Source organism: Larimichthys crocea, chromosome VIII (assembly GCF_000972845.2).
Source record: "Larimichthys crocea isolate SSNF chromosome VIII, L_crocea_2.0, whole genome shotgun sequence".
In the NCBI taxonomy this organism is placed as follows: Eukaryota; Metazoa; Chordata; class Actinopteri; family Sciaenidae; genus Larimichthys; species Larimichthys crocea.
This window is the reverse complement of record NC_040018.1, coordinates 12,315,460-12,387,548: the sequence shown is the minus strand read 5'-3', so window position 1 is coordinate 12,387,548 and position 72,089 is coordinate 12,315,460. Positions and strand designations below refer to the sequence as shown.

The 72,089-nt window shown below is 38.6% G+C and overlaps 3 protein-coding genes across 5 annotated transcripts in view; 1 reads left to right on the top strand and 2 right to left on the bottom strand.

Annotated features, from left to right (window-relative positions):
- Nucleotides 1-13,735: 13,735 nt before the first annotated feature.
- Nucleotides 13,736-19,292, top strand: ric3a (RIC3 acetylcholine receptor chaperone a; the record flags this gene model as incomplete). Its single annotated transcript, XM_027281775.1, has 6 exons — nucleotides 13,736-15,492; nucleotides 17,441-17,658; nucleotides 17,790-17,865; nucleotides 18,241-18,337; nucleotides 18,785-18,948; nucleotides 19,084-19,292. Coding segments are annotated over exons 1-6 (882 nt in total), but the record flags the coding sequence as incomplete, so codon positions are not given.
- A 4,897-nt stretch (nucleotides 19,293-24,189) lies between these two features.
- Nucleotides 24,190-67,876, bottom strand: tub (TUB bipartite transcription factor). Of its 3 annotated transcripts, none has more exons than XM_019272563.2 (12): nucleotides 67,604-67,876; nucleotides 38,027-38,078; nucleotides 35,687-35,849; nucleotides 34,765-34,902; nucleotides 33,012-33,167; nucleotides 31,904-32,025; nucleotides 30,783-30,974; nucleotides 30,341-30,453; nucleotides 26,463-26,577; nucleotides 25,799-25,897; nucleotides 25,516-25,687; nucleotides 24,190-24,489 (listed from the first exon to the last, which is right to left on the bottom strand). In XM_019272563.2, exons 1-12 carry the CDS (start codon nucleotides 67,657-67,659, stop codon nucleotides 24,356-24,358), a joined length of 1,512 nt encoding a protein of 503 aa, XP_019128108.2. In that variant the 5' UTR covers nucleotides 67,660-67,876; the 3' UTR covers nucleotides 24,190-24,355. The 3 variants fall into 3 exon arrangements, with proteins under 3 accessions (XP_019128108.2, XP_019128110.2, XP_019128111.2); XM_019272565.2 differs by having other exon boundaries at nucleotides 33,012-33,164; nucleotides 67,604-67,874; XM_019272566.2 differs by lacking the exon at nucleotides 67,604-67,876 and adding an exon at nucleotides 44,131-44,612.
- A 2,450-nt stretch (nucleotides 67,877-70,326) lies between these two features.
- rras2 (RAS related 2) overlaps nucleotides 70,327-72,089 on the bottom strand; it is a 31,012-nt gene continuing 29,249 nt past the window's right edge. The window contains exon 6 of the mRNA XM_010731041.3: nucleotides 70,327-72,089. This exon is cut by the window's right edge and continues 271 nt beyond it. The gene's annotated coding sequence lies outside the window, so the exon portion shown is untranslated.

Below are 72,089 nucleotides of genomic sequence, written 5' to 3'. Positions count from 1 at the left end.
CTATATTATAATAATATATATATTATATATATCTATATATATAAACATTCAAAGCAGGACATAAGGTAACTAGTAGCCCAACATGGAGGGAATTTGATTGAAGGTGAAAATTAGGTATTTTAACACTCCATCTATCACTGCGAAAGTAATACATCTGAACTGTATTGGAGGGGTTCTGGGTTGGTGGGTGACTTTACACATGTATTTTGGGATTGTCCAAAACTCCTAGATTTTAAACTGAAGATTAAACCAGTTGTAGGTATTAACTTTACTTTAGATACAGCACTTTACATAGTGGGTATACCTCCTGATTAAATGACGGATAGATGATTTCTTTACTGAAAAGTATTAGACGCACAGACTCTTTGGATCCTGAATTTATTGTATCGTTAGTTCAATGGTGGTACAAGTGATGTATGATGTATGAAAATAGTTATTACCACGGAAAGAGAACTGTTTGAAAGCAATGTGCAGTATAGACATGAATATAAGTTAAAACAAGTGTAATTGTATAAGCGTAACCTTCTGTGTGTTCTTGGTATTATGTATATTAAATAGCCAGTTAAAATAGCATTTCCATGCAAGCCACAGATGTCACAATAGTCTTCACACATCATTTTATTTTCATCAAAAAGAAAAAAAAAATGCTCCCACCCATCAAAGAAACATTCTCCACACATGCACATACACACAACATGACAGATTTAGAAATATGACTTAAACCAGAACAGATGGCCCCTAAAAGTAAAACACAGTAATTCAATCTGGCTAATGGGAGGAAAGCCACAAAATGCTCCATTCTCATTTCTTTGACTGAGAAACTCGGCTGAATTGCTTCTCCAGCTTTGATGCTCAACCCCTCTATCATAGTGTGATTCTGTGTTCCCCATGCATATTATAAGACATTTAAAAGGAAAACAGTGTATATTTACAAGACATGCCTCACCATGTGCACAGACAGGAGCTATTAGTGCCTAGACAGAGGGGGAAATGTGTTGTAATTGATTGTTACAAAAGATTACCCTCTTCAAGAAGCATCAAGCTATTTCAGAACTGCATTTGACGCCTTAGAGCGCCGTGCAAAGAAGGCTCTTTCAGCACATTCACGCTGACATGCAGTTTGCAAAACAATTACCATGCACTGTTGTTTGATCTTTGTCTCCACTTTGCTTATTTATAAGTGCAAGTACAACTCACTTGCCATCTATGAGGACAATCATGGCTTCTATCAAGAGATCTCAGCTATAGGCATGCAGACTTTTCAAAACTGAAATAAGCAGTTGCTTTCACCACTAAAAATTCGTAAGTTGTGGCTGCATCTAGCAGCTATTTAAATCTCACTGAGTCGCTCCACAATGTTACTGAATGACTTTGCAAAACATATAGTAGGTTTGGTGTGGAAAAGGATGTAAGGGAAGCCAACTTAATCGACAATATAGCATCCAACTGCGGGATACAAACTCTTTTTCAGGGAGTCTGAGGTTAAAGCCTTATGAAGACAAAACATTGCTGTGTCTGGAATTGATTTAATTTCATTCACTTTCTGTATGTTTATATAAAAAAAAAACTCCAGTTACAGAAGGATTATATTCCCTCGTGAGGTTTTTACCTAATTACCCAGTGAATCTGACTGTAGAATTCTAGACTTTACAAATAGATCAACTCTACATTCCTAACAGACTGAAGAGGCAATTTTTAATCAGAAACAAACCAACGTCGATTAAGGATAAGTAATGTGCATAAAGTAGGGATGGGTATTGAATCTGGAAATCCCAACTAGGAGAAAATTGGTTTCTGTATAGCAGCAACATAGCTAGGAAACTTCTAGTCAGTCTTTAGAGGAAATATATTAACCTGCTGGGCCATGGGCACAAACTTTCCAACCTTATTGTTGACAGGTTTTATGAGCCTAATGCACTTTGTGATGTATAGCATAATAAGCCAGTCTATGACTGTAGGGCCTTACTCTTAATATTGGCTGCCGAGTGGATCAGGCAAAATTATTGTAATGAGACAACATTTCCATACAACAGCAAAATGAGTTCATTACTCTAAGTTATATTGGTGAAGTAACCAAAAGAAATTGATGGTTTTATTAAGCAGGAATTGAATTTCAGCCATGAACAGAATTACGCAAACATGCGAGCAGAAAAATGCAATAATAATTACATTAGTGTTATCAAAAAGGTTATCAGAACGGCCCCTACCGCTTCTTATTGTTCGCTTTCAAAGAGAGATACTGTTTTTCCGCTCTGGGAAAGCTTTAGTTTCCTGTTCTTAGAAGGTTGATTGAAATTTGTACAGATGCCTATCCAAACTGATTAGAACACACACACACACACACAGCTGTAGAAAAGCAGGTGGAAATCTAACACTTGCAACTGGTTAATTTCAGTCGTAACAAGAGAAGCATGGCCCAACAGTATGTGGGTTAGAGTAGCAGGAAACACAGTATCTCCTTCACCTTACAGCTTGCTCTTGCTCTTACCTGGGGGAGTTCCCAGGAAAGGCTTGAAGCTGTAGTCCCTCTGGCACATCCTGGGGTCTTTCCCAACTTGATCCTTGCCTGTGCACATCTAAACAAAGAAGCTCATAGCCAGGGACTCCTCTCGTAATTTTTTTTATTATTTTATCTCCAAATCATTCAAGATAGATATGTGTGAAAATGACGAGGCTTAGAAAATACAAAAGTGACCTTGCGTGGAATGACTACAGTTTTACATAATACAGCATGGGTACATCATTTTAATCACAATCACGCAATTAAGAGCACAATCTACTTAAGGTGCATCCTGAAGCTGAAGTCCATATCTCATGTATCCATTAAACAAAGTATCAGTAGTCATTCCTCCCAAGGTTACCATCTCTCTCAGTAGCTGGCTGTACTCTCCAGCTGTCCACTGAGGACTGCATCAGTGCATCCTCTACATCAGCTGATTATGCTATCTATCAAGCCCAGCTGTCACTGCCCATTTAAACCTTTGTCAAGTCCTCCATGCAATGCAGCTTGCAGTAAACCAAGTAATTGCACTTTTGTAATCCAACACCTGAACATCACTTGCCCTGTATATTTCTAAAACAGATAAGCAAGATGGTGAATTAAAGAGTAATATTTGGGACTAGTGTTGCATTGATGGAGGCACAGGGAGTAGTCTTGGTGACAAAAACACTGGTATCGAAAAAAGAACATTTTTCTGTTTTTGTTGTAGTTACAGCAAGCTAATAGAAGGAAAAACAGATGCCAGCTGCTTTTTTCTTGTTGCCAAGGCACAAACAGGATGCTGGCAGCTACAAAGATTCAATTATAAAAAGTACAGAAAATAATTAGAAAAAATAATAGCACTTGAAAAAAAAAATGCCCCTCCAGAAATTGCGCATAACAATAAATCCGTTAATTAGCTCATTAATATTCAATTGGGGTCAGTGGACTTAATGGAACCTTTTTCATGGGCCAAGGAAATGTTTAACACTCACTTTTCCTCTGCCTGTTCTCATTATCAACTATGCACAGGCAGGCCTTATCAGCCCTCCAGATGGTGAGGAACAATGCACCACCATTATCGTCTTACAGCAGCGTGTGTGCCTTGTAACCGGTGTGTGCCTGGGACAGTGAAGTATAGATACTGAGGCATTTAGTGTAATTGATATGTGGTATATATCGTATTGTTTAGGCCTGTTTGTTTGCTCTGCTGGTATTCAAGGCGAGAGGAGAGGCGAAGATTGATTTTCACTGCAGCCATTCCCGCTCTCACCACAGGTCACAGATAACTTGTCAACGCAGGTTTTTGGGCTGGTGTAAAATGCATCAAGGCTAAACTCTCTCGGGCATAGTGGAGGATAGGGAGTTTCATCTCTGCAAACACAAGCCATCTCATTGCCGTTACCTTGTGCATGAGATGGATGTTTTATTCAACAAGTACATGGGATGGAGAGATGTCCGAGCAAAAGGCTTTTTGCATTTCTGCTCTGTAAGATTGCTCAAGTCATTTATCTGCTTCACAAGTACACACAAATGTCATTTACTCTACAATCATGTTTTTTTGTTTGTTTTTTTTACTGTAAAATGTCTCAGTATTTTGTTCCCAATTCTGTGAAAAATTAATTATAGGGATCCATAAAAATGTTTGCTATTCATTTAAAAAATGAATATCAGCTGATAAACATTCAGAACTCTCAAATATTACTAATATTGATAAAATAAACTATGCACTACATTACAGTATAAGTAAATGCAAGTCCTAATACAGTGCCTTCATGATTGCTCCTATGTTACATTTGATGGATAATATGAAAGCATTTCCTCCTTTAAAGCAGCCTTCATCATTTATTTTATCAGTGCATCTTATAGCCAGTCAATCTGATGCTCCTCACTTCATTAAGACTCCTCGTCTGATGGCAGAGGATCTGTAAACCTGCGAGGTCCCTGCCTCGGCGCTCTCTCTTTATAAGCTTCTCAAAGATTCAGACGACTTCAAGCTATTTTCAACCAACGTACGGCAAAAGCCTATCATCAGAAAGCAGACCAAGACAGGACCACTCATGCATACACAACTGGTCAGGAAATGACTGTGTCAAAGTCTATGGTAAAACTGAGTTTAATTAATGTAGGTATGATGAAAGCTAAATTGTCACTATGGGGCATTTTAAACCAATGACATTTACATTGCCTTTGTTGGGATCGCTCCCAGAAATCAAGAACACCAAGTAATACGCTAGCAAGGATTTTACAGTTGTGTGATTTTCTGAGCAGAATAAATAATACAATCTGCTCAGAAATCTTCATTCACTGACAGTCAAAAGGGAAATTGATGCCACTTGTTACAAATATTCAGTACATTTATTTTTTTATCAGCATTTCCCATAACACTGCAGATTAATGTGCCGCAATTCGGAAGATGAACCGTGACATCGTCATTTTCCATTAACATGCTCCATTTCTTGTATCCAACATTACATCTACAATAGTCAAATGTCAACCTTTTGAGGGCCAACATTTTCAGTCTCATCGAGGGTTATCCCCCCCTTTAAAAACATAAGGCAAAACATGAAAGCAAAAAGTTTGTTTTGGTCTCCGTTTGAAGAAAAAGGTTGTGGATTTTTAGAGAGATAAAGGCTGTTGCACTTGTTCTTAACATGTCAGTTTATTGACAACATTCTCGCAGCGAAGGGAGATTATTAGAAATGATAGATTATTGCTTGGGAAAAACAGACAACATATCAATTCAGTGGTGTGGAAAAATACAGGGGTGGACTGAATGTCTTGAAGGAGATTTTCCCACATCTTCTTGTCAACTAAGTGCAACTAAAGACGGTACAGAATACAAGTGAATTCTCTTGTCTGAAACAATGTAGGTAGGAGGATTTAACAATGAAAGCATTTCTAAACAAACAGCTGGGAGAGCTAACGGAACACAATGGTTTGGATTGAATGTGCTGAATCTGCTACGGCAATCCTACAAATAGAGGTGATCCTAAATCATGTGCTTAAAGGTTGCAGCTTGAGAGCCCAGGTGTCATGGATAATTCCTACTCAGATATCTATAGCCCTCACTATCTCACCCCATTCTCTCTCTCCTAGCTTAACTTCACCTCTGTCACTCTGTCAAACAGCCAAGCTGCCATCCTATTGATCCCCCCTCCCCACAGCCCCAACGGCGACCCCCCTCCTCAGGCCGAGGCGTAAGGGCAGTCACTAAACCTGTGGGCAAAGGGAAAGAGGACACTCCCCACTGAGTGCAATTGGGATTTGAGAAAGTTAAACACTTCTCAAGCACAAATTTTCAGCCTGGGCAGCAGAGAGGGGATTCTGTCCTCAGGCCCCCCCCTCAAGCTCACCTGATCAGAAGGTCAGTCCCATCACCGTCGTCCTTCTTGCCCATCTTGCACTCTCGTTGCTTTCAGTAGCCCTAGAGGGGCTCAGCTTTCTCATTAACTTCAAACACTGCTGTCAACAGTTTCTGCTGCTGTCCTTGACTCTAAAATGATACCGGATTCATATTTTTGAGAATGACACACTGCAGGGGTGAAGGGCAACAGCACAAAGGGGATGAAGGGGAATAGCAGAGGAGGTCTTGAACTTCGATGGACAACACAAAACTAAATAAATACACAGAATCAAAACAATTCACAAAGACCATAAACCACTGAAATGGCAAAAGGACACATCTTATCCTCACAAAACAATCTTAATTCATTCTATTCTCACAGATCTTTGCTGCGAAACATACAATTATTAAGAACAGATGTGAAGTAGATTAAATAAAGCTGTCAAATCAGCACATAGTGCTGCTTGTTGTTTATTGTGCCTAATCAGCTGCGAGTCAATTCATGAGAGGGTTACAATAATGCGTGCACCTCCTGTGCACTTCACCCTCATCACTGTGTAATGTGTTTTCTCTTCCATTCCGTGACAATTTTCATGTGAAATGTTTGTTTTTATTTCCGTGCATGAACAAATGTTTCGGCGGCTCGCACCTGTACAGGTTCAGGATTGTACAATATAGTCCCAGCTTGTAAATATAACCTTTAACAGGATACAGATGACACAGGACATAACAAAGGCAGCATAGGACAAAATAAAATGTGCAGGAGCAGACACTGAGGATCATAGGAGGTACAGTAAGGGACATAGGAGGTCCACTTACATACTATACTGCAGGTGGTTGAGTAAGTAGATAAAATGCTCCATCTTGCATCAAATATTAAATGTATAAAATATAAAAAAATGTACAGATCATTGTTGAGAAAAAATATATGAAACCACGAGGGGGATTTGAATGGACTACATCTTATTTATCAATTTCAATTTATTAATCTAATACTGGATATTGTGATATTGTGGTATAATAATATGAAATGAAACCAGGTTAAGTTGTTCTGTCAGTGTACATAGTACAATAAATGCCATCTTTAGATAGATTTGTTGACAACTCTTAAGAATCCTCACAAATGAGTTGGATTTCTTTTGTCCATGTTGTTTTCTAAATACGAAAATAATCTCTAACGGACGTACTTGAATGCCTCTCCTGATAACCGAAGGTTCAGGTTATATAAATCTGAACAAGACGCAGAGGACAGATGGCAGGGGAGGACAGAGTAGCCATTCAATATTACAAGACCTCCATTAAGACCAAGGATCCAGGACAAAGTACAGGACAGGAAACAAATTGGTCTAACCATCTACTGGCCAAGCCAGTGAAAACGTCCATCCAAATGTACTTTCCTCCTGTTCTTGGACTCAGTGGTTGTTCGTAACACAGCTGTTATACAGATCAGACCAGACAGATCAACAGCAGGTTCCCTGAATGTCGACACTAACTGACTACAAGTGGTTTGTTGTTCCCCAAAAATACTACTGAACCTACAGTTAAAAGGTTTGCATTGGACTTTTATTTTGTAGCAGACTCCCATGTTACCCCTTTATCTATTCAGACCTGTGGGTCTACTGTAACACAACCTGCAAGAGTGACGGAGGGGTATTTAAGGCCGTATCACCACTACAAAAAGAACCGCGTGTTAACAAGAACAGGACAAGCACATTACGTTCAAACAATGCAGCACTGCCTCCAATCCTGTGCTCTCTTTCACTCACTACATCCCACCCCCTCGGGGTTAGCAGACCTTCCTTCATGTTCAAAGATTATCTGTTAATCCAAAATATGCAGGAGCATGAGACGGCAGGAAAGGGACCAATACTCAGGGGGGAGGGAGGGATGCATGGCTTTATTTGTTTGTTGGCTTTCATATTAATCCATTGGAACACAGTGCATTTTCCCCCTCTTTTTTGGGCATGTGTAAATGTTTTAGAGCCATTAAATGGAAGATGGAATTTTCAATGGATAGCATGTAAAAGTATTAATTGTAAAGACCATTATTTGGTGTCCATGAGGCTGAATCAGCTTAGCCACTCCATTCCCCCATTTGCATACAAAATGCTTTATTTTGGCAATCAATGAAAGTGCTCCACTGTATGTGTGGCTTATCACATGCTTGCAGGAAATGGATTCCTTAGCCATCTCGTTAAATTCTGTTGATGCAGAACAATTTGAAACATGGCACAGGCAGCAATGACATTTAAAGATGCCTCGGCTTAATTATATTTTGCAAACATTTGGGCTGTTTGTCCTCAGGGATGAAGTGCCTCCACTACAAAGTTAACTTGTTAATAATTCAAAATGAATCTCTCTTTTTGTTGAGCACCAATCATTATCTCCTATTAGTGCTGGTTAAGGGCATTCAAGGTGCCTCAAACACACTGGGGAGACATGCTGCTATTTAATACCTATAAAATGAAGCACACACATGCAGCACAATGAAGTTTCTGGAAATGTTTAAACCCTTTAGACAGAGCAGAGATGCTGAGGTGCATAAAAATAACTAGTTGGATGAATAATTTTAATAAATGCACACACACCCATACAAACAGGATTTGCCGCTTTTGTTGACTAAATATCTTTGGATTTTGGACGGATAGCTGAACAAAACAAGACATTTACAAATGGCACCGTGGGCTTAAGGAAATTGTACATTTTTCACTATTCTTTGACATTTTATAGACAAAACAATTCATTATTTAATCCAGAAAATAACCAGCAGAGCAATGAATAATTGAAAATAGTCAGTTAGTTACAGCTCTGAATGAAGAGACTGCTACAAATAAACTATATATGTTTTAAAAATGACAATGTGTAGATAGAGTACAATGATCTGCTGTAAATTTGGACAAATTTGGACAACATATTAATAAAAACGCAAACGACAACAGGTTTGATATGAGACAAGACTGGTAATATCAAATCGTACCACTAGGTGTCACACATGACTCAGTCACTCCCGATGGAACGCAACTGACTGTACTAGCAGGCTGGCTACCTCGCTAACATAGCAAACAGTATAAGTGACCTGATGGTTGTCGGGGACAGGGTTATAATGGGAGTTATACTGATGGGGAAATATTATAGGCTCATTGATATTAACTTTCAAAAGCTAGTTAGCGACTCTGCTCAGCTACTGCTCTGCTACTGTAACACAACATGAGCACTGCAGACAGAGCTGAGAATTTTGTAGTGACCACCCACTAAAGAGTTAACATTGTTGAGAGCTGTGTCTAGTCTCTTTTAAAATGACAAATTCCAGTTCAGTCCGTTTGCTAAAAATCAAGCCAGTTTTAGATTGCAAACTGGACAGAACACCAAACCTGACCCAACCCTAGGAACACTTACAAAAAAGTACACTGTATGTGCTTTATCAAAGAGAACTAGAAGATAAAAAAAATAAATAAATGTAATACTAAGATTTGCTGAGCAGCAATGTACTGTCGAAACAAAATGTCTTAGCTCTGCCTGCACACATACAAAAAAAACAACATCCTTTTGCATACATGCTGTAAACACGCATTCATAAGGAAGAGCTCACATTCAAGCTCCCCACAGTGTGCTTTGTGTGTGTGTTTTGTTCATGATAGTTCATAGAAGCAACACAAATTTAAATTGCATCCCCTGGAGATAGTGTCTGTCCTTTTGATACTAATAAATTAAAGTGTTCAGACTGGCAACCATACAACTAAAAGACAGTCAAGGTCTGGCCTATATTGGAAAGCATGTTTCGACTCCATTAATCTCCCTCATTCCCTTTTCATGACTGTCTTTCTTCTATGAATATACAGGATTCAAATTTGTGACAGCGTGTCCTTCATGACACCCAAAGCCAGGTGCATCCCCATCAATATCAGCAAAAAGAGGAAAAAAATTAAACCTACTCAAAATACATACTGTAGGAGTGCATTGATTTAATATACTGCCATAAGCCCTTGCTCCTACACTCGACATGCAATTTGGAAATAAATTGACTGATTTAGATAGAGGCACAGGGAGGTGTGGAAAAAAACCTGATGTAAACCTGGTCTGCTACTATTCAGTAAGGTGACATTGCGCAACAAATCACTTGCATGAATAGAGAAAGAAAACGATTTCTATTTCTAAAAAGTAATTTTGTTTGGGGAAGGTGCGTTGATTGCCATGTATGTGAATATATTCCTCTCTCGACTCTAGGAGCATGAACATTTTATAAAAGTCAATGTTATATTTTGCTGTTAGCATAATAATCAGAAAGGCCAGACTTTCATCCAAAGAATAACAGAATCTCATTTATTGCAAGTACATAATAGAAGGCCAACTGCAACAGCCTATCTCTCCTTTGCTTTGTGTACTGCTGTGCAGGAGCAGAAATAGTTGACTTTTGCAGCAGCAGAGTCCATTGTGTTTTAATTGAGCCCAATGAAGAATAATTAAGTAATTAAAGGCTTGATAAGAGAGAGGCGCAGTAAACAGATAAAAGACAAGTGCTGGTATTAACAATATGGTACACTGCAGAGTGAATTGGACATACCTCCAGAATGGCATCACTAAAAGAAGACAAAGCATCAAAGGCACCACCCAAAATGGGTCTGCATGTCATTTCTTAAAAGAGCTTGTGGCTGTGAATATGCACGTGGTCAGATTTAAAATGTAATACTTCCCAGCTGGATTTTTGGAATGGGAGTGCACTGTGATATTTTCACCACTCTGACATTAGCGGGTTTTATTTTTTGAGTAATTGCACAGCTTGATGTGTACTCAGGGGTTTCCATGAGAACGATGAAAGTCTTATTTCAACAATGCTGCAATTATGGGGAAATATGGGAATACATTTTGAGCCAGTTCACAGTTGAGTTGACTGGAATAATAGGAATAGAAAACAGAAACAGAGAGCAAGGGTGAAAATGGCAATTCAGAACTCAACTGTCTTTAAAATACCAGCCCGTAGTGAAAAAGAATCCTTACAACCAAAATCTCTAATACCCTCTATGTGTCAAATACTGTAGCACGTCTATACTACTTTGAAGTAGTTTATGGTGCCAAAATTTCCCAAACATTGGTATCTGCTTTATTCAACATACAGCAGCCATAATCTCTGCTGGCATCATATGCTGGTTGGCAGTGATAATCTATAATCCATTCATCCAGAGAGGGTACACAAATGCATATTTGTTTCCTAGGATTAAAAGCTTATAGAGGGTGTATGGCATGGCCAATAATGTTCATCCATGCCAGCTATGACAGAATTTTTTAACTGTACTGTGAATAGAGCGTTGTTCCAAGTCACAAAGCAGTATCCCAAGTTTTTTTCACATAGACTACAATGTTATAATTATGATAGGAAAATCACTCCCTCTTTTAAAGGGAATTTGACAATGTTGCAGAAGTGTGAACATTTTTAAAATCATCACTTCATATCCCTGCCTGCCCACCTTCCATGTGGTCAGCAAACGAATCTGTCACATGAAGGTCACCAGTTCATAGTCCAAGATTAAAAAGGTCTACAACCATTGCTTGACTGACATGAAACCCTACATTTCCACATAAATTAGATGCCAGTCAGTACATTGAAGGAAATTCTTCATCAAACAAAAAAATATCGTTGACTCCTCTCATACGTGCTCACACATCATCTGGGGCTGTCAATCATGAGATCAGGTGTTCTCATCAGGTGATCTCATCTATCCAATAGCACAGTGAAACACCTGCATTGTTAGCCTATCATCTTGCTGCTGTTTGTGTGTGTAACCAAGTGTAACCAAACCCTCAAACTACTTTTTTTTTTTACATGAAAACCAATGTATGTGGGTATTTAGTAGTGTTTTTAATTTGGTTTATGTCCAAATCTTGACACTGTAGTTCAAAGTAAAACTACAATTGTTCATATTGTACTAGAAATATTCAGAGCAACCTGTGCTTTTGCTGTGCTTGTGCAGTATAACTGCAGTAGTATTGTTGAGGCATTTAGTGGAATAAATGAATTTGCATTTTCAAATCTCAAATAATTCAGTTTTATGTGCATCTAGCTATAGCTACATATTGAGCCATCAACTTCTGAATGTCTCTGACATGGTTATGATGAATTCCTGTGGGTAATAAAAATTGCATAATAGGTGGAGCTGCATATCATCTACATAACAAAGAGTACTGATGGTATGTCTATGTCATCTTTAGAGTCTAAACATGACATATAAATAGAGAACAGACAGGAACCTACACATGACCCCTGGGGAACTCCACAAAGTACCATGTAGAAGGGGGTGTACAGCATGTAAGTGCTATTCTTAACCCAAAACCTTGTCAAAGCAACTGACATGTGTATCCAATGCTCAAGACAGATTGCATGATTAACAATGCCAGATACAATACAGATAAATTAGCAATAGCAAGTACTTAATTATTAAATAAGTGAGTTAAGATGCATTGTTAGTAAGATCTAAACCTGACCGACTTTAATAAATTGAAATTTGAATTTATTTCATTTCACAGGTATAATTCTATTTAACATAGTTCTAACACAAACCATTATACTACTATACTATACTACTATACTATTCAATACTACTAATTTCTAACTCTTGTCCCTGGTTGGGCTTTAATATGTATGAACACTTTCAGCATCATATCTGCAATAAACATTCTCCAGAAGACAAGAAAAGGGAGATTGGTCTATGAATGTTTGCATCTCAGAGCTGGTTCAAGGGATGTCGAACATTGGCATTTCATCAATACATGATATATCTATACAATAAACATTAATCATACAAGGGTGGTAATGGCACAAGATAATTTAAATTAACTAAGACTACTGTATAAGACTATCGAACTGATTGACAAATACACCTTAAAATTTTGCAATATCATAATGCTGGCATAACTGTGTACAACCGAGAAACTACAGTTGCTATGGATGTGGAACGAAGCGACTACTATAAAGACATCAAATAGTAAAACATCAGAAGCCAATGACATTTCAGGATTTGTTTCTAAATCTGTTTGTGCAATAGGTTATACAATAACTTGTTACCATTTTAACTGTGTTTATTTGGGGCAAAAAACATACTGTCATTTGTGTATGGTGATGTACAATACATAGACTGATATGTGAATGAATGAGTGAATTATATTCCTCAAACAAAGCAAAAGCCATGACAACCAATATTTGATTACATATACCCTCAATTACTTATCTGACCCCTGCACTCACTGGGTATTTGCGAGGGCTTAACATATTGATCAGTGTTTCAAAAAACCTTGATAAATATTCTGTGAAAGACACATATGGGAGATCTTTTGCTAATAAGTCCTCTGGGTCTCACCTACTTGACCTTTGGTGGTTTGAGCTCGACTGCCAAACTGGACTGCTGCATCATTAAAGTGGTGAAATATAACAGGAACCATGCCAAATGGTTTGAAAAAAAAAATCTGTTTCCAGTTTATCACGCTATCACAGAAGATAAAAGGACAATTATATAATCATGACTATACTACTCATGATTATATAATTGAATTGAATAATGCCGACTTACGCATTTTTCCCTACCTAAATTTTGCACACATTAATTTTTGAAAACTGCATCTATGTTACATGGCCCACTAATTATCTGTTCTTAATTATCCTCAAATAAATGTCTGGTTTTTCTCATTTATAATAATAAAAAAAAATTTACCACAGTGTTCCTATTATTAATGCTCACCAGTGATGATTGTAAAGTGAGGTCTTATTGGAGCTGACTAGATGTCTGAACTAAAATGTTAGCAATATGTGAGCTATAGCATCTTTAGTGAGTTATAAAATGTGATAAACATGCACGTGACTTTGGGGAGAGGAAAAAAAGGAAACCAAAAAAAAAAAAAAAACCTGATTAATCACTTAGACTCTAAAATTGTTTGACAAATTTATTAGACACCATAAATTACACTGCAAGTTTCTGGACTGTGGGGGACTTTATGTAGGTGATCTCCTGTCTTCCATGTGCCATACCTCTGTATCTGAGGCTGCACTGCCATCTGCTGCTCTTTGGTATGAAACACACATCAGAGGGTCCACATAGTGGATGGGTTGATAGGTTGTGTGTTGCATTCAAGTGCTTATTGTGAATACCTGGTATTTTTAAATGCAAGTTATGTATTCAAGGCCTTACCTTGGGGAATAATTGATGAGACCTAAAAATGTACTTTTGATGGTCATTGTCTGTTTTAGAATCAGACAGCACAAAGCTAGTTTATTCGATAACAAAGGAACATACGCACGGACTTACACATGAGGGGTGTATCCTCTTAATATTTTACTAAAAACTAAACTTGATTAACTACTGCAAGTACTTCACGGTTACAAAACAATACAGGATGCTCGCAGCCAGTAGCAAAAAACATGTTGATTTACTACAGTGTCATTGTGGGTTACATTTTCAACAAGCTTATTTTTATTATTCAGACATATAATAACAGAGTGGAAAACAATAAAAATTACTTTCTTGCAAAAACAAAATCACTGCTCCTCACTCTTTCACTATCTCTTTATGGCAATATGCAAATCAGCACTACAACTATTCCAATGAGAAATGTTCGCAGTGAACAATGCTAGCTCAGACAATTTACCAGATTTGTATCAAATGAGATTGGCGCCCCTGTGAAACATTTACAACCTTACGTCTGCTTGTGTTTTTTTTTTCTGACAAATTATTAAGTGATGCATTTTCCACCCAAAGCCTTCGGTCTCACACTTTTATCAAACCTGAATTTAAACTAGGTGGTTGGGAGCTGTCATGAAGTTGCACACTGGAATCTCACATTGTCTCACATGTCAATCAGTACCACTGGTAAGACACAGTAACAGTCAGATTCCTTACCCTAAACCAGGTATTTTCCCTCAGCTGTCTCTGAGCAAAAACATCTATAAATGTATTGAAATGCAGGGCTCTGCTTCCAGCTTCGGCAAGTTGCTGCAATGACCCTAAATCATGGCAAAACAAGAAAAAGGCAATCAATTTTAAGAGATGAACATTGAAATCTTGTGTAATTGTACCATATGTGTGTGTGTTCCTTGGTCCACCATGTTATGTTTGGGACAAAATAAATAATGAAGGAGAAATTTGGTTAAAATGGCGATTGCATTTACGTCAAGATGCATCTTGACCCAAAGTATCCAGGGAAAAAAAAGAAAAAGAATTTTGTTTCTAATATGTTAGACCAGAGACTTGACCAAAGAATCAGTTGACTCTGATTGTTGTGTGTCTAAGTAGCAGGAAAGCCCATCTATCTGCTAAATTTGCTTACTCTGTGTATTTGTAGATTTGTAGGTTCTGAAAACCAGATACACTGAGGGCATAATAATAATGCCAGGCCAGTTGTTTCCCTCTTTGGGGATTTGTAGTCAATATTTCAAACAGCACTTGAATGCAGCTGCTCTAATCTGGTCTAATCTCAGCAGGAACGTCACCAGATGAGAGATGACATCTACGGATACAAGCTTTACTCCAGTGAAATAAACTCACGGCTGTCATTTTTGGAGACAAAATGACCATAACAACTTGCCAGAAGGTTACTCTGATATCATGCTCTGTTCTCTGTGTTTCTCTCTTCCTGCCCAGAATGCTTTTACCCAGAGGGAAAAAGGAGATGGGGCAGCCTGAGGGTAAGGCGGCTTATCAGATCATCCATCCATCCACCTCCATCCTGCGCCATCTCCGTTGTCTTTTTTTGTTGTTGTCGTTGTTGCTGCTGCTGTTGCCAGCTGTTACTGTTGTCTATACAGAGTGCGTCAGACGTTGAGCCCCATCCTAGTGCACATGTCCTTCATAGTGTTACACAAAGGATGAGAAGAGAAAAGAGAAACCTTGATTTTGCAAGAATATGTGTATAAAAACTGAGTTTACAATATATTTTTTGTTTAGAATATATTTAGAATATTTTAATATTTAATATACGTCTTCACTAAACTTAAGCCAGCCTCTATGAGTACTGTGAAGCTGAAATGATTGTAGGATATGTATTATTATTTGATGCTTTCACACCTCCTGTCACTCACAGAAACTGATTAAGCTGCTGCGTTTTTTGACAAGTCAGACCTAAAGATAAACAACGACACATTTATAGGCCTGTTTCCAAACAGATATCTATAAATGTGATCTTAAAAATGTTTCCCTATGAGGAGGTTTAATGTTTTCCTTGGCATTTAACAATGATCCTTACCTTTAACAGAGGTGTTGTCAACACCAGTCCACACAATAGAGACATCTTTTATTACATATAAACTGTGTTGGATGGAATAAACTGATTTTTGACAAAATTATACTTTGTATGTAACACCACAGTGGCAATACTGCAGTGAAAGCCAGAAAGGTGTTTTAGATTTCTGTGACCACAAAATATTTGCAGAAGTAGTTAAGTCATTGAATTAACAGCGGTGTCAAGGATACAGCCGGGTAGTGCTTTGATTAAAAAGTAGATTCATTTTCTGAGTTTTAATTCATGTTATCACTGCCTAGTAATAATTAAAATTTGAGTTTACTGTGTGAAAAGTAACATGTTGGCTTATACACACAACTCAAACAGAGAGATTTGATGAAATTAAGCTCAATTAACAATCGCTGAAAGTTGTAATGGTGTCCAACTATCAACAAAACAGGGTACCTAACTCCAATCAAGCCTAAACAACCTGAATCAACAACAACAAAAATCAACAAACAAAGCGACAAAGAAAGTTAACACAAAACTAAAATGGTCACTTTCACACATGCCAACATGTTTCTCTGAGACTCCCTCACAGAGGTAAATAGAAAATGTATAAATAGTATTCATGCGGTGTCTTACCTTGAACAGAAATAAGTCTCTCTTCTCTTGGACCAAAGTTAAGAAATAATTACTTTACTTCTGTCAGTTCAACAGTTGTCCATGGTTGGTTTTAGGATTATTAGTGATTGTTTGCGGTGCATGTTACTGTTATATTGCGATAACGTTGGGCAATTTCAAAACGCATTAAAGTTTCTTGACACGAGATACTACCTGACTGCAGCACAGTGCTCTACTACCAGTTTGTTTGCGCGTGGTTGTCATCACTTGATTGTAATTGGTGGAGCAGACTGTCAATCATAAGAAGCAGCATATGATTGGAGCAAAAAGGGGGTGAGGGCGTCAAAAAACACTCCAGAAACCAACTAACTAAATAATTCTCAAATGTTGTGATATTGAATAGTGATACTTTAAAGGACATCCTAACATGGTGTGAACTGTTGAATGTAGTAAAATAAAAATAACATTACTGTTTATATAGATATTAAAGTGATCTTCAGTGACTGCTTGGTCCAAAACACCCTAACATGGACCTGAATGATTTAATTGGACCAAAAGGGTTAATCAATTTAATACTGGGACACTTGCAATGCTGGCAACAAAAATAATTTACACAACAGTCAAGTCTGGGAATAGTTATATACTCCTATTACTTGCATGATTAATTTCTGAAATGAGAAAGAAAGCTGCATGCATCACTGGTCGGGGAGGAGATCACTGTGAGATATGTGCAGGAAGAATCTGCTCTAATTATTGAAGTGGATTAACTGACTGATTTTTGTCTCCTCCAGTGGGACCTGGGTTCTACCCTCCTGTGATGCACCAGCTGTCATTACCAGAGGACCCAGAACAGTGGGGTGTGGACCCTTCCTACACCATGACACACAGTGCTGAGGCCATGGTCAAAGTAAAAGGCATCGTACGAGGAAAAAAATACAACCTGATGGCTCAAGTGATACCCATATATGGCTTTGGGATTTTTCTTTACATCTTCTATATAATCTATAAGGTAAGTAGTGCATGGTAGACAGGCTGTGAAAATATACATATTTAAGTTTCACCATAAATTACCAATCATCTCTCATATGCTGCATTAATCTAATCATCTAATCTAATCATAATCATTTTTTCTATTCATAGCTGACATATAAGGGAAAGACTACTAAATCGAGAAAGTACCCTTCAGTGCCCAGGGCAAGCATGGAAAGTAATATTAGTAAGTACCTTCACCAGTTTCAAGTATTCCAAAACTTGTTTTCTTGATACAAATTTACCAACCATGAGCTTTGTGGGCTGCAATTAACGCCTTTTTATTCATTGATCTGATCATTTTCTCACTTAATCGATAAGTTGTTTGATCCATCAAATGTCAGGAAATGTTGGGAAATGTTGTTCCCCAAAGCCCAAGCTGCTGTCCTCAAGTGACTTTTACGTTTACTCTCACTAAAGAAACCAGAAAATATTCACATTTATATTCACATTTTGAATTTAGAGAAATTGGGTACATTTGCACACCTGATTATGAAATCAGAATATATGATATTATTATTATTTGATATTAAAACAATGTTTTGACTTGTAATTCGTGTAGCAAACCATTGTGAGCTTGCCAGGCTTCAGCAGAGACTGCTGCACACAGAGAGCATGATGGAGAAGATTGTCTCTAGAAAGAGTCGAAGTTCTGGGAAGTAAGACTTATTTTTGTCTTCACATCCTCACTGGCCACAGCACAGAACAACCAGAAAAATGACTTCATATTGGGATAAATCAGCTAAGACCTGGCATGGAAATGAAAAGGCTAAAAATGAAAAATATTTAAAAGGTGGAAAGGCCACTGGCATATTTTACTTAACAGCTTAAGTCATATAATAGCATAAATTGTGTGAAGTGACTTGATGACAAAGGAAAAGGAAATGATCTAGTTTCTAGTTTTTTGAAAAATACTCATGCCACTTTTGGACATTCTGATGTGAAACTCATTAATGTAGTATAAGTGATTTTTATTAGTCACAATTCATTGATGCTGAAAACATCTCTAATCTCACACAGTAAGAGTGAGTAACGAAGAATCAGAAAATCAGAGTGATGTACCATAGCATTGCCATCTTGCCTGACTCTGCTTCCAAATCTGGCAGAATCTTGAGTGGCAGAAGGAGGAAGAGTAAAACTGCAAGCAAGAAAGAGGAGAAATTACTCAGGCAACTTAGACAGATCACACAGCTGATGCAAGAGGGTCGACTGGAGGAAGCCTCCCCAGAGATGGAGGCTGAGGAGGTCCCCTACTGCGCAGACTGGGATGGTATGTGCCTAAATCTGAACCCCAAAGCTCAATCAAATACATTTTAATGAATTAATTATAATTATAAGGCCGTTTTGTGTAGCCAAACTTTCATGTGGCATATTCAATTCTATTTCTTTTTGTACATCAATACAGGATACCCAGAGGAGACCTACCCTGTGTACGATGATTCCTATAAAAGCTGTACAACATTTGAGCCCATTATACTGCAAGAGATGCTGCACCAACCTACTGCCGAGGCCCTGGCAGAGAGGATGGAGCAAGAAGAGGAAGAGGTTATGACAAGGAAACTATCCATAGTGCGAGAGGAGGATGAAGAAGAAGAGGAGGAGGACGGAGAGGAAGAAGAAGAGGATGGAGAGGAGGAGGAGGAGGAGTATAAAGAGGAAGAAGTAGAGGAAGACATAGAGGAGGTGGCCGAGGAGGTGCAGGAAGAGGAGGAGGAGGAGGAAGAGGATGAAGAGGAGGAAGCAGAGAAAAGGCACTTGCTCAGTCTTCCATCCCCGCCTGTGAAAAGACAGAGAATTGGTTTGGAGGTGAGCAAAGAGCTGCAGTGTTACAATGGAGGGAAGAAGCAAATAAGCTTTAGTGACCACAGAGACGTGTTTCACTACCCCAAAGAGGGTACTTATGAAGATGAGGAAGAAGAGGAGGTGGAAGAAGAGGAGGTGGAAGAAGAGGATGAGGCGACAGAGGGGGAAGAGGAGGAGGAAGCTGATGAAGATGATCCAGTGATGGAGGCAGAGAGCCTGCAGTTCAGTTGTGAGGGTTGTCCCAACCTGGAGGAAGAAGCAGAGCAGAATAACGAAGAGTACCTGTTAATGTCAGCACCTGTGGAGGGTGACGGAGGTATCCATGCAGAAACGCCCAAAGAAGTCGGGGTGAGTGGGCTGAGGATGAGGAACAGGAGAGAGACGTAAAGGACAACAATCTAAAATGAGTTTTTAAACATACTGTGAAGTCATAGCTCCTCAAACTGTAGCTTGTGATGTATATTTTCACTTCATTCTTCTTCTGTATCCGGTTTAGATGTCCACAGACATTCAGTTACAATTGTATTTATTCATGCAGAGGGCTTCCCACATTCCCTTTTTCCAGTAAAACAGATTTAAAACATTCATATTTATGATATACATCACTCTCGATGACAGGCCTGCAATCCCTCCCACCCAACATACATGTATTCACTTTTTTACCTCATTAAACTTTTCTTTGGGCCAGTCGAAGTGTGTACAAAATGTGCTTGATTGACATCTTACCCTTTCCCTTTAGTTGCACCTTCTTATTGGTTTGTTGAGACTTGTGACCTCAGTCCAATCAGTGAAATAGTTGGATGTGTGTGACTCAGTACCATTCTTATGGGAGATCGCACTTGGAGTACACAAATATAATTTATTTTAATCCCGACAGTACCCAGAACACAAAGTAAAACAGGAGTTAGTTGGGAATGACAGACACCACACACCTGCTTACAAGTCAGTGTAGCATCAAAACGGCGTAAAAAAAAATCTGTTATTTCATGGCAAAGTTACACATCAGAGTTAAGAAGTAATTCTGAGGACTGTATACTGAATGTTCATCCCAGATTTCCTTTAAATGACACTATATGACTGTTGCATTTCTATTACTTTCAAAACATTACAACAAATGAAACATGTAAGGTAGTCTGAGTGTGGACTGCCTGACACTGATGAAATGTTTAGCTCCACCTGGTGGTCAAAAATAGCTAAACTCTTGGGGATTCTCCCTATTAGGTTAATGCAGCGTAACAACTTTGAGTGTTTTGCAAATAATCCCCAACAAGAATTATCATCAATCATCAATAAAAACTCTCCAGGGGCATACAAAGACAGTAGAAGCAAAGCAGGTGGAGGCTATGGTGGAGATGGTTTTTGAAAATTGGTAGTTGAACAGAGTCGTGCCAGCAGTGCAAATATGTGAGCATGAGGATAAAGATAAAAAATACAAATCAGTGCGGTAAAATGGGATGGATGTTTTAAAATAGTTCTCAGCTACCACAGCAGCACTACCTTGACTCCAGGTGTCGTGCCAACATTAAGTCATTAGCTGCTTTTCTCATTCCTGCCTCGAGCCATTATCTTACACTTTATTAAACACTGTAGGGAAATCAGTCTTCTGGACTTGATCCATTATGTTTAGGAGCAGCAGACCCAGCACAGACAGCAGAAGTCAGGAAACTGGCTGACAATTAAATATTTCTATAATCTATAATATTAATGCAAAAATAAAATATTACTGTTGTTGGGCTAAAAGTAATTCTAACATTATAACAGACAGACCAGTCTCAATCCATCAATATGGCCAGCTGTGGCTAATTCAAAGATTTGGTGAGGCAGGGCAGTTTGATCGCTGGCTCCCTCCAGTCCACATGTCTAAGAGGCAGGATACTGAACTCTATTGCTCCCGAAAGCTGTGCCATCAGTGTGTGAGTGTGTGTGAATGATTAGTTGCTTTCTGATTAGCAGCTGGCACCTTGCATGGCAGCCTCTGCCATCAGCGTATGTAGTGGATCGGAAAGGTGTTGTATGAATACAAGTCAATTTAGCATTTACTAATAGAATTTGGAAGGTGATGTTGCTTTGTTTCTTTACTAGACAGTTTCCTGCATAGTTTAATATTCAAAAAAAAAAAAAAATCTCAACCCCTCTGGGTTCTTGCAGCTAACATCATTAGCCACCATGAATTACTTCATTTAGATCCTTTATTTTTTCTGACATCTGTAAGAAAGATTACATTGCCATTTTAAGATAATTTCGAACTATAAACTGTATATCCTGCCACACAGTATAAAGCACTTTTTAGTTTAAAGGTTTAGGGTTACAGCTGTTACAAATTCCTTCAGACATCTTTGGTATTTTTACATGAGCAGGGTGTAAAACACATTCAGATGTAGAAAAACATAGTTGTTTTTTTTGTCAGTTGTAGATGATCAAGGATAGACATAAGGAAGGTGATATCCATACAGCTGAGTCTTAGTGAATCTGAATCTCAGTGTCAGAGGAGTAGAGCAATTGATGAGTGGATGTAATGATGAGATCAAGCAGGACCTCCATGGTCAGAGGTCTGGTTCTGATTATAAAGACAAAGCATAAAACATGAGAAAAATAAAAAAAAGGCACAAAAAAATAATGTGAAATGCAATTGACCAGTCAGAATAAGATTTGTTTGTTTCTAATGATTGATTATGATCCATCTCTATAAGTGTAGTACTAAACTGCCACTCCTCAAGTATTAGTTACTAGGCAAGGTGGTAGGCAAGACGGTTAACTATTGTATTTTAATAGTAAGTCAACCTTTTTTGTTCATGTTGTTGTAAATAAAATACAAGACCTCCACATTAAAAAAAGCATCACTTCAAAACAAGTTTCTCTGTGTATTGTATGTTCTTCTACTTCTTTCATGCATCATCATCGTCTTCAATGTATTAACAAGCAACAGGATACGATCAAATTAATTGATACATCTGGCCACTAGATTTCAGAATTAGGACCTAATTAGGAACAAGTATGGCTCGGAGCAAGGTGACAATTTTCTGGGACTGAACTTTATTAGTGAGAAGAGATGGTATGTTCAATATTCCCTTGAAAGACTGCAAATTCAAAAGAGAGAAACAAAAGCATATTTTGACTTACTGAAGTTTTATTATTTTTTTCCATGATCAAAGGACTGTGTCTATACCACCACAGTAAACTGTACACCATTTACTGTACATTACAACGAGAGCACTAAAAACAGAAAGTGAGAGAACCTTTGGTTCCTGGACACATGTATGAACAGCAGACTTTACAGCAAGAGTATCAACAATTTTAAAATAGAAATTTAAAATAGTTAGAACACAATTGAGTACAAGAATAGCACATTTGATAAAGATTTCCTCATATCCCACAGTAACAATAGCGGTATCAGATTGTTCTTTGCCTTCATTCAGCATTTTTTTTTTTTTGAAAGGTCATAAAATACAAAATACTATTATATATTTGAGAAAGGATACCGCTCCATCAGGAGCAAGAGGAATAATATTTTGAGTAAAAATGTGAACAGCAATAAACCACGTGATATAGAAACTTACAGCCAGTCAGATGAGGAATGTATCAAACTCCACCTCAGTGGAGCAAAAAATGAATCAAAGATGTAAAGAGCAAGAGATGAAATATGCAAGTGTTGAAGCTGTGGCAGATTCACACTGTTATTGTGTGTTTGTTGGCAGTAAGTCAATCTGTGTTGAGTTGATTTTATCCAGGTAGGACACATCAGAAAATATGAGCACAACCTTAAGCCTGAGTGCCTCGGATATTAAATCTGCTGCCTGATTCACAGGACAATCAAAATAGATTCACCTCCAAATGTAATTTAAATATATCTGGACAGTTACTGAAATGTCCAGTGATGTGCACTTTGGATTATTATCTTCTGGAGATTTTGCAACTCAAGCTATTTAATCACTCTAACTGAACTCAGCATTAGGCGACTGAATTCAAAGTAGCTACAGAGATGTGAAGACAGCAAGAATAGCAAAGACCAATTCAAGCTCAGCTCATTTTATGGCCAACGCGCAACACTGGAATTAGTCTTCAAAGGCACAATAAAGTATGTACAGCTATATCTCTTCCACTACAGACTTCAAAGTAAAGTGCACCATCATCCTATACATTCACATACATGACACTGTTGACACGATATTGTATACAGGTATGGTACACAGCACAGTGTAACATGCCTTTGCCCTGTTCATGTCCAAAGTCACTAATTGTTTTGTGTGGATAATAGAGATATTCTTTCTTGTGTTGCTAATTCATGTGCTTGCAGCTCCATGGAGCCAATACTGCTAAAATTGTCGCGAATGATAACAGAAAACAAAATTAAGATGTAATAAATACATAAATAACAAAATAAATATATTGTGGTGACGTGCACGTTATTTTTAAATTCAGTAGCTACATAAGCAGTATTCATGCTTTAGGAAGTGTGTGACATTGTGTTTTTTTGTGTGGCAGATTACATAAACTTACAGATGTTAGTTATAATTTACAGATAAAGAAACGTTAAATTTCTCTAACTACTACATAAAGGAACAGTGTTTGTTTTTATAATGCCAGTATAGTACAAAATGACTATAGTTATCAAAACAAATTGAATTTGATTTTTGAAAGTGGATTACTCTTTGTGCTTGTTTTCTTCCACTGACCGAGACCATCCCAAGGCCCCCCACAGCCCCCCCCCCCCACGCACATACACACAATACTTGAGGCCCATAAAGCATTTTGGGATATGGAGGACTTCCAAGGTACAGTACCGGTTGAGTTGGAGAGCTCAAACCAGTGATACGTTAACAGCCCTTGTTAAGAGGACAGATGGACCAGTTCTCCACTGAACTCGAGGCTGGGATCTATTCACAGGCTAACTTGCTGTCGAAGCTGGAAAGCGCAATAGCAAAGGCTTGGAGGGCACACATTGGGTAGTTATAGTCCATGGTGAAGACATCCTCTGCCACGCGGCCAAACTGCATCACAATGTAGTCAGCTGCAGAGGAGAAGAACCAAGAAACATATTTTGCACAACCTGCTCTGAAATGATGTTATAGAGACCTTGATTACTGAGACTGAAAGCATTCAATATTTAAAACAAATAATTCATCCATAATGAATAACTACAGGCAGCTTGCTTGAAATTAAAGATGGCATCTGACTCCTTTCTAAAAAAAGAAAAAAGAAAAAAATAGGTCACACAAATCCTCTAGTATACTATGCTTCAATTCACCTTGATTAAACATTTAGTGAAAAGACTATACTGGAGAAGAGTGGTGTCACTTTATTTTGATGGAATTTGCATTGATGCTCACACTGGTGTGAACTTTGTATAATATAATCAAGAAGATGTTCAATAATCCAATCAAATGTTGGTCAAAAACATTTTGATTCATGTTCTAACATTTCTTGCATCACATCCCTCTCTCTCTCTGTCTGCCCTTGTTTTCTTCCTGCTCTCCAAAAGAGACAAAAATGCCATGTAGCAAATAATAGCCTAATACATTTTTAAAATTACAGCTAAATATTAGCAGACATCATGTCATGTGATTGGCTGTCTGCTCATTCAGAGAAACTTCCAATGACTAAAGTGTGACATTATGAAAAACAAATGGAAAATGTACAAAATGTACAAAAGATCTTGGATCTTATCCGACGTCTGTGGCAGACTCTGATAAGGACCTAGATAATAAACATGATCCAGAAAAAAAACAGGATCTCCGCTGAGGGAAAAATTCTGCCTTACACATTGTGCCATTTTAGTTTTTATTCGCCTCAAAGAAGTCTTTATATATTCATGCACCTCATTTTCTGATATCAGCTTTCTGCATGCACACCGGGACTGGAAAACTGCTGCTTTAAAAGCGATTTGTATCATGACTTGTAGTTATTTCTAGGATTTTTTTTCTGTATGTTGAAGGAACTTTGGACCTTTGAGGAGAATTCATATTAACAAATATTTATACACAAAATTGCACTTTGTGACTTCATATTTAATGTTAAACAGTTTAGAGGGACTCACGGTCATTGTCATGAATAATTTGGAAATTCTTGACGGACGCCTGAGTGACTCTGCCGTGGAAGTTGAGCACATAGGATTGTGTGTCGTCGTTCCAAACAGGGGTCTTGTTGTGCAGTTCAATCACGCTCTCTGTGTTCTTGTTCTGCCACCTGGCCAGCAGTGACTCGTGGTCCTGCAATGAAGGAGAATTCGGACAAGGACATCATGCACAGCAGATCAAGTATAAGAAGAGGTTAAATCAGTTAGAACAGGTGTGGCTTTTGAAAATTTAGGTAACACATACGTTACGTGGACGAATAGACACTCTTTCATGGTCCATGTTCATTCCAGGAATGATGACGCTCATTTTGCGAGGTCCTTTGAATCCTAAGACATTGGTTTCCTAAATTCAAAAGATGACAAACCCTAAAAATCTTTAACAGCATATTATAGTATGTTATTATATTAAATATCAGTGATGTACAAATGTATTAAAACTGCATTAAATACACATTTTTAGAATCACACACTGCATTATGGTCTATTGAAGGCTGCCTGCAATGAAACTTAAAGCCACTGTCCTCCATAAATAATCATCTGATTTTATACATGCATAGACGATAACTTGATATCCACCTGATTATGAGAATGCCCTGAGTCCTCAGTTTGTTGTATGTTGTATTCTTTATTTCATTTCAAAGGCCACCAGACACATTAACCTGGATGCTGTGTTTTCACAGTAAATAAAATGACATATATCATAGGTCTTCTTCTGCTTATTCTTTTAGACCTGTGATACTAAGTCATTCCATGTTAAGTAGGTTGTCAAGCATTGTATCTCTGTGTATGTAGTCTCACTGAATTATCATGAATCTTATTACCAACTCGCTGCTCAACTCTTGCCCTAACATAAATTAAATCTAAAAAGAATTAGAGCTGAAGGTTAAGGAGCGTTTTGATCAACTCACATAGCAAATGGCTGCTAGCTCTTGGCGCAGGTTGCTAGCTTCGAGGCTGGTAGTGCTCTTCAGAGGGTTCAGACCACTATCGTATACAGTGAACTTGGTTCCCATGAGGTTAGACCTGCAAAGAAAGCATAAAAACAGACTGAAGTGGTCTGATGTTGTGTGTGTGTGTGTCTATTGGCATGGTTGAGAAAAACAAGAACATTCCCAGTGTGTCTCTAATGACTAATCCATCCAGATATTACTATATGATGGTGAAATATACTACAATGTCATGATCCAGGTAGAAACATAAAATGCTATAGTATAACTACAAATAAACAGTAAGATTACCCAACTTGTGATTAACTTGTGAAATGCCTTTGACATTTGCAAAGCAATACAATATTCCCAGTTTGTGCTGTGATGCATGCATGCACAGCATGTTGCATCTTGTAAAATGTTTCCTTTACTGCCAATCTGTAATCCATAAATCAATTAAAAAAAAATAAATACCCCACCCCTTCAGCTCACTCCTATTGTTGAACAGTAATGTAGTTGCTGTGCTCTGATGGAGATTGTTATTGCAGGGATTGATGGCATGGCTTTCCAGTAGGAGGATGGCCAGATCCTGACAGTGACTCATGGCACCACTGAGAGAGGCAAGTGGCCTGTGGCTTTTTTGCCTTTTAGTGACGTCTTATCCGAGAACAACAGCTTGTTGATGACCATTTACTATGTAAACAGGAAGTGTAGTGTTGTGAAACTGCATTCATGGATCTACTGGAAATGAAGGAAATGTTCTACCGATCTGTTTACCATAAATTCTTGACTTAAGATTTCTAATACTGGGGAAAATTCTTTCATTTTTTTATTTTTAGCGTAGAGCAAGCTGAGGTCTATAAATGCTCTTCTTTTTATTATTATAATTGTGTTTCAGAAAAAGATTTGGGGTCCAGTAAACCTTGTTTTGAAATAATAAAAAACTCTCTTCCCAGAAGAGTTTTAATCTTCCTGCATTTCCAAGTACAGTGAAACAATATTCCTCTAGTTTCCATTGTGCATAACATGTGTTTTTACTATTATATTCTTTTAAAGGGTAACCTTATTGTCCCATGTTTTTGTGTCAAAGTGACTAATAGGGTCAACAACCTTTGGATTTGCTCTGGTACTGGGTGAGGGCGCTGCATCCTGCAGCTGCAAAACAGGCTACAATGCAAGGCCCAGATTTAAAAATACTGAAGTTACACTTCAATTCCACCAGTGTCACATTAGTCCACATTAACCATTTACTGTATATAAATGTGTATTTATAGACTTGATATGAGCATTGGCACAAACTGCTTCTCAATCTTAAGCTGAAATTTAGAATTGCAATTCCTTCGAGGCATTCGGTTTATACAGTGGAATCGTAAAACTCTGATATGATATATTTCATCATATGTAACTGTCTTTTATCATATTTTTTCCAAAGGTGAGTGTGAGGGTCTAATAAGTGCGTTATTTTGATTTATTTTAATTTTATTTTTTTGAGACTGAACTTCTCCAAAGACATCATTATCCTGAATCTGTCAAATAAAGGTCTTGGATCATTTTAAGTCTGTGCCAGTCCCATAATTTAAGTGTTGCACCTGCTTGTTCTGGTAAACAGAACTGATTACCACATATTAGACTATATCGTGATAATAAATGTGTTGTTTGTTTGTTTGTTTATTTCTGCATCATACCATATCTTTTTCATGTTTTACAATTAGATCTTTTGTTTGTTTCCATATTTTTCTGTCTTTGTTTCTGAGTACATGTGGTGAGGGGGAGGAGGTTTTAAACCATAAAATTCCATTTCAGTCCAATGAGCATATTTTAAACTGTAGCTGTGCTAATCTATGTATGATTATAATAATAGCATCGCTATGGTACTTCCTAAATCAACATGGCACTATCTGGTTGGCTTTATGCACAGATATTATCAGGGTCTTTATGTGTGTAAATAATTTCATGTAGTAAATGTGGGCTTATTAGTTGAACATATGCTTCCTCACATAATGCATCACGTTCTTTATAGTGCATGTTGTGCTACTATTCTTCCTGATAAGAAATAATTATTTGTTTTATTTTGCTCTTTATTTCACAGTTATGCTCATATTAAGGCTACAATAAAACCCATAACAGTGCAGTAACCCGAACGATATCCTCTAGTGGTTTCACTGTATGATGTACGAGTACATCGTAGGTAAGCAGTTTGGTATCGTGATGTTTTTTCAAAGCTTTAAACAGCTGACAAAACTGCATTTTTGTCCTTGAGGGGGACTCTTGAGAAGCACTAGATGAAAGGTCACTGTTCATTTAAATTTAGATCTTCATCAATCAAGTGAGACTGTGATTGCAAATGTTTGAGCAGTGCATCGACCAATGGTCAGGCCTGCTCTGAAGATTAAAGGCTGCACAGAGCCATATTTGATTAAACTCCCCAAGAGTTTCCATGGAGCCACTATCGCAGCCGTGAAGCTGTCTTTAAAGATTATGTCACTACTCACTTCCTACAAATCTTATTGTGGCCTTACTGGCTCCTACACCTAATGGGCATAAATGCGGAATATATGTAACATTGAGTTGTAAAAACTGAGTGGTGAATTACAGATTCATGCAATAATATAACAAATTCTATATTTTAATTACTGAGGTTAAGGACATTCTAAATATTAGCATACATTAGCAAACATAAATATGAAGGTGCTGTCTGAGTAACCTGGTCTGCTGCTCAAGTATTCATAAATTAGCAGTTTTGCTGATCCTGATTCATACCTTAGTAATTATAGTATGCATGGTATTGTGAACGTGATGTTTTGTAGGCTCAATATGTAAATGAAGTTATGTTGCTTGATTCCAAATGTATCTGAATTATTTATATATGGAATTGTATTTCAGTTAAATTAAATATCCATTTAAATGATTATGATGCTACATTGACTTGTAATCAGGTATCATCCTCATTCTGTGCCCTGTATGTCTCTTCTCCCATATATATATATATAGATATGTATTATATATACACGTATATATACGTATATATACGTATATATAGGGCACATTTATGACACTAACACACCACAGACTATTTCACTTATTTTTGGTGGAGCTGGATCCTATTTTATGGAGAAACTGTTTTCTGCTTTCCCGCTGGTGTCCTCCAGTTACTCTACATCAGCTCTTGGTGATTTACAGAGTTTCCTGACGGACAGTAAAGCAAAGTGCTGTGAGCTGTAGCTACTGTACTGCTGCCCAGACTGTGAGTCAGGGCACCTGGGGGAAGAGGTTTTCAGGCCTTGGGCATTGGGAATTGCTGACAGGCAGTGACACCGGAATGGGCAAAAGAATTAGAGCCAGGCGAGCGGGCTATGTAACCAGGCTTAACAGAGGCAGGGCATGGCAAAAGTGAAGAGACAGAAGAGTATGTTGACAAAGCAAACTAAGAAGAGAAAAAGAGAGAATGATCTAACAAAAGGCTGCAGGGCAAAAGGGACTGACTTTTAGTCGTTGGTGAGAGCTTTGTGAAATAAAAGGCTGAAGACAGACAGATGCCTCCCTGGGCTTCTTGTTGTAACATTAGCTGGCTGCTTTGTTTTGTGTTGTTGCACTTGCTTGATGTTTGGCTGTTAGCAAAGTTGTCAGAAAAAGATGTCATTTAATATTGATAGAAATTTGTATCAACACTCAACACAAGACCTGAAATAAAAGTACAGGGTTCAACATTTGAAGGAAGATTTAGATAGCGATGACAGAAGTACAAAAGTTAAATAAAGGAACTTGAAGAAAAAAAACATGATTTCATAAAAACTCAGTGTATTTCATTTCTGGTGCAGGCTGCCAAAATCTGTCACGCAGCAAAGCCACTGCAGACTTACCTCAGTTTCCCAATGAAGCTCTCTCCACCTCGGGACAGATCAGTGGGATCGATAGATATGAGGTAATTGGATGTTTTACTCTTTTTCCTCTTCCTGCCAGCTAACAGAAACACCTGTGACAAGCCAAGCCGGAAACCAGATTAGAAAATATGAACTACACCAGCATCCTTAAGGGCAATCAACCTATTCACTTGAAACTACAAAACAATCCATTCAAAATATTTTATGTCATACACACAGTGTTGAGCACACGAAAAAACCTATACGTCTTTATGAAACTTTTTATTCAATTCTTGATACACAACATTAAATGTCTGTTAGTCTTGCATAAACTGTGCAACTTATTTAGTTTCACAATGTTTAATGTACTATACTTAAGTGTTTGGGTTGATGAAGTCTGTTGTTTACAGTGACAACATTTCTGTTCGCTGACCCATCTCACCTTCTTGCCGTCCTCTCTCTCCAGGTGAAGGTAGTAGGTGGGATACATGCCTCTGTCCATGCCCTTTTTGTCCCTGGTGATTCTGCACTTCACTCTGACCCCCTGTGGTGCGGGTCGCAGAGAAAACTCTTCAAGGTCATCTACATCGATGACAGGCTCATTGACTGGTGGAGTCGGTGCTGACGCTACCTCCTGTGGGTGAAAAACAGCCCACACAGGGCAAGACCCCTCATGAGATGTTGGACCGGTGAGTGATGCAGTAGAGTCGACTTTCATTAGAATGGAGTAATGAGCCTGAAGATCAAATCGCCCACTGGGACTGAGAATGAGCACACTGTGGCTAAAATAAGGACCTGGTATAGAGATGAAAGACTAGAAAGATTAGAGCAGAATTAGATAGAGAAATGATGGTTATCATAATAACAAAGCAAAGAGGCTGTTTTAAAGTGGGTTTCATTGTTATCTGACCTGGGTCATCCATTATTACACCTGAAATGGAGGAAAACAAAACCTAAATTAAATATGTGACCTTAAACTTTAACAGGATTAGCATCAAGCGGACCCAAAGCATGCCGACTTCAAGTGATCAGAAGTAAGAAAAGTGCAAAATAACAGCTTGCTGACTGCTGATAAACACTTAATCTTATGCTTGATTGTTACAAACCATTAATGCTTACAATGGTCCACCTGGGCTTTCATGCAAGGCTCTCTGCCTCAGGTGTGTATCTTCTAACTGAATAATTGGTTTCCTTTCAAACTCCCAGAGGCACATAACATGTCTGTGTGAGATTATTGTTCCACCACCTGCGTACAATATCATCCGCACTGTAACATGCACAGCAAAGTTACTTTAAGGTGACATCTGTGTAAAGAAATCGCAGGCCAGAAATAGCAAAAGCCCAAAATAATTCCAATATTGCCTGTACAACTGCATTTGATTTGCAAGATTTATTACTCTACTTTCAGCCATGGAGTTTTAAAATAGAGTCCAGCTGAGCGACAAAATTGAGTCTACATTTATTCCCTGCTTGCTATTCAGTGTTAAAATGCAATGGTTGCTGGGTAAAATAAAAACACATGATGCAAAGAGTGCAAACATGTGCTGTGAACTTCATTTTCACCTTGCATGACTTCTTGCTCGTGGCGGAGCCTGGTCTCGTGTTGCTGTTGAGCTGTGAGGAACTGGAGCTAATTTCATCTTCATCGTCCTCTTCTTCATCAAAATTCATACTGCTGGACATACCTTGTCAGACAAGAAAAACAAAAAACAAGAGGTGTCACTTTTTTTTTCTTGTTAATTTTTATCATGAAATGCTGCAATAAATGTAGCCTCTAACAGGAACATATTCCCACTTCATTAACGGTTAGATATCACTGAACACTAAATTTCAAGCTCATTCACTTGAGGTGTTTTAACATCTTTGGAAATGCGGACAGGAACAAACTCATCTCTCGGTAATTACAGCTCTGCACAACAAGGAATATGGTTGTTGAAAAATTTAGGAGCACAACCTCATAATTTATTTCCAAAGTCTCTATTTCTAAAAACTGTGTCTGAAATCATTTTCTATTTGCTCCCTAGTGAACTGTAGCTATCCTCCATAACCCCTATTATATCAGAGTGTCCCAAAGTGTGGAGTACAACATACTGTATGTATGTACTGTCCTCAAAAATTCCCATACTGCTTCGAAAAACATTTTTGCTAAAAATGTCACAATACACTGATGACGGGGGTAGATGGAGACAGAGGATGACATGCAACAAAGGCAGGCTGTAACCGGACATCGGTCACTGCAGTAAGGACTCAGCATAAGCACATAGGGTACACTGTACCAGGGGAGCTACAAGGGCACCCTGTGCATTTTATACAGTAAAGGTATAAAAATGATGATTTACAGTATGTGTCCAAAATATTGTAAGTAGTAAGTAAGTAAACATTGTTATATGAAGTAATCCATGGTTATATAGTAATCCATGTTTATAGCAAAAACATTATAGTGGCAGAAAAATATGTCAGCTTCATACAGTGACTGAATGATATCATTCATACACTGGGCCTTAAAATGGCATTTCTATTTGCAGTTGCCCATTCTAACATGATTCAGTGTGTTTCACCCTCCTACCAGAACACCACAGCCGCGGCCCAGAATGCCGTGGGTGTAAATATGAACTCATGATCGTGATATTGCAGATGCAGTGAGAGAATTATTCTTGAAAGCCGACGGTACCTTTCTTGAGCATGGTGACGCGCAGGTCCTGTTTACTCTGCGACTGAGTGCAGCTCATGACGGGCTCTGCCTCGCCCTCCTCTGTGGTGTTATGACCCACTGTCAGGATCTGGATCTGACCATCATCCTGCTGGGAAGCCAGGCCATCGATCGCTGCTGAGCCACAAGAGAAAACTCCATCAGAGTACAGCTGCACTACTGTTCATGAATCAGTAACTCGAGTTAACACACAGTAAATGGGTCTTCAAAACATAACAACAAATTAGGAATGTAGTCCACACTTGCCTGAGTAAATCGGATACCATCTCTGCTTTGATGGATATGTGGGTGTTTTGTGCTCTGTTCTTATGTTCTAATGAATTGTTTTGATAACTATCTTCACTATTTCATTTGCTTCTGATGTGTTAGAGGGAAGAACATTATGCCTGTGCTGCTCCAAGCATTCAAAGACTGTTCACTACAGTTCCAAAACAACTGAAAAGCTCTTCTCTTCTTGTCCTTGTCCGCTCTCTGTCCTTTTCCTCAGACAGTAGAAGTATGAAGTAAAAACAGACACTGCAAATAGACATTTCACAGGACTGCTTTAAATGAAGCGTTCATCGTTTTATATAAGGGGCATTCTAGATTTGCTGCAGTGTTGCTATCATGCACAGTTGCTAAGAGAAATTGTAACTTTTTGGCATGTACTGACACGTTAGTCGATATTAATCTATACATGTATAAACAACAATGGTGTGCATGTACTGTCTGACGCCAGTCTGTACTTGTTCTGTACAGGTTTTGTTTTGAATCCCATTAAATAGTGTTTAACCATTCTTGTGTTGGAGCTTTCAGATGTAGATATTTTATTTATGGAGCAGGCTTAATAACAACATCAACAATCTGTATTCATCTATTCTATAGGCTTGGTACAATAGCTCTCCTGAAATTGTTTGCGTATGCTAAATAGAATGAGAGGGAGACAGAAAGGAAGTGAGACAGGTCTATCAGTGGTGAGTTTGACGCTACTGGCCTGATTAATTTTTTACCCAAGTGGAATCCCATTACCTTTTTTTCCATTTTTTTTTTCTGGGACAGTTATTCTTAAGATGAGCATCTGCTATATATTACACAGACGGTGTTTGCTTTGTGAATCAGGTGCGTATTGTTCTGTAATGGTTCTGTTGTGCTCTGTTTAACTATCACACTGCAAAGTGTTCAGTCTGCAGTAAAATACTGTCAATGTTGAAAAACCGTAAAAGCAAAGAGGCATTGTTGATGCAATTTGAATGCACCATTTCAGTACTCAGTTTTCCTTCTTCCATCTCAAGACTAATTTATATCTTTACTTATGGTGTGTCGGCAGTCTGACAGCACTGCTATTCATCATCACGGAGAGTTGAGCTCTGACAAGCATGGCACCACAGCGGTGACTATGAGGGGCAGCTTACCAGATGTGGCTTGAAAAATCAGTAAGTGAACCATCATGTGAGGATTGTAAGGAGGGCTCGACAAGACAGTTCTCTTTCACACTGTGGATCTCTTTTATGACTGAAATCAGCTGTTTTCAGTGTTTAAACATGAACATGCAAAGACCTGGAACAATATGTTTAAAAGAACATCCTCATTAATCTCCTGTCTATTTTGTCTTTTACCTCATTTTACCTCTATAAGTCAATCTGTGAATCTTTGTTGCAGCCTGTCCATTCACCTTAGCTCTATCTTTTCTTCACACTGTCTGTCCACCCATTCGTCTTAATACTGGCAAGCTGACCTTTGTGCTTCCCCTTCCTCTCCTTCTTGTCGCTGCCTGTCTGCGGAGTGGAGCTGGCCGATGCTTTGCCCTTTTTGCCTGAGCGAGGCGGCTGTGCGTCCGCTATCACCTTTACCTCCTCCTGTTCAGCTTCTTGCACTTAACACAGGGATGGAGAGGGCAAACAAGCACATGCAGGTTTAGTAGTACAGATGGACAGAAAAGAAGAGAAAAAGTGTTGGGCACAATTTAAGCTGACAAAAAATGAAACGATGTGTTTAGTAGGTAATAAATGACTTAATAAAGAGCAGTGTTCTTTTGATAGGACAAACAAATTCTTACAAAGTCTCTGGTAACATCATAAATGGCGAAATTGGGGGTGGAGGTTTGACAAGCTTATGATTACCATTTTTTCCATCAGATTATTATCCTGCTACAGAGTAACATTTTGTCAATATATTTTCTCTTCTCTCTGCATGAAATGTGACAGTTCATGGCCTGGAGCCCAGAAACTGGCCCTCAGAACAGGGGATTAGATGGCCGCTCTGGTCTCTGTGCGTAGATAAGAGACTTCATCAACCCCAGGCCTAAAACCACTTCTGTTCTCGAGTGGATAGATGCAACAACAGTGTAAGCTCCTGCAATACATGGTACAGTATGTTGTACTGTTTCTACATCATCTTCTAATTTAAAATGGTAACATTAGCAGCAGTTTTGTCATTCTTTTTTTTTAATTATTCAACTAATTTCAGTTTCAGTTTTATGCTACTTGTAGTACCAGTTCCAATTAGGAAAAGAAACAAGACTGCATAAGAATAAAATTTCTTTTAGCCCAAGAGCAAATACTTTGAGTAAATAAGATGCTGTTTGAGTGTTGTCTTTTGCTCTGTTTGAGCTTTCTAAATCTACAGAACCACTACAGAAGAGAGCCGGTCTCATGTACCGTGGTAGATGGTGCTGCTGTTACTGCTGAGGTAGGATTCCACCAGCGGAGCCTGTTCCTCACTCTGTTTGGTCCGACGAGTTCGGGACCTCCCGTCCACATTAGACTGGACCATCAGAGGCTCCTGCCTCTTCTTCTTCTGCTTCTGTTCGAGGAGCGCCCGCTATCGTGGAGGCACAGTTTCAGTATTACATTATCCTATTATGGATCATTATAAAAAATAAATTAAGTTAAAACAGTGTCTCTGAGGTAAACAGCAATTGCTGCTTTCAAGAATACCCTCTGTATTTCTGTGGCGTTTTGATTATGTAATCATTTATCTGGTAATTATTTAGGATCATCTCAATTATGTTCAGTAGATTTACTGAACATAATCTTCAAAGCTTTACTCTCTACTTCTTATGAACAACTTCTCAGACAGAATATAAAACAGTTTCCTGTTTCAACTCCTTTGTGATAATCACTTATTAGGCAACACAGATTTTCTTGTAAGTTATCTTCCTACAGTGTTCACTAAAAGCAAGTGGCAATAACACATCGTCTGCTAAATCTGAAGATGTTTAAGGATGTGGCGCTCTGACCTGAGGCTGGATATAGCCATTCGTCTGGACTAACTGTCAGCTATATATGCATGTCTTCAAACCAGAGCTCATCAAATATTCAAAGTTTCTATTAGTGGAGAATTCAAGCTGCAGAGCATTGGAGCTCTACAGTATCCCATGTAAAGCTCACATCCCATAACAGTAGGTGGATTTACACAGCGCATGGTCTTAATGGTTATAGCTTTGATGTGTGGGTCAGACACTTAACATAAACTTTGGTGTAAAAGGTTTTAAATAAACAGCAAACCTCTCTCTGTTTCTTTGGCGAATAGATGTCAGTAGTTATACACAACGAGAAAAATAACCAATAAAAACATGTTTAGTTTTTACGTCACACTGTTTCTATAAACCCTGCGTGAGTCTCTGACTGCAATCTATGAAGCTATCAATCAATAATAACTTGTTTTATGATGTTTACATGCCTAAAGCTAGGTTAAGTGAGCACAGATGAAAAGCAGCCCGCTTGCATGTCAAATAGACCACCTGGAAGGCTTCCTATTGATTAAATAGGAAAAGACTGCAGGAGCATTTGATCTGACTACAGAACAGAACATGATGCACATTAGAGAACTCCACTTTATACGCATTGTTCACTTTAGATAAATAGGCTGACATCAGAGAAAGCAGTTTTCCATACGCAAAGAAAGAACTAAAAATGGTTGAACTGCAGCCGGGGCATGTTTGTCTTGTCCGGCTTTAGTGTTGCTGACAACAAACTGTGAAAACAGAAAAAAAAATCCTTTTCCTGTATCTCTACATTGTGATTTTGCAAGAGTAGATTTTTTAAAAACGCCATGATGATGTCCATCAGTGAGGATAAATCTGATCATTTAGGTTAGGCATGAGTGCAGATGCTTGGTATAATATAACAACATAACAATTTTACCCTATTGCATGCATCTGGCTGCTAAAACTGTTTTATAAAAATGTAATGTAATTAAATGTAAGTAATTACTTGCTGTGTGGGCTACCTCTAGAAACTTCTTTAAAACCTGGAACTGACCAAAATCATCTAAATTTACATAAAAATGCAAAGGAATATCGTTAATATACAGTAACAGATCATGGAACATAAACTTCTGGAAGAAGGATGGAGATTCATTTTCACTTTTTTTAACCTGTATAATTAGCATGTATCTTAGTTTTCATCAGCTGGGAATTTAAAAAACTCACTACACCGATATGGGATGGACGATATGGACTAAAAAATTATCCCGATAATTTCTGGTATTAATGATAGAAACACCAATTCAGCCTAGTCTTTTTGACTATAAATCTATCACCAAAATAATAATAAAGGGTAGGGGGAGCTGGTGGTGAGCGTGTCTATACCTGCTGAATGTAACCGCTGTGAAACAATCAGAAACAATGAGAACACACACACACAGGTAGATTATCAGAGTTTAGGCCATGAGTCCACCTGGATAGTCTCTGCTTCAGAGATATTTTAGGCTGTGGAGGTTTGACCGATCTGAGTGTCTGATTGGCGGCCGGAGCGTAAGGAAAGAGCTCTGCATATCTTCTCCGCCTTCCGCCATCTTTGTCAATATGTTGGGCTGCGAGTGTGTCGTGCACATCTATACGTCATCATGGGAATTTATTGTGGGATGACATATTCTTACCCTGGGGAATGTTTTTGACGATATATCGTAAACATATCGTACCTTGCTACTACACACTCTTTGTAAGTCCTGACAAAGCCCGTGTGTTACTCTGTTTTTAGAACTGCACGTCTTACCTGTCTGTCCAGTTTTTGCTGTCGGAGGTTGGTGCCCTCATCATCTAAAGTGCTGCAAAGAAAGAAGGATGGTGCTGTTAGTTGTTAGTTGTCAGCTACAATACAATGACAACATTTTCCGACCTGCTTTAGTGAATTTATTTGGTAAAACTGCAACAGAAGGCTTACCACTCTCTCTATAATACATGTGGTAATAAGGCTTGTTTCCACTTAAATTACTCTACCCCATGTCTGTTTTTACGACTGCTCCCTCAAAATGCACAAAAACAAAATCTGATGATTCGTGGAAAACAATCTACTTGTTTTCCATGAATTCCACTTGTATGAAAGGTGTTTTACAGTTATTGTACACTCTATTTTGAACACATTTTTACAATAACGTACGAGGAGGATTAAAAGTATTAGGGAATTATATTAGATTGTATTTTGGGGAAGGTAACAAAAGAGTCTTATCTTGTAAGTATGCACTTATTTGGTGCATATTTTCAATGAATCCCCGCCTTAACACAATTGTGGGGTTTGTGTGTCGTCGTGATTTTGGGACATGTGTTGTCAGGGGCGCTAACCCCTCGTAGGGTCTCCCAAGGCAAATTATTCGATGGCAAATTATGAATCGACCAAGAAGAAGCTGCAGCACCTCACCTGAAAAAGGTAAAAGTGGAGCCATTGGGGCCAGACCTGAGAGGGGAGCTCACCTGTGAGTATCTGGTGGACTGTCCTGTGGCCCTACCGCCCACAAGGATGGCATTAGGGTCTGGCTCCACAAACCAGGCAACAGGCAAATGGTATGGCACTATAAGTCACTGTTGTGTGCTTATGCAGCTCAGAATACCCAGCAATTCTCAGTTGGTGCCCTGGGACTGGTACTGAGAGACTTCAACGCGTATGGAGAAACCTGGGAAGGGTTGATTGATTGGAACGGGCTGCCTGTTCAGAACCAGAGTGGTGTTCTTTTATTGAACCTCTTTGCCAGCCACGACTGGCAGTGAACCATGACCATGTTTGAACATTAAGTCATTCAGAAGTGTGCTCAGCTTTGTGGTCGAATCATCAGATTTTCAGTTTTCAGACCCTCAGAGGAGAAGAAACAGTTCATCCAGATAAACAGAAGAAAATATATGGATGGATATTTTTGATACTTGCGCACTACTTTAGCACTGAGTGTCTTAAAGTGTCATTCAGGCAAACTGAGTTAAAAATAAAACTTAAAGTTCAATACATTTAGTTTTAATTTAATAAACTGGTTGGTCATATTTTTGACTTGTTTGATAACCTCCATCTTTATTACATGGACATCTTCAAATGACTTGTTTTATCTAAACCACTAAAACATGAGATTTATGACGATATAAAAAAGACATAAGCAGTAAATGTTCACATTTTGTGAAGCAGAAAACAGATGTGGGGAGACTTCAACAAGCTTTCATTGACCCACTACATTATACTGCTTGAGACCTATAATTTGGTTTCATGATGCATCCTGGTTTTCTTAGCAGAAAATTACGGAGAGTTAATTTGCATTTGCAGCTGAGATTTTTTTTTTTTTTAGGCATTACAAGACAAGAGTCTGGAGCCTGGAGGTATGTACATGTGCTGATCTCCTCAACTATGTCAGCAGAGATTATACTGCAGCAAACACCATTGTGTCTGTTTGTCTTAACACGTAAGAAACCGTGCTGGTGAACATACGGACGGCAGCGTCTGTCACAAGAAAAGCACAGAGGGTCTAATGATGGTGGGTGTCGTATGCTGTACAGACTGTAAAGCTGTTTGAGGCATATTCATGATTTTGGCCAATATAAATAAACCGACTCTACTTGAATTGACATTCCTTCACACAGAGCACTGCCTCTTGTCATTCACTTTTACACTAAGCAATTTGGGTTTAGTATCTTGGACAACCTCTCCATGTTTTTCTCCAATACGTTTCACTACGAGCAGCGCCTCTGGTCAGCTTCATCGTAATCGCAGTTTAGCTCAACTCAAACCTCTGCTGCTGCATGATCCTCCTCTCTGCTGTCTATATGATCAGAATGTACAATATCACCCTCTTGAAAGTTCACTGTAAGCTGTGTCACTATTGGTAAATCAATTATAACCATCATCAATCAAACAGTAGCTGTACTTCACTTGCATTCCTCACCCATAAAAAGAAAGTATTTGATTAAAAAGACTGTGCGTACAGCCTTGTCTGTCACAAGCCTCTTAGTGTTGCAGAAGCATGTGACAAATGTGACAAATGCTGCTATACATGTATACATATCTATATTGATTTATATCTCTAACAAGCATTCTTGTGTCCTCTGCAGCAGATTCTCTGATTGTTCCTTCGGCTCGTGTGGCTGAGCATCTCAGAGGCCGCTGAGAAACCTCAATGGTTCGTAATTATAGGCCAATGAGATGTTTTCTCCACAAGAGTTGGTCACAGTGCGCTGCAGCAGAAGATAAAAGGATGAACGAGGGGAGGGGGAGTGGTGTCCGCTGATGTGTGATGAATGAAAAAATTGTATTGTTTTACTATGCGCAGCTCATGACACAGATACCTAATGATTTTTAAGTCTCTTATTTTACATTAAATTAGCGTCTGAGTAACATGTTTATGTTTAAAAGCAATGAAAACTTTCCATGCATACTGCCTGAAGATGTATAAATAATGCACATCCAAGCGATAAATCCCCATATAGGGGCATGTATATATCTGCGTAATCAGTTTGGTTGATTATGTAAGGCTGACGAGTAATTGTAGGACTGGTGGTTACAACATAAAAGCAGAATGCATTACAAACGACTTCCACCTCTTACACATCAATGTGTTATCTTTCTCTCTCTATGACTCATTGAAATTATCCAAATCCACAAATCTGTTTTCATTTCCCATGAAGTCCTAATGGTGCATGATAAATTAAGTCAACAGGTGGTTTGACATCACGGTTGATGAGCATCAAAAGCCTCAATGTGTCAGTTATGGTAGTGGATAGTCATGTCCGAAGGTGGCCGGTGCAAATAAAAGAAATGCTGCAAACGAAAAGAAATGTCGCTGCAAATTTTTTTTTAAAAACATTGAAAATAAAAAGAAACGCTGCTGCAAATAAAAGGACAACAAATTAAAAAAGCCACAATGGAAGTGAATTACCGGGGCTATTATTGCCAGGCACCGGTGTTTTTTATATGAGAGAAGAAGAAGACCAAGAGAGAGAGAGAGAAATAAGAAGAAGACGTGAAATAAGAAGAAAAACGAATGAACAAGTAAATGAAAAGGTTAGTGTTTCCTGCCGCTACGTGACTGTACTTGTCAATGTGTTATAGTTAGGCCATGTAGCCCCAGGTTTGATATGAATCTGAACTGGAGGATGCTGTGTATTGTTAGCTTCAAGCGAGTACAGTTCTGCACCTAAGATCAGTCAATGAATATTCAGTCTACCTGTATCACTGCACTAGCGACTCTAGTTTCGACAACAAAGGCCCACACAGATGCAATCCGAATGTATTTACCTCCCACTCTGTCAGACATACAGACAAACAAATCACTCCATGTCTGCAATCAGAGTAATCAAGTGTGTGAATAAGCATCAGACGGAAAGATAATGACACAAACAGAGCTGTTCCAGTGGAGGTCAAACAGCTCATTATTGTGGAGAGTCTCTGGTCACTCTTGCAACAGACTGATGGTGAGGGTTACAGGATCCTTTATTTTCTGTTAAAGCAACATATTTATTTACTGTAATGCAGTAATTGAAAACTCAAGGCATTTTTACAATGCCTCTATGTAATGACCAGGTAAACGACGACAATTTGAATTCCATCAAGAATGGCAACATTTGAAATTTTCCATCTGAACCGGCACTGAGGAAATCTGAGCAACATGCTGAAATAAAAAAACACTCAGACAAACGCTCTACACTTACGTCACATGCAAATATTTATAAAGATTTGAGTTACTAGACATTTATTATCAAGTACAGTGAACATCCAGTGGACTTGATATCATTAAATATATCAATATATATCATTAAATATCATATGTATTGGCACACTTGAAGTGTGCACAGCCTTCTTTTTCTATTACAACTGAGAAACTCAACCATATTTTGAAGCAGCTGAACTCTGCTCTGATTATGCAAATGTTTTGATTCATTGTACTGTATGCCCATATTTAAGTTAAATTTATTTGTTCCTTTGAATAGCATTTAAATGCTCACTACTGTAAATAATCTTGTTCCACATAAACAGATAAATTCATTGTGACCTGAAACTATTAAAAGTTTGATTTGGACAAAAAAAAAAAGGAGAATATTTCATTAACTCAGTCAGCCACAAGTGAAATTGGCACTCAGGTAAGGGAAGGATTTATCAGTCACTGTGACTCCTCTTCACTCTTTTAAAATAGTTCCATGCGCATGCATCACCAGGTTTTATATGTGTGACTGCAGTAGCACCTGGCAACAGAGGAGGACAATCCAATCTGCACACAAAAGCATGTTTAATTTTCATTTGCATGGTGCAATGCATGAAATTTGATTGCGAGAAAATTAATCTGATGAGCACTGCACAGAACCACACTGACCTTGAAAGTAAAGTAAATAATAGAGCTAACACTGATAGAATGGGACAAGAAGAAGATGTTAGCACTATTATGCATGAGATTAACCAACCTCAGGCGCGATTTTGTCACGTGAAATGAATTATTTCTTTGACAATATACTAATTACACTGTTTCATTTGCTGAGAGCTCACAATTTCTGCTTTCCTTCCTGGGTTCTCATGTCAGAGAAAAACAGAAAGAAAGCAAGAATCTTCCATTACTTATAATATCAATCTGATGAATTTGCTCCCCACAGAGAAGAGCCATATAACTGCTGATTCGTCTGAATGTGAAATATGTTTCCTTTATTTTATCCGTTTCTATGAATGCACGCACTGTATACATCTAATGAGATGACAGAGCCGCACAGTGCAGCTGTTTCCTTCAACTCTGCACAGAGGTCCATGCATTTTTCATTATTGCTTCACAGGATGAGAAAAACTGCTCATTGAGAAACCACCAATGTCTCTGCCCCCATCCTCTCACTGACACTCTAACAGCATACTATAAGAGCTAATTTTGGACATTGATCATGGTTAAATTTGTTTAAATTATTTTGTTGCTCACCATTCAAAAACCTTTAGCATGTTCTTTCTAAGACAAAATTGACAAGACCAGAAGTCCAAAACTCAATAAATATTGTTTGTTCACTACTGTCAGTCGTGGTATATATATTCATCTTTTGTTTCCAAATTCATCTAACGATTTCCTAAAATGCTTTTGTATTAACCGTGTTATTTAATATGATGCCTAAAGATCTGCTTCTCTGCAGTCTTTTCCATAAGTTTTAAATAAATTCCACACAGATCTTTCTGCTGTCACCCTGATGCAGTCTCATATCGGTAGATTGCCACAGTAACTTATAGCAACCATGAACCAATGGTATCAAAGCAAGCAGGGAACCATGGCAATGGGTATTCAATCAGAGGAAAGAACCAGCAATAGTAATGGACTTGGATAATGTAGATATAGGTTTCCCTACTATAAGGTCATATTTTTGTAATTTACAAACACTTAAAAACATACAAATAATATCATTTTTATGCACAGAACACACTAATCAGGAACTTTCACTGTGATGTTTAAAGTGATTATATGACCTACATCCTTATTGAAACTACTACTCTTGAATCTAATAAAACAGCACAGTTTCTGAATGTACCCATGAGCAATGGAACAGTGTAAGGAAAGATAATATTTTTCTGCATGTGAACCAAAATTGAGACAACAAATACTTTTAGGCATCTGAAATTCTTTTCTGTGGTTCACCTTTAAAAAGGAGCCTCGATCTGAAATATAATACCAGCAACACATTTCCACTCAGCATGCTCACATTAACAAAACAAAAATATTATGCCTCCACAAAAAAAAATAAAAAAACACTTTCCATTCACAGTGTTTGCTTTCATTGTGCATATTCAATACCTCTACACTCACATGACTTAACACCCGCTCAGATTCACAAACACGCACATGCTACTTCAGGAGATGAAACCTGTGCCCTGGGAATATGGTACAGTACCTGTAGGGGATCCAGTCGGAGGAGTGCTTGGAGCTCATTCTGTATCAATCACTCTGACTGCTGCTGCTGCCTAACTGCAAGGCTAACGGCCTGCAACAGCACCAGTGCACAAGTGGCTACGGGGTCTGAGGACAGCAGCGATCACAGCCAGAGAGCCCACATCGCCTGTTCATCCTCTGCACACAGCTCTACGTCCCCCAGCCTGCCTTGTGTGTTTCTCTTCGTGTGTCCTCTAGCTGTGGAGCATCAGATGACTAACAATCCAGACAAGACAGCCGCACTCCTCAGTCATGCACAGTGAGCACATGAAATAGCCGTTTTCTTCTCTCCCATGTGGACGCTTCCAGTCAATGCCTCTCCTCTTCTCTTCTCCCCATCCACCGCCTCTGCTCCTGCTCTATGCTGGCTCTCTTCCCTCGCTCTCACTCTGTAGGCTCTATCTAAATCTCCCTCCGTTTCTTGCCCTTTAAATCCCTCCCTCCCCCTTTCCACCTCTCTCTCTCTTCCCCCCCTCTCCTTCCTCTCTGTCCAAATCTCGCTCGGTGCCTCTCTGCCCAATTTATCTCTCGTTATCTCTTGTGCAGCATCACCTACAGCAGCACTGAGTGCAAAGCCTTAAGCAGAGAAGGTTATAGAGATTCCCCTTTGTTTTCCCTCTTTGATGTTCCTTCTGTGCTGTTTCTGCAGTGCCACCCCTCTCTCTCTCTCTCTTTCTGTGTCTTTCTTGCCTGTGTTGCATGAGGCATGTAAAGCAGGGACTCAGATGTGTTTTCTGGACCATAATTTATTTATTCTCTCAGAGTAAGAGGCATTAGCATATGACTGTGCAGACTAGTGTTAACAGCCTTTAATTCAACACTCTCTACAGCCAAACAAAGGCACCCTGTGATAGTGCCACAGCTCTGAACCTCTCTCACACACATCTGCTTCCGCCCTCCGTCTGCCGCCCCTCACTGTCACCACACAAACACACATCACTCACTGTGTTCCCAGGGTTATTCAGGAGCTCATCTATAGACAGTTAAACCAAACGGCTTCCTTGTAACAAAACTGCTTAACAAGGAGTCGATTCATGTCGACTCTATCAGCAGCTCTAGTTTTAAGTGTGTGATCCTTGCCTGTGCTGATTATTTTGGAGTGAAATCGTCTGCAGCAATCCTGAAAATGATTTGAGGAAGAAAATCTATCTGCTTTTGGGTACAGATGAAAGAATTTTCATCAGCTACAGGCGAACTTGATTGTGCTGCATTTCATCATCCATGTGTTGCATAGATTTAGGACACTAAATGCACAAAAGGAGTCTGAGACACACAAACGCGCACACTCACACACATGCACACACTCAATGTTTTATCGCTGAGGCGTTTGTAATGTGCTGAAGGTCAAAACTCATATCATGTGCTTATCAGATTGGACACACTGTGCTACATGGTAAACGGATGCTATAATCAGCACTGTGTAAAATGTTATTTAAGTAAAGAAAAGTCAACAGCAGAGTCACTGTTGAGTTCCTTCAAGCATCGTCCCTCAATTATTTATGGCATGTTGAAAAATGAAGCATCACTGATGGAGATCAGTGGTAGCGTGCCAAAGTAAACCAGGAAGAAAATGGAACAGCAGTGAAAGCCAACAGAGGACATTTCTGTTTCATAAAGTCTGGAAAAATGTGTTTTAAATGAAAGATTAATGAGTTAAAATAACCAAGCCAAAGATAACATTTATAATAGATAATTGCTGGCATGATAAATAACAATTAATGATTTAATATCTTTTTAAAGCAGTGCTGCACTCGTTACAAAAACATTTTCAATATTTCTCACTTTATATCTTATTTTATATTTCTTGTAAGGTATAAAAAGTGGTAATAGAAGTCTAATAGTCTAAATATTAAATCAGTCAAAAATGTCTAAATTGCTATCCACAAATACTGAAGACATATTCTGTTTACAGAGCTTGGCAAATAGCCTGAAATGAAAATAAAGATCATACAGTCACAAAACTTTTCCCCAGAGAAATATGATATTATTCTGTGAATCTGATGGCTTCAACTGCTGCTTTACTGAAAACATAATGAAACACTGATTGCAATTCTATGACCTTTCAAAAATGTCAAGTCACAGAGGTGTTTCATTTTGATTCAAACTGAAAGAAAGTGTCGACAGACCGACAACAGTCAAAGAAATCACCACACCCCAAACAGATCAATCCCTCCCACCATGTCACAGACCACCAGTGACGCTTAAACAACATGGAAAAGTGGGGAGTTGAGTTGATCACATTTTCTAAGAAGGTTAACAATATATCACTTGCATGTTCGTTTCTTTGGAAAATCTGGGTTTTATACTGGTAACATGATCAATAAATAAGTTTATTATTCTGCTCTCCAAAAAGAAATGTCAAAGCCGTCACTGTATGTATTTTTCGAGAAGTATGTTGTATTTTATTGAAGTGGGCAGTAAGGCTCTGCTGAAGTTTCATCTGCAAGTTACATAATCGTAATTCCACTACACAAGAAAAATTTTGGTCTAAAATGTAAAAAAACTAAAAGAGAGATAGTGTAGTTTTTTTTTGTGTCACAGCCCAGGAGACCCATGTGGTTTGTGGATTTTGTAATTTATCCTATGATGCAGTTATTGTGATGAGAAACCAAAGCATGAACATTTGCTGCAGAAAAACAACCGGCATCATCAATCCTCCTAGGTGCAATTATCTGCATATTTGAGAAGCAGGACGACACAGTAATTAGGCAGACATCTTGTGTAACAAACGGAGGTTGCAGAGAATTGGTAGAGTTGAATGTAGATGACTGTCAATATCTGTAACTGACTGCCAAAGAGCCCCTGTGGTTAATGGTGTGTCTCCTACAAATCAGCTGCAGTGATGAAAGTGGAAGTAAATGGAACAAGCCACTCCACTGAAGAACAGGTGTAAGCACAGCACCCTGCTTAATATTTGATGCTGTAGGGACGACTTTGAAGTTTGGCTTTGGTCATAGGAGAGTAAGAAGTGGGATGGAGACTGACTTTTATATAATTTCATGAAGACAAATGTATATTCTTCTTCCTACTACACTTAGTAAACAAAGTGCTCCATTTCTCCCTTCCCCCCCCTCTGGCATAATAGCCATTACAGCATTAAACCACAAATGATAAGATCCTCCTGACAAATTCGATTTTTTTACCAGTCCAGAATTTGTTTTCCCAGAGGCATTTTATTGTTGGTAACAGGAGGCCAGCAGTATCAGTAGTTATAATAATGGTCCTGGCACAGGAGGCACACACTGATGTGAAAATGGATCTCTGGATTGTGTCCGCCTGTCTTAGTCGGACTGGCTCAAACACAGCTGCAGAGCACATACCCTTATTAATATCGCAGCCATGGTCAGCCATGCAGGACATGAGCCTGCTGATGACTGACATCTAATGTAACCCTGTATGAGTCTGGGTGAATATGTCTTTGCAACGCACAAATCAACCAAAGTGAGCAGAGAGGCCATTCCTAACAAATGTGCAAAAACAAACTTGCATGTCCATGGTTTTCTGATGTTACATGTGTTTTTACAGTAGGTACCATGTAAGAAGGGTTTAATCTTTGTACAGCTTATGTTCCCCCACTTCAGTGATTCTTCCACTTCTGATTTTCTGGATTTGCAGCAACTGTGTGCTGCCGTGCATCCCAATTCACCGGTGGCTCGGCCTCGGAAGGAATAGGCCTGTGAAGTTGTAGGCTTAGATATCAGCCTCGCAGATATCAAAACTAATGCTGCTCGGGCAGTTCTCCTCACAATTCACAAGTTTGCAGATATGAAGTTGCAGAACTTTAACAGAAAATAAGATGATGATAAAGTTCAATGGTATCTGAGTTTATAGTAAACATTCTGAACAAAAAACAATTCACCAGGTAATGGCATGTATATTTCACTGTTCACAGCATGGCAAGGACTTCTACCACTTTATAGTGACCAACAACTTTCTTATTTACATTTATTTACATTACTTTCTCTTTGTCCAGTTAGTGTGATGTGGTAGTTATCATATTTTGTGATAAAATACAAATGTGATCAGCTGCAGTTGGAGAAACCTTGAAATGGGACTGCCTCATTATACTCTTATGACATAATCAGCCTTGAAATGCGGGATTTCGAAGGAGGTAATTAGGACAAAGGGAGTGAGTCACGCACGACTTTACATCATATCCCACACAGGAGCGTGCTGCACTTCGGAGAGACTGGAGGAAAGCTGAGGGATTCTGTCAGCAATAAGTTGGTGTAAGCTAAAAAAGCCCTGTCTGCATCAGGATTAGGAAGCAGATGGTATTTAATATTACTCACCTGTTTAATTATGCATAACAGAGGAATGAATGGGCGACAACTGATATGAGATGGTGCAACATGATGTGGGGCAGAAACAGAAGATTTCTGAAGCTCAAATGTGGCTAAAGGGCTGGTGTGTAGGATTTAGTGGCATCTAGTGGCGATGTTACTGATTGCAACCCCTCCTCTCAACTTCAGTCCTTCCTAGCGTGAAGGAGAGACTACAAACGTGTAAAAATGTCAAAGCCTCTCAAATCTCAGTCAGAATCAGATAACATTTGATTCTCCAATTCAGTCTGGAGTGCCAGGCTAAAGCGTTGCTTCATAATTTTACGATGAAACCACATTGCACTGAATTAACCATGTAAAATACAGTACAGAAAAATCTGACAACACATATGGCCTATATGATTAAAAGCCAAAAGCAGCCCACTGAGGCTTGCTATGAATCAGCAGTGGTGTAACGTTCCAGACACAATCCAGTTGATGATATTAACATTGATAGATAGAGACGTCTGAAATACTCAACAAATACTCAAAGATACCTATCTATCTGAGAGCAATCGTAGGTGGTTAAAACCAAAGGGGCAGCCTTTGGAGGTCGCTGTGAGGCATACACAGTGGCATCTTTATTTTAAGGGGAGTTGTAAATCTTAGAATGAGAGAGCGAGAGAAACAGAGACTGTGTGTGTTTGTGAGTGTGAGTGAAAAGTAAATCTCACAGCCTCAGAGACAGAGAGTCAGCAGAGACTGTGCATGAGCTTATGTATGAAAAGAATGAAAAGTGAATGAGCATATTGGCTTGTGTTCACTATTGATTGAATCTAATGTGTGCCCTCTATTGATTCCCTCTAATGTCTGCGACGTGGTCTTTGCTGGTAATGGCATTTTTAATTCATAATTCAGTCATGTTTTCAGGGACCACTTCCTTTGTCTTAGCATCGCATCAGACCAGGTCTGCCTTCAAGTCAGGACTATAGCAGAGTGTGAAGCTATGCTTCAAACACACATACACAGTCCTTGTACCAACAAAAATCCCTGTATCTCATCTCACAGTGGCCCAACAGAGGGCATGCATAAAACATGATTTGGATTAGAAAATGTCACATTGGATGAAACAGTGTCCCAGTGTCCCAGTGAGGCAACCAGATGGACTGCTTCAATACACTAAAGTTCCTCTGCATCCTCCATTCCACAGCGTTATCTGTGTGTGTGTGTGTGTGTGTGTGTGTGTGTGTGTGTGTGTAAATACAATGTGATCCATTCTAATGAAATAAAAAAAAAAACATATTTATTTTCATGAAACAAGCAATATATATAGATCTGTGACTGCAAATGTCAAAAACAGTGGTAACAAACTGAAGCTTAAACCAGAACGAAACCAGACTACCTGAACAAAGGCTATATGTCTTGAGCTTTGTTAAATTGGTGTTTATGGCAGGGTTTCCACTTTAGAAACCACTTGTATCCAGGGGCAACAGCCAAAGATGCACAGCTTAGTATAATAAGAGGCACAAAACCCATTATGGACTGATGAGTCATCGGCCACATTTTCCCTCCCTATTATACAGATGTGCTAACATTTATCAACAGCTGTTTAGGATGCAATCCATGATTTATTTATTTGTTTTAATTGTTCTCGGCTGTTAAAACTGGACTGGATGTGGTTGTTGAGTTATCCTCAAATTAAACTTTGCTCAGCTGTGAACTATGAAATGTAGGAGTTTGCTTCAAAATCTTTGAAATCACCACATCTTCATTGTTTCGAATAATATTTGGGATATAAGCCTTTTTTTTACAGCATGTCAAGGATGTTTGATGATTGCATATAACTACTTTGGATTACAGTACGTGCAGGTAGTTTATAATTATGTATACATTTTTAGCATGTTGCAAAACTGTCTGTCCTTTTTGATGCATTGCATGTTCATTACATAATGTGGGCATTAACAGACTATGACAAGAAAAAGAATCAAAAGCATAATTTGTCTTTTCACAGGTCACTGACCCCTCTTTGGTTCAGACAGAGGATGAGATCTAACAACCCGCACAGTCTGGCACGCACACGCTGAAGCTCACACCCTGCTGCCAGAAAGATAGCAGAGAGGCAGAGATGTTAAATGAAAGTGTCATCTTGTCAGGTGCTGTACAGTGTGTGAGTCCTGTGTCTATCTTTAGAGGATTATAGACATGTGACTCACTATGTCTAAGACATTTTGCTTCAGTATGTTTTAACTACAGCTCTTAAACGAATCTTTGCATTGCCACAAAATCACAGCCATCATCCCGAGTGTGGAAACATCCCAAGTATTACATACTTTAAATCAAGATGATCAAATTACTGGAGATAAATTTAGGATAGTGTGAAATGGTAAATGGTAAATGGACTGTACTTATATAGCGCCTTTCTAATCTTCCGTGTGAGCTTTACCGTTTAAAAAAAAAATTATTTAAAGAATAACTGCAGCCTTAAATGACACTTTAAGACGGCACATCAGCAGTTAAACGGCTTGCTCACTTTAAAGTTATGTTCAAGTGTTCAATACTGCACCTTTCCCTGAAAAATAAAGCTGACCATGTCATTCTGATTCTCAGGTCATTTCATGGACGATGGAGCAGCATTAATGAATGTTTTTTAATTCCACGGACACAAGCAGAGAGATGGAGGGAGCGCTGTGGAGTGAATGCGTGCAACCCTTGCATCCTAACTCAGCATCTTTGCGAGGAGGCGGCGGTCACGCTGCCTCCTCTGACACACGCTCCTCTGCTGGTTCACTCCCGTGACCATGGCAACAGCGGAGACTAATTATCATTTAAAAGCTCACTGCTAGGCTATTTAACCACAATATCTGCTTTAAGAAAAGACACACATGCACATGCACAGACACAAACACATTACCACCTTGCCAGTTGCCATATCTTAGATTAAGTAACATCTGGCTGTGCCTGCAGTGTCCGGTAACATCACTGTGGTTCTGCAGTAAGTGGCAGTGTTTATTTTTCTTGCCCAACAGGGGGACTCATTGAACAGAGACAGAAACGTGTAGTGATGACTTACAGACACGTGGGGGTGCTGTGCAATAGCACAACCGTTGCTTTTCCAGCTTCACATAGACCATACAATCACAGCTTCACACACTCTGTGAAGGAGGGGGATACACAGCTACTGCAAATGCACATCTTACAGCAACAGCTTGTATGGACAATTATTTGCTGAACACTGCCTGCTATTCCCATTCATGTTGATGCTGTTAATGTTGAGAATCATAATTCACTTGCTTTTTCAAAGACGTCTATAAGTTTATAGTGAAAATGTGATGTAATGATAACATAATTTACTGTGGAAAATGAAAATCAGTGAGAACCGATAATTCCTTCTTTAAGAGCACCCTAATGGTGATTTCTTGTGTGAGGTATAAAATCCATCCTAATGGGCATCACATATCTTTGTTTGTCTCCTTTACAATTATTTGCTCGTCCCCTCTATTTGCCATTTACAGCACAAACATGCACAATTCTGATGTAAAGCTGATGTTGATCTCATGGTCATAGAAAACACGTTTGATAGACTAAAGAGCAAGAAAAATATCGTAGTAATATAATGGAATATTGCTAGGCTTACATGCTTTTGGCTTCATGCCAGTGGCTGTGACTTTCATTTACTGAGTCATTACAGAACAGTCTGTTCTGTATTTTTGGACTTTGGTTAACAACTTATACAGCGAGAAGCTCATTAAATGTTCAGGATCTAGAGCTAGCAGAGGACAGACTGCTAAAGAGAAACACTCTGCATGCTGGCTCTGCTATATTTCAGTGAGGATAAACTTCATTTCATTGAGCCAATATATATTAATTATTATTAATTAAGACATTGTATAGCTATTACTATACTTTTAAATACAAGGAGGGAAGAAGCAAGGCATCCACACATTGTATTTATATCTCACAAGGAAGATAGTGTGATGGCCCTCAGGCATTTTGTATTTTGCTGGCCTCTCTGTGCTCCTTCCTTCCCAGGTTCTCCCTGCCTGTTCCCCTCCTACCTTGTCAGGGAGATCCACCTCACCTGTGGCCTCATCTATAAAGGCATGGCCTTTCTAGAATGGCGCTCTCTCTCTCTTGCTCTCTCTCCCTCCTGGATGGCTGGTGCCTCCAGGCACCCCTGTGTAGTTTTGTTTTGCTTGGTTTGGTTGTGTTCTGTTAGCTCTGTTGTTTCCTCATAATTATACTTCAATTCTGTTCTCTAATATATTCATGGTTAATTTAACTGGTCCTCCCTTCTTGGTTGTGCTCTTGAACGAGCTGGGCATAACAGAGAGGCAATCTTTCAATCTCATGTCAATCTTCAGGAGGCCTTGGCAGGCAAATGTCTTGATGAAACATAGTGGGCACAGTGTGTGCATACAAATGACTGTATAATTAATGATCAGATAACAGAGCTAAGATAGATGGTTGGGCACCAAACCGTTCCTAACAACATCCCAGTGGCAGCTCAGCACCTGTGCAAGAGTTTGAGAAGGGCAGCTGATTTATCCATGTTTAAAAGATCCAAGTAATCCTCTAATTATCAATTAATAACATTTCAGTATGGTGTATGATCCCAGCAGCTCAGTATTACAGAGGAAAATTGATAAAAGTGACAATTGCGATATAAGTATATTTTAAACAAGAGTGAATGTTGATTAATTTACGTTATTGTTGACTAACATATGTTGGATCATATAATTGAAGAATATGAGTAAGATGTTTTCAGAATTGATAATCTCATCATATATGAACAGAAAGTTTTCAACTTTAAATATTCTAAGACATGATAAGCAATCAAGAGAAACAGGACAGAGACTTAGACTATGTGATTAGGTGCCAATGACATTAACGGTGTCTTGTCTGTTTGTCTTGACTGACAATTTAAGAGTCACTATGATGGAAAAGTGGCAAAAACAAACAAACAAACTATTTAAAAACCTGCTGGAATAAAATAAAAAAGGCTGGCATGTAACAGTTTTTTCTGGAAAGCAGGAGGATGAAATTCCATTTCATAATATTGAGATCTATTTAAAAAATATATTGGATTTCTTTTCAATTTAATGTTTATATTTCTTTCCTCTGTGTTCATTCATGTGATTATTTATTGCATATTATTTATTCATTTAAGTGGAATCTCTGTCATGACATTTGTGCCCAAATCCTCCAAAACAAGCAAATATTCTGTGTCTACTTTTCTCTTATTGAAGTGAGTAGTACATTTTAGTCCTAACGAGGCAGCAGCATCATCCTCTGCCATGTGATGAAAGGGCAGAGGCAGATAATACCGCATGTGTTCACACTTACAGTCTGCTCATGGATGGGGGATACATAATTCCGCACTCTACACATACACTCAACCTTATTTCTCAAAAACTTAATGCCACTTCTCAGTTTTACATGATGATGTTTCACCATAGCAACCAGCTCCAGAGGCATATCCCACACACATCTACCAGTGACACAGCTATAGAGGAGAGGATGGAGATGAATAAAAGAATAGCAGATGGGAGTATAATTAACATTTTTGAATCTCTGAAAATCTTTTAAGAATTCAGTAAAAACACAATTTTAAAAAATGGTCAAATCCACAGTAAAAAGATTAACAGCATTTACCTGAGCCAGTAAAAAAACATTTTAAGGATTGCCTTGACAGAAGAAAAGTATCCACGTCTCCTGCAGGCCCTGAGAGCACCCTTACATTTGAAATGAGATGTATAATGTATAGCCCACAGTAATCTGTGGGTAATGCTGAAAGAGGAATTTCCTCTGCTGACTGCCAGTCAGAGAATAAAGTGATAGACAATAATTGAGAACAAGAAGGGAAAAGCAGATTTCAGAAAGAATAAGATCATGTAATTAATAAACATGTGGAGTAGTGGTCTTGGTATAATTATTCTATAATTTCATCACCTTTCTTGGTGCCAAATGTCCACAGAGACTCCACAGTGTCGAACTTGGTGTTATCCTGAAGTGTGATCTCTCCTCACATTCGCCCATATTTAGATCACATTTCAAAATCTACTTATTTGTTTATAACGTGTGCTGTACAAATTATTAGCTGGTGTATAATGAAGGTTTTCACTATCCTCTGCACTGCAGAACATGTGTTGTGTATTGGCATACGCAAGGTTTGACACCACTATAGTTTGCATATAAGTGTTTGTGTAAATTGCAGAACGTCATTGTAAATATTTATTGAAGCAGTGTGCACTGAAGCTCCATTTCGTGAGCCTGTGGTTTTAAATGGTCAAGGAGTATGAGTACGTATGAAGTGCAATCTGTTTGCACTTATCTTGTCTGTCTTGTCTCACTCCCGGCATGTTTGGGTTAAAGATGTCTTTTAATCACTCTATTTAAGGCCGGCAATTGATGATGGCACTGATGGTACTGGTGAGTTTCCCTCTTGAAATTTGCAGCCTGGTGTTTGTGTTTTGTCCTGTGTGATCTCGCTCACTGCCCATGTCAACACCCCAGCCAGGTTGCAGGATATAAAACAAAGTTGGCACAAACACAGCATGCTCCAGCCATGGAAGCAAACGAAGTGGCTCAGTAGAGATAACGTTAGGTTCTGCCCGACCTAAAAACCTAAACCAGAAACATGGTTAAACACGCGTAAAGATAGGAGATGCATCTGAAAGATGGAGACAGCTTAGAGCCCAGAACAACCCAGACCGCCTGTTCTATATATATATAATATATATATATATATATATATTATATATATATATATATTATATAATATATATATAGTAGAGAGAGAGAGACAGAGAGAGAAAGGAGAGAGAGAGCTATCTACTCGCTCTTCTGCTCATCGATCGTAGCATGCTCATGTACGTCTCTCTGTCTCTCTCTCTCTTGCTAGCAGTATATATAGTATAGTAGTATTATGAGATTCTTTAGTATTAGAGTAGTTATCACCTTCTCCTCTTTCTTCGTATACTCTCTATCCCGATCCTCTTTCTTTTGATGAGTTTCTCTTCCTGCTTTCCCCTTCCTTCCCTCTTCCTCCCTCCCCCCTTTCCCTTGCATTTCTTTCTTTTTTTCTTCTTTCCCTCCCCCCCCTTTGTACGTGAGACGTGTCGAGAGAGACAGAGAGAGAGAGAGAGAGAGATACATCATGTATTTTTAATGTGTATGCTGTAAGATTCTCAGATTCTGACCCCACAGTGCATCATGTAAAGTGACAAAGACATTGCGAATGCTTTTTGCTTGAAATCACATCAGTTACAACATTGTTTTCCCGTGGGTAATAGTTCATAGTAGAGTAGAGACAGTACATTTGCAATACTACCACATTACTGTTGTGTGGGTTGAAGTGTGGGATGTTTTTGTTTTCTGTCATTCTACTGTGGTCTATAGGGGTGTTTATATGTGCACTACTGACTACCTTAGTTACTGTCAATGTCGCTCTGTCTCTCAGCATAGACTGTAAGCCAGATCTCAGGCATAGAAGCAGGTACATGAAGAAAAAAGCATGGTGTACTCGTCTTGCACTCTTGAAGGTTCAGTATCTTCATCACTGTGCCATCAGACAGACCTACAGCCATTCCCTCATCATTCATTTTCTTCTTTGGATTAGACAGAGTAGATGCTACAATGGCAAATTTCTTCCATACTGTTTGCTGTTAATGTTCCTTTGGACAGTTATTTGTATTTTTCCATAGCCCAGTATATAGCTAAGCCCAAAACAGAAAGCTGTATCTCTATCATCAAGACAATGAGCCCCTGGAGTTTGGATGTGTTTTCGTACCTGCATAAATGTATGACTTTCACCTTTACAGATATGCCTGTGACACTACTCCATTTCTGGGTGCATTTGATACACATCAAGGTGAAACAACAGAAGACTGTTACTTGTAGCCTCAGCACAGACTGCAGGAGGCGGCCCTGTATACCAAATATTCAGCTTTTAAATATAATATATATATATATATATCACTAGCTAGGAAAATGTAAAGAATGAACATTCCTGGTACAAAGATCTTGGGAGTTAATTTATGCCAAACGTCTGAGTAAGAAATTATTAGAGAATGAAAGAACTGCTGGAAATGAATATTTACTTACCCTATGATAGCTCTCCTATCATGCGTCAGATTTGTAATCTGAAATTCAATTTGGTCAGCAATGTTCATCTTGGTAAATGCAGAGGAAAGGCAAAGGCATTTCTCAAGTTACTACTCCACTCCAAAGAGGTTCAACTTTGGAATATTTGCCATCACTTATTTTCTTGGAGCCGTCTATATGGGCCAAGGGTACAGCTGGGTTGTCATGCTGCTCCAGATTCTTGATCCAAAGGCACACCTGCTGCTGAAAGGGTAATTCAACACAAAACCACTTTGATGTGAAGGAGAACCAACAACCTCGGCTGCTTTAATAAGACAGCAAAGGCATCAAAGTGAGGAGGCTACAAACACCGTCATGCCACTGGTACGTATAGTCATTACGATTTATGAATGGAAGCAATGCTATTCCTCTCATGAAACTGCCTTTACAAGTCTAAAAATAGGGGATTTGTTTTGGTCAGAAATGCCAAGCTGACTAAAAGATTATCTTTAGTGATAACATTTGACAATACTGAAAGAACAACCCTGATTTTATTTCAGCCAGTGCAGAAAAAAATAACTGTGTTAGTGCATTTCCATGGACTCACATTTAATATACTTCATGGTTTTCACAGTATTATTTTCTTTGTTACAAATGAAAAAAGGATTTTGAGACATAAGTGTGGGGATATTGTGTGTAGAGCAGTGTTGGAAAGTAGTTAATTAGGTTATAACATTACCATCAATTAAAAGTAATCTGTTACATCACCTATGAATAAAAGAATGCGTTAGAGTACTCATGCATTAAATTAAAAAACGTTTGCAGCGCCTCACACCTGCTGCAACTTAACTGACACAGACACACAGCCTCCTTTAAATGCACTGAGAAGTCATCAAACCAAATTAACTCAGGATAACAGGAGGATAACAATAACAGGAAAGACAGTCAGCATTGGATACAAGATGTTTTTTTAAATTGGAAGTGGAATTTTTTTTTTCGGTGCTAGCTTCAAAATAAATGTGAAGTTCAGGGACGTAGGAGCTACATCTGTCCATGGAAAATTATATTTTTCAGCAGATATCCTAGTCACTACAAGACTAAACTAGCAAAGCAGTTTAGTGTTTATATGCGTGCTATTTATTCAGTTTCGGAAACTCCACAATCTCCATAAGCTTTGACAGGACTAGAAATCTCTGTTGCTAGGTCATTACTAAGACTCGGGCTACTTGCTGGAGTAGTTAACTGGGTTCATTACATATAGGAGTCTACTGCTGTGACTGATTAGGTATTAGTCAGACCCTATGTATCTCCATGGAAACTGAGAGCAGAATGGAAATGGCGAACAAAGAAATGTTTATTTTGAGGGAAATTGCCCTAAAACATGAACATATTTTGATTATATATTTTATTTAAGTTGGTAATTGTTGTATAATCGTAATATTACACTCGAGAGTGAGCTTTAACTTATTACTGGCACTTTAGTGACGCTAACGGACCTTGGCACTGACCACATCACTGCCAATAATGAGGTCAAACACACCCTCTTGAGTAATATTGCTTAATTATTGGTAGAGGCAGGACGGCCAAGATGGTGGCAGCCAAAGCCACCATATTCTGATCTTCACAATAGCCCTTCAGAAACCTGTGGGAAATGTCATAGATCCATGCTTGATACTGTCTATGGCATACATATAGGTAGCTAATAATCTCTTTGTGAAGAAATATCTGAAGAGTTTTAGTACAGAGACTGTTAACATTAGCTAGCTAAATTAAGCTGATTGACACACTGCTTTGTGTTTTCTTTTGGATAATGTTTTGTAGATTAACAGAGACAAGACAGGATGTGGTTGATTCTGAGACAAGATTGAGATATTCAAAACATGTTCTTGAGACTAAGACTAGTCCTGAGGACTACAGCACTGAAAGAAGGCACTATCCCATTGTTTTTCACACTAGAAAAGCAATACTAAAAAATCCATAAAGCCTTGTAAACACCTCCACACCTCTAAACTGGATCTCTCATCACTTGATAGATCATCTTTTCAAACTTGTCAGGGCAAACATAATCATCAAGTGTCACCGGAGAGCATTTATGAAGCTCCTTCATGGGCTGTATGGCTCATTGTCCTGATTGTCACCGGCATAAAATGTACAGAAGGAGAATGACAAAAAAGAGTCTGAGGTAGACATTTCATGGACCCAGACTGATGATATGACTGATGTGGATTACGTAATGATTTACAGAATAAGTAGAGATACACAATTATAATAATTTTTATAATTTATAGGAATCATAGTATGTAATAAAAAAAGGGTTTTACGCAATGTCATCAAGCCTATGGTGAGGTTAAAGGGATAGCATTTTAAAATGCGGTTTGAATTACAGCTATGCACTGATGGGGACATGGTCAGCAGAAACAAAAGTACTTTGGCCGCATCAGACAGCCTTTTTCTTTGGCACTAACTGTAGAATGTTTGTATTCCTATGCATTAGCCCAACTGTGCTGTGCACTGTACAGCCAGAAGCACGCACCATGTTTAAAATCTTTATAAGCGCACTGATCCTGTAGTATTAGGCTCTACAGCTTCACTCAGTGGTATTTATCAAAACAGCAACTGTTGGAAAATCCACAAGCATCCTATTGGGTTTATTCTGCTTGAAGTTATCAAGTGTATTTATTAAATTTTTATTTGAATAGATAAACAGATGTAAATAATAGATTATACTGTTGATACATATGGATCCCTGAAAAGATACATGGCCTACAGTATGATGGTTTTGTTAAAAACCCAATTAATATTTTAAATAAGGCAATTTATTTATGCACAAGTACAGAATTGTTTAAACAGCATTAAAGACTTTGGCTTTGAGAGTGATTATCACTATCACTGCTTCACCATTTCTAAAATGGATGTATTACTCGTTTCCTGTTGATGTCTGTGTGTGTACAACATTTGGCAGTCAATAAAAATAGCACATCCTCTGGAAATCACCTAAAGTCCCAAACTGCCAGCTTTCCTCCAACACCAACACTGATCACTCTCTCAGGGCAACAGAAAGTCAAAACACAGAGGGAGATGTCAGAGAGGAAGCTTCTCCACCTTGGTCTTTGTCCATGCCTACTTGCAACATTAGAAGAGATGCAGCTTCAAACTACAGAGAAAGGTCAGCTGGCTGACAGGTTGGCTGGCTGCCTTCCTGCCATGACACCCTTACAGATCTCCAACCTGAAAAATCTTGACGCACCCACACTCTCCCCTTCTTTACCTCATATGTGCTCACTGAACTTCCCTCTACAGTATTTGTCCACTGTCTTGTCTTGTTTTGTTGCTAACTGATGTTCCCAAAAAAACATCTCAAGAACAGCCATGTGTACATGCTAAGAGGCAATGCAAATTGACATTATAAAATGAGTTTGCCATGTCTAACCATTATGTTTCTACTGTAGCCCAGAACGGACAAACCAAACACTGCCTCTAGAGTGGGCCTTTCATGTGGGAAGGGGAGGGTGAAGCGAGCAGTATGCAATGTACAACATCCCTGCCACTAAACCATACACACTTGACCTTTAAAAAAATCAGTTTTCGATTATTTTGCATTATTTACATTAAATTTTGTGACAGGTTTATGCATGTGTGACAATATGTTTAAAAGTAACTCCTGTACTAACCTTCAAGTCATTCTGAAGCCACTAGAGGGTCCTTATTCTTATAGTTTTACAGAATATGGGCCTTATTGCTTTCCCCTTGAACACAAGAGGAGGCCTTTTTGTTTTTTCTTGCACTCAGAGAGAGTACATGGTGGGTTGAATTGTTCATACTTTGTGTCAATGTCTAGGTTAGGCCATGTTTTATGTGTCATGTATTGTTCATTGCCCACCATGTAACCTGTCCCGTTAATGGCTTTCATCTAGTTGTCACACAGGTTTCATGTTGAATATAATACATGATGGAAATGCATATTAATGATGCGTATCATTGTTTCTTTCATTTTCTTTCTCCACTCCAGTTTTACCATATTGTCATATTGTCAGTACAAAGAAGTGGTGGACAATAAACCCACCACTCTTTGACATCGTCTTGAAGTATTTATCTGTCAGTCTAGTTACGAAATGGGAGTCTGACGAGGGAAGGTCAATAAGAGACTCAATGGTTACGTCAGCCTCAGTGAGTTAGATATCAGGTCTGCTCAACTGCTATATCCACAACAGATGAGATGTCCACTACAGAGGGATAAGGCCACAAAACTAGATTCGTGTGTTCACGCGCATTGAAATATTAAATTAGAAGACATACAGAAGAAAGAAGCACTTTAGCTGAAGCTACTGTCTTTGGAGCAGATCTCGAGGAGTTTGTGATATTTACCAAGGATTAGCTCAATTATGAGAGGCCATCAGCTCCCGGAGTCTTCTATCTATTCTGTCAGTCTGAATCATATGTCCTTGTCTCAATGTGTTTTCTTAAGAGGAACCTTTATGTGGATGATGGTCTGGTGTCCCTCCCAACCACGAAGGAATCTATAGACTCTTCTCTAGGACACTCAAGACATGTAAGCCCTCTCCAACCTACAGTTTTATAAATAGTGTCCAACATGGTCGCTGTTATGAGAGCCTGACCTGATTAAGGGGCTGAAAAACCTGGATCTCAACACAGACTTCCCCGACATGCAGAGAAGTCTGGTCTCCAAAAAGGTGGTAACTTCTACCTAAGCCACATGGTCCTGTCCATGGTACTATTAACAGCCTGTTAGAATTTTTGACATGTGGTTTATGCTATTAACCCTAATGGAAGACAGGAGGTATAAGGTGTTGAACTGGTTAGCTTGTCAGAGATTTTTAAATCCATCAAGTTTCACTTATAATATTTCACATTTTACAACAGGTGCTGCAGCTCCAAATCATCTCGGGGCATTTGCTAACTACTGAGAGCAAAAACAAAAAGTGTAGCATAGATAAAAGCCTGGAGGCTTTATTTTGAATCCTGCTTTTTCTGTCTGTGGTTACTACAGAAACAGGTGGACAGTGACAAAGCTATGGACTGCAAAACAACAGCAGTGCAGCAGGGGGGTTGTTGAGCTGCATAGAGTTAGGCGGTCTGACAAATGAGACATGACAGGCCACAACACCAGAAACAATGAAAGGTAGGACACTGCTTTTTTTGTTCAGGTTAAGAGTTTGCAAAGCTGAAATATTCCACAAGCATGTCATAACAATAATACAAGTCAAATGAAGCGCTGTCAAAAAGCTGTTAAATATAAAGCTATAGTTTCTGTTTGCAGTGCTTTGTACAGTATATCCATGTGTCATGCTAGGGAGCTGAATCCTCTCAAATCTATCATTAAGGTTTATGGGCAGGCTCTCGCAGACCGAGTGGACGTTCTGACACTCTCTGGACACAGCCGTCTCTTCATCTGCTCTCCTGCACTGTGTACTGGTGCAGTAATAGATAACCGCACCGAGCCTGCTCTTCTGGGCTCATCAACAATGCTGTCCTACAGTTACCTCTGTGATTCTGCAATCCTAAATATTTCCACTCCAGCACTAAAGCAAAGACTGACATCAAATGTATGCTGACATCATACATTTCTGAAGATGGGAAGGAAGTTGAAGAGTGAGAAGGTGAGATTTCAGAAATCTTTGAAGTGTAGAGAAGAAATCTTAATCTGAATCTTAATAATTTGTGGATGATGTATTTTGCTACACTGGCTGAATGAAAATATGCCTTAGTTGGTAAATAACACATTTAAAACAAATGTTGCAACAAAAATAACACCGCCTTAGGATGGCTATGCTTGTTGCTCTGTCAGTCCATCAGTTTTTTATGTCAAATATCTCTCAAATATCTCTACAAACAATCAGGCATTATGATAACCGTATGTATTCTGTTTCTCTCCACTCTACCTCTGGTAAGATGTTTTTTGCGTTTGTCTTTTGTATTTTAACCTATTAAATTGATTTTTTTTAATATAATTTAAAATAACCATGATTTTGGGTAGAGACAGATGAATCGATCTCAAACCTTTTATTTGTGTGCAATTACCAACTAAAGGTACGTGGTTCTTTTATGACACACAATGGATTCAAGCACCATGTATTTTCAAGCAGGTTACAGTTTCTGCAAGGCAATCGAGTGCATATACATACATACACTTTTAGTTGTCAACAAGTCTCGCTGTGACAAATTCACACCTGCATCACGAGCTGAACATACAGACATGAGCACACCTCAGATCAACCCATTTGATCTTATCCGAAACCAAACTCACACGCAAAAGTGTAAATACAAGACCGTGAAAGCACCTAACAACTATGATTCACTAAAATGTCTCGCTGCACATCAAAATCAGTTGTTAATGTTAAACCATAATTGAAAATTCTCTATGTTTCCTTCTTGGCAAAGCAAACAAGACGTCACAGCCAATGTCTGGTAAGGAGGGGATCAGTCACAGCCCGGTTATTGTGCTGAGTCTCAGCAGGTTAAATCATCTGAGATGCATATTCATCTATAGTGTTGCTGCTGAACTCACAGTTCACACTTCTCATTTAGATTCGTTTCTGCTTCTCCTGTGAAAGAAATATAGCACAGCACTTTCGTTGCTGCTAGTAAAGAATACCTGTTAACAAGGCTGTGCGACTGAGATCTGAATGAAATCCTATGTTCAGGTTAAAAACACCAGTGACCTATGATCAACATTTTAAAGTGAGTAATCGCAGAGACTGAAAGTTGTTTTCTTTTTAACTTTACAGTGCCACAGCCCTCAAATGTGTCTTACATCCTTGTTTTTCAAGAACAGTTTTTTCCAGCCCTTACTAGACATGTTTCATCTGTGTCAGATTTAGGCAATTCTATGTCACGGAAATTGGCAGAAGATAATAAGTACACTATAAGTGTATTTTTATTAGTGTAAAATCACCTGAAAATAAGAATTGTTATGTTTTTGTTACCTTACAATAAGACTTTTATATCTACAGAGTCTTCCACAGTCCACCATGTTAAGAATAGACAAACTGAGACTGAGACTTCTATGTTTTTTTTTCCAAATTTTTGTAGCGACCATAGTTCATTCTTCCCACTAGGATGGAGAGGGTGAAGCAAGGGTGTTGCAATCAACAACACTAGATGCCACTAAATCCTATCCACAGGTCCTTTAAGGGTTTCAGTTTCTGGGAGTGAAAAGGCCAGCTTATTGTACATGGATGGCCAAAGCAGAATGACATAGATACTGAAAGAAGATATTCTCTTCAATCAATTCAGTCTCGAAAAATAGGCCACTGCGTCTGCTCTTAGCTGTCTGTCACATAAATCACTGGTCAGACTGGCACCAATACTAGCCTCGAGCTGTTGTGTGAAACCAAAACCAGTGAGGAGATTTGCTATTTCTTTTCCTCCATTCAAGTTCCAACCAATTTAAACCGGCATATTGTTCATCTTGGTGGAGACATGACAGGAAGGAAAGAAACAGGGCTCGGGAGAGATGGGCTTTTGGAGTTTCATTTCATTTACATCTCTTACGTCAACTGCAGCTGAGTGAAGATGTTTTTAATTAAAGGATAGTTGCTTATCTCCGCAGTTAGAGGTCAGGGGTCTTACAACTAATCCACATAATGACCAGCCTCATAATGAAGGATGAGAAATGAACGAGTAAGTTGCAATGCATAACTTTCACTCTTTATATCTGTTTATCCTGTGCAGTTTAATTAGAACACAATGTACACAAGCCAATTCAAACTCAAATTTGTCTTCGATTAACTACCGAGAATTCTACACTGAGCTCCGCAGGCTCTGAATTGTATCTTGTCAGCCCACCTTGCCCCTCCATCTCCAGGATACAGTGTTTACTGAGTGGGTGCCAGGACACAGTGTGATTGTACACACTGTAGGTCCAAGTACAAACAGGCCGCAGAATAAATTACACTAGCTGCAAAATCGTTTCTATATAGACATTTCTATACTCAAAACTGTAGTCTTAAAGCCTTTGAAAGGGCTTATTCATGTTACATAATGATCTGCAGATCATTCAGTATAAAAAGACTGAACCATGACTTCAAACTGATTACAAGGTAACCTACAGTTACGTTTTCCCCATGGTCAGTATTTATTTTTTTTTTTTTTACAAAGTTAAACATAGTGCTTCTTTGTCGCATTTAATACAACCAACAAGGGTAAAGTTTTTCATTCTGGCATCAGCTGAAAGAACACATTTTGCTGACTTCTTTAGCAGCTTTCATGAGTTGGCCAAACGACTAAAATTTGGCTATCAGAATCACTTTGCTAGGCAGCGCTCCTACCATTATGCTGAGTTAGAATGTCAGCCCTGTTCAGGACAGTTTTGGGGCTCTCTCGCAGACTGTGTGACATCTTAAACACAACTACTAGCTACACGACTAAAAACTACAAATTTGACTTTACTCAACTTATTTATTCGGGTCTGGATAAGGATATATGTGACAAATAATAAATCAAATTCAATAGAAAAAAGGGACCTTCACATAACTTTGACTTTATTATTGTTAATTTGCACAATTTGTCCTTGCTGTCATAAGAGTAGAAAAACACTTTTGAATTTCAGCACAAATCATTTAACGTCTAATTAACAGCTAAGTACACCTCTAATGTAATATCCAACTTCAAGGCCCCCGACATTTTTAAGATGTGCTGGAATTATATGATAACACCAAGTTCATGAACCAATAAGAAAGATAAAGCTGTGCTAAGCAGTAGGAGACACAGACAAGCACAGTCTGTACACCTACACAGCTCTTAGATGAGGTTTCATCAGGCAAAATATGTGAAGACACCTGTGTAGGTGGACTACAGGTGTCTACAGCCTGTAATGTGGAGGAGGAGTAGTCATCGAAGGGTGAAATAAAAACGTGTGTCTCTCCATGTCACTATGTATGTACTCGCTCTCCAATTTAAGTTTGGCTCATTTATTAATTTTCACCCCTGCCCCGTAGAGAGTCTGTGCACGGCACTGGAGACTTAACTGCTCTTTGACAAGAATCATCACATGTTCCAACATGTTACACGTTGATTGCCAAAGATTCGAGAAAAGAAAAAATCTCTCTCTATCTCACACGGGTGGCCACTGGTTTATTGAGCTTCTAGTATGACTATAAATTATCCTTGTCACAACTGCATTGTATTTTATGTGTGTTTTAGTATATACTAGACCGCTATACTATACTAGATTACTGTAGTGCTGCACAGATACCTGGCCTACATCTTGTTCTCCAGATTTTTGTTATGTGTACACTCAAACAAATGAATCCATCATATATCACCTGTAACATGTGTAAATATGTATTTTTTGACATTGTGCTGTCATATTAGTGATCTAAATGTATTCATTTATTTATTTAACACTTTTCTGGCACGATTTAGCAGTGCTAACCAAATGTAAACAAATCTCAAACAAACCGACCATCTGCAATCTACAGTATTTCATCGCTCGGTTTTAACGTTGTCTCCTTCAGTATGACCATCAATCTGTAGCAGCAGGACATAAGCAAAAAGGATGCTTATTTTCACATCTATAACAACCTGTATATGGGAAAGAAGTATTGAGAAGTGGATCTGTTAACTGGTTGCACACAGCAAGCATTAATTCACAGCACTGTGAGAGATATAGGAGGCTAAGAGACCACTGGCTCTGGCAGTGGTCTCTTGGGATGTCCAAGCACAGATTCAGAATACCAATTATACTGTCTGAGCCAACAAATACAGTGTTACAGAGTAAAGCCTCCTCCACTGATACAGCAAACAGTATCTCCAACCATCCATTGTATCCCAAATTGTTGGCTGAGTGAGACTGAGGAGGAATTCATTAGCTAATGAAGAACTGTGTGGTTTGATGTGTGTCAGCTAGAAAGTAAGACTGGAGATATCTGCAATAATTGTGCTGTTACAGCAATGAATCTGTGTACTACAGCAAATGTGCCAAGTGTACTACACAAATACATAGACTGTATACTATTAGTATGATTCTATGTACTTGAGCATACTTAGAACACAAGGGGCCAAAGATACATGCAAAGGGCCAGTGCCCTATTAAGGGTCTGGCATACCTGGGCCAGCTGACCCCCTCTTCTTGGTTTCACTTTGTCTGAATTCCCGCCCCCGTCTATTCTCATGTATTGTATATCTATTTATGTTTGTGTAGTGCTACTTGCAGCAACCTTACAGTGTGTCCATGATGATTGAGCCATTTTCACTAGTCATAACCACTCAAACTGACTGACTCATTCACACGTATGTCCAACATTGTGTTGATGTCATCACACACGCATACAAAATTGACTTTTAATACTATTCACGATATTTATGAAGTGCAAATGTGTCATGAATCACGCTTCGAACAAAAAAACAAAACAAAACTCTGCTTTCTCATCCAAACATTGGTATTCAGAAAAAAAATGCAGATGTTGTCAAGCTGAGGCGCACCATGACTGGGGTGGTTTCATCATCATCATCATCTACATCATCTGTGCTCTCTTTATTTATACTCCATATGCCTGTTTGAATGTGTACCATAATATGAGGAGGTCTTGATCACAGTCACCTCTATGGATGCCAACTTCAGGGCTAATGAGTACTGCTCTGTGACTGAAGGACTTCAACGGTATACAGATGTTCTTACCACTGTGGGCTGATGTTGTCCAGTCTATACTGTGACTGTGCATGGTCACAACTCCACCATATAAAACTTTTAGTATCTTTAAGTCATATATATAGATAGATAGATAGATAGATAGATAGATAGATAGATAGATAGATAGATAGATAGATAGATAGATAGATGGGATTGTTTTGATGATGATGGTGGGCTCTTTAAGGTGGTAGAACATTAGTCAATACAAACTACACGCACCTGCCAGCAGAGAGAGTATGATGCTTAACCTACTTAATACACTCATAATATGTGTCATTTCTAAATCCATTGCACCTGTCTAATAATATAATATATAATAACTAATTAGGCAGGAGGGGTTTTCCCACCGAGCTGTAGCCTCAATCTTTACAATACCGGCCTAGCAGGAAAACACAGAGGTAAACTAGCGTTTCACACGTACACTTGTCATTGTGGCTTACCTGTCATAACTCCATCTACTGTAAGACATGCTCCTGTTGCTGCTCACTCCCTCCATGTCTCCGGCAGAACTGGGATTTAGGACTGGACTGGGATGTCGAGACGGCAACAAAAAAAAGAAAAAAGAAAAAGAAGAAAACAGAAGACGAACACTCCTTTTCTCCCTCCTCACTAATGCAAACACGAGCTGAAGGAATCGCCGTGAGGTGAATGGGCAGAGAGGCTGTGCGGAGACCGACGCTCCTCACGGGCTGTACCACTACACAGAGGGGAGCGCGAGCTCGCAGCTTCACGGTGCACGCGCTCACGGAGGCTGATTTTGTTTCATTCACGCGGACATACAATGATTTATGTTAGTGACAAAAAGCACTACACACCGTGTCAACACAGCCTACGGTGACCTTGCTATCAATGCATGAAGCTGTGATTTGTTTATTTTGATTACTGGCATGTCATGCCTGCCTGAGAGCCAATAGTAAACACTGAAACCTTTTCACTCATCTGCTGATCAATACAATCCATGCTGTGGCCCAGCGTGTGCACGTACACATCTTTCTTCTTTTATTTTGCAAATGCTGGAAGAAAAAAAAAAATGGATGGGGATATGTGCACATGTATCTCAGGAAGTCATTTGATATGGATACACTTTCATGCAAATTTTAATAGGACTAATGCTTCTGTCAGGTCTTTAACTGAATGTCTGCACAACTGTAATTTTGTGTAACATGCATATATATATATTATCTCTATCTAATATATATATATATCTATATATATATATATATATATATATATTCATTCATAACCACTCATTAGGTGAACCAGTCCAGATAGGAAAGGGGGAAAGGGGGGAAATGAGGATCTTTATTTTTTTAATTTAAGCCACCAAATGAACATAAAGGACACTGTCGACATACTACCCATACTTACCTAATTTTCTATATCTTGTTATATTATCATATTTTTTTTCTGCAGCCACTTAAAGTCCATTAATGAATACATTTTCTCCTGTCATATTCACCTTTTTCTTTTGAAGCTGCAAATATCACAGAAGTCACAATGATTTAATGAACATTACACAGCATTTTGACACATCTGGAGAATAAGTCCAACTATAATCATCACCACAAGATACAAACAATGTGATTAATACTAATTGTGAAAGGTTAGAAACCTAGTTATTTGAAATGCTGGACACTGGGATTGTTGGCATTTATTTTACACTTACGGTAATGATATCCCACAAGGCCACAAAAACATGAGCCTTTTACAGCTGGATAAAGACCTTAATTCCCCTTTGAGGTTCAATAGATTTTTTAATATTGTTTTTGTATATGCAAGATGTACACATATACACACTCAAAACAGCAGAAATGATCATAGTGTTTAGAGCAGATGCTAACTTTCAACAGGCATCCCTAGAGAGGCCTTGATGGGAATAAAAGAGTAAAATGAAAAGAAGGTAGACTAAACCTCTTTACTCTCAGGATATCCAACCTGGTACTGTTAACTAGATGGTTACACTTCAAAAAACTGCAGCCTTCATAGTGCAGTGTAATCACAAGCAATGTCAGAGTACACACAGTCTTTTCTAAATCAGTCATAAAAGACTCAAATTATAGCACAGCTCTGTCAGGAATGGACTGCTCTGTTAGGAAGATGACAGGGACATACATAGAAGCCCCATTTTCACCAACAGAAGGGCTGTCAAAATTACACATATTGTAAAATATAGCAGGTACATTTCTGATAGTGATGACGGCATACATGATGTATTTACTGAACCATCACAATGAGTTTCACCTACAGTCACAGATAAATGGTTTGCTACAGAATCACCAGAAGTCAACCCAACATATTGAAAATGTTGGACTGACGTGCTGTTCATGTCATATTCCATGTTCCATGTGTTCCATATATTTAAGCCTTTGTGGTTCCAACATTTAATGAGATTTTCTTTGTTAAAACAACCCTCCCTGTGGTCAAATTCTTCTTATGCATGTCTCGGGTTCACTTTTACAGAGGCGTGAGAATTAGATTGCTTATTAGTTTGGCTTCATTGTGTGTCAACACACCCTGAGAAAAGCTTTTTTAAAGATATTTAAATATTTATTTATGCTGAATTCTAGCCATGGAAGAATCATTGTATAATATCATAGCAATATTAGGCCGAAAGCATTTTACCGTTTATTAAACTCTGTAGCTCCTAGGAGAATTGATAGGATTAGTAAGTCAGTATGTGTTAGTAAGGTAGGTAGTTAGGGTGTCTGACCAAGATGTGTGTTTGAACACAATAAGCAGCAGTAAAATGTACTATTATATTGTATAATAAAACACATTTGTTCTGTACAGGAGACCTGCACTGCGGCAACAATATTCAACAATAGGCCGAAGGTCTTTTGGGAATTTAAAAATCCAATAAATGAGGTCCCAAAACAAAAAGCAAACAGAGAGGAACATGCAGTTCATGTGCAACCAAAGTAGATTATAGATCTGAACCAACCAAAAGGATTGTAAAAAGATCTCAGAAAGGTCTTATTGTCATCTGAGATACGAGTGGTCATATTGATGATATAACACCGGCTGGAGTCATACTGTGAATAACAATGGGATACTGCCTCACTAATAGACTTGAGCGTTAAAGCTCACTGACAAAAGGCTTAGTTTGGAAAATTCAGGTTTGTGCAGCTTTTTGAATTAAAAAAAAAAGATCCTCTACCCCGTCTGGCTCAATGACAGATTTTATTTTAGCACCAAAAGCTACACACAGGGCAAAAGACACCGATATGGAAGAAAAAGAAAATGAAACAGTATGATTTTGGATGTACACTAGGATTTGCATTAAGATGGAAAGTGGGTATTTAAAATCTCAGTGATCATGGTAATTAATTTGTGTGGGTTTTAAGCTCCGATGTAAAGACCAGAATTATTTCTAAAAAAACGCTCCCACCCGTTTTACACTCCGAGCTGATGGTGAACGCCCCAAGATAAGTATATTCTCCATTATTCAGCCACAAAAGAAAAAAATATCCTTGCTCACATCTGGGTGACGAATCCAATTTTGAAAATTTGAGCCACCAGTCATGTTCAGTTTAACATAATCAAGAGAATTAAATATTCCTCTTTACATATATACACAGCTATGCTGTGAATGTGTATTCACTTATAAACATATAAAAATACTTGTCAACTAGTTTGATAAGAAAATAATGTATAAAAGTAGAGTAGAAACATTTTAATCAAGTCCATTACTTCAATCATCTGATTTTCTTGTTGTTTATATTACAAGATGATGATATGAAAACAAAACTGCAGTACTTCATTTGTATGCCTGAACAGAAGTACAGAAGTGGGAAGGCAGAACAGTATTTTGTGTCTGTGGTGATGAGAGCTCCACAGGTGGCAGGTCCGGTGAGTTCATGTCCCATTGGAGAAGGGCTTATTTAGGATGTGCATCTCAATGCTTCCACATGTCCTGGTTTTCCAGCTGACAGATCACTGGGGAGGGGGAAGGTTATGTAACAGAATAATTGAAGGACACAAAACAAATACATTGCCACTGTGTTATTGGAATGATATAACAGTTATTTGATCTATATTGTAGACTAAATGTTCGACAGAAAAGATTCATTACGCTGGAATGATCTGAACTGAACGGAGCTCTAAGAGCTTCTTGATTTGCAACAAATGGATTTGTTAACGTAACTTGTCAAGAGTTGAATAGAAAGCATACAGTGTTCAGTGTTTTAATCTGAAGTGTTGTTGTCAGAGATACACAATGTGCTACCAAAAAAAATGATCTACTGCTTCTTTAAAATCTGAAACAATGCATGATGTCCAATCTTGACTGAATCGCCACCTTGGAGGAAACAAATTCAGACAAAGTTGCTACTTCATGGCTTAGGATAAGAATCCTTCAATCTATAAGACTTAAAACCTAATACAGTAGACACTCCAGATTTGGCAATTGAGATGAAAGCAGAAACCACAGACAAAGTAAAGAATTCACTGCAGAATGCCAGAAAGTTCTATCATTGTAGCTTTAAGGGCTGTCTAGGCATATTTATATACATACTTATATATTCACTTTCATATATGTAAAACCAAACTCAACCTCACACACTGTACTGTGGTGATTTAATAGGTCATTAGAAATACACGTTGAAAATCACAACAAATGTCACATATGTACAGCAGATTAGCACATGGGAGTAAAGGTGGATATGGCACAACATACACAAAGCTTCATAAGATAATCTCTCTGCTCTGGTCAGACACTGGAAACTAAAGAAACTCATTAACATTCTGGATATATAGTTTTTCATTCAATCTCGGTAGCAAGTACAAATGTCACTACAAGGCAAGAGAAGTCCATCAAAGTACAAAACATTAATTTGTCAGGCTGATTTAAAAGGCAATGTTTAGTGTTGGGACTCTCTTGTGTGAATTAGTTTACGGCAGAAGGTAGAGTGGTGTTAAAATTTGGCA

What these genes read in the sequence shown, in the direction of transcription:
- tub (XM_019272563.2), bottom strand. Translation starts at nt 67,659, where the DNA reads ATGGAGGGAGTGAGCAGCAACAGGAGCATGTCTTACAGTAGATGGAGT. An exon ending in CGTCACCATGCTCAAGAAAG is followed by an intron (nt 32,026 to 33,011) that starts GTACCGTCGGCT and finishes TTGTCTGACAAG; the next exon opens with GTATGTCCAGCAGTATGAAT. An exon ending in AATTATTCATGACAATGACC is followed by an intron (nt 24,490 to 25,515) that starts GTGAGTCCCTCT and finishes TCTCCTCTGCAG; the next exon opens with CTGACTACATTGTGATGCAG.